The sequence below is a fragment of the Gadus macrocephalus genome, chromosome 12 (genome assembly GCF_031168955.1).
Source record: "Gadus macrocephalus chromosome 12, ASM3116895v1".
NCBI classification, from domain to species: domain Eukaryota; kingdom Metazoa; phylum Chordata; class Actinopteri; order Gadiformes; family Gadidae; genus Gadus; species Gadus macrocephalus.
In genome coordinates this window covers 21,232,160-21,302,164 of record NC_082393.1, presented here as the reverse complement: position 1 = coordinate 21,302,164, position 70,005 = coordinate 21,232,160, and the positions used below count along the sequence as shown (strand labels likewise).

Sequence of the window (70,005 nt, the reverse complement as noted above, 5' to 3'; positions counted from 1 at the left end):
TAACGAATTCATATTAGCCTACCATATGAAAAGTTCATTGTTCACATAAATTGAATTGTTTTAGCCCTTGGAACCGTTGGTAGACAAAAAAAAACATTACATGATTACAGAATAATATATATATGCTATCATGTTGTTCCAATTCAAGTAAAATGGGAAGAAATCAAAGTAAAACATTGTCCCAACTTGTACGGGGAAATCCATCAGCCGAAGTCTCTCCATACAACCTCTACATTATATATATTTAAAGCCATCTCTATGTTCTGATGGTGCTGCATTTGAACCATTATTCGTTTTACTCTGGTATCTTAAAGGAAACGATGAACATACAGATACGCAGAAACGTCCGGTGATAAAATAAGCATATCAAATAATAGTAAAACAGATTGCTTAATTACCCTCCAAAATCTCCTCCACAACGCATCCACCGTCCTCACGTGGGAACAAAGGGAAGTCCCGCCGCCCCGCGTGTTTCCAGCGACCACAAATTAAAAGCTCCCCATGTTGTACGAACAGTGGGAGATCCTCTGGCTGATGGGTGAATTCCTCTGTTCTCCTCGGACAGGCAGGTCTGACTCTGCACCCCGATACGTGTTACGGTCGCGGTCCGTGTCTTTTATTCAGCGTGCGTTTATGCTGCTCGCCCTCTTTTGGGGTTGTTGACTCTTTACTTTGCCGTTGCGCCTACGTCACTTTCGTCCGGTGCGCACTCAGTCGATATGCCTTTCAGTGCGTAATATGAAAAAAAACTTCAAAACGGTAGCGTGTGTAACCTAGTTTAAGCCGAGGCGAGAACCAGCCTACTCTGTTCAGATCCAGTGTATTTGAAGTCGGTGTCCCCCTCCTCCCTCCTCTCCTGTCAGCGCGTACGGACCAATAGGAAGCGGGGGAAGAGCGAGCGGCAGAATATCCTCGTCCGACGGTGAATATTTGATCTACATTCACGTCTGCTGAAGAGCTGTAGTAAAGCTATCGAAGGCATTTACACAGTTAAGGACAACCAAGTTTGGTCTTATACTCGTTTATTATTTTCAAATATTATTGTAGTGTCACTGTTTACATGATGTTTATCAATTATAATGTATTACGCATGTGTGTTTAATAATAATACCAATAATAATACTTTGCCCATTCAGACAAACAAGAACAAAATGTTCTTGCTCAACATGCTCCAACTACCAAAACAAATTATCTGACACACAAGATCATTTGTTTTTCGTACTTTCATACTTACATATATAAACACATAGGCCTACATGTACACATACACGGCCATTTATCCCAATCTGTGTGTGTGATTGCCAAATCCATGTGAGAGTGTATGTGATCACGGCCTGTGTGATTGGGAGTGTGGGGTGGGGTTTCGTAGGTAGTGGGATGATGTGTGAAGTCTTCCAGCCTGTTGGGACATTCACTAAACACACACACACACAAACTGTGTGTCTAGTGAATGTTGGATAATGGGCTGTCACACCATGGGCTTGCTCCTCACCATGTATCTCCAGGGCAGAGGCTGATGCCGTCAGATCTGGTGGACTTGAGGTGTCAAAAGATGCTGGCCGACTGAAATTCTGAAATTCCACTCGATCTTTAGCCAGGTACTGACTCCAGCACCTCAGATTCACCTCCTCTTTCAGAGCTCCTAGTGGTTCTGAACCATGGGGAATAAAGTTAATTTGAAGAGACCAACTCATATGGTCCCAAATGACTTGTGGTGCTTCCTTGGCATACATGTTTGCACATCCAAGTCTGTGACGACCGTGTGCGTGTGACTGTAGCACTAGGTCATCTTCTTGGGTGAATAATCTATTCCAGTTTAGCATCAGACCTTTTAGTCTATCACGGTGGACCCCGTTTTTGGCACCATGTTTAAATGTCAAAGAAGTGTGCAAATACAACTTCTTTTTTTTGTCACTAACTAACCTTTAGTTTTTTGAATGGTTGATGAATTTATTTATTTATTTTTTCTTGAGAGTTGGAAATTAATTTAGTGTATGCCGTCATGAAATCCATGAAATTGAAGCTGTGAAATTCATGAATTTTGTGTTATGTGTTTTTGTATCCAATGACCTAGTAACCCTGTAAGTACTGTCTGTGAAAATGTATTAAATATGTGAATTATATATAAAAAAAAAAAAGAAGTGTGCGAATACAAAAGTTGCTCTTAGCTAGAGCACGGCCGATATATATATTTATAAATATTAATATTTTACCAGCCGATATTATATTACAGATAGGGTTGGAAAACTTTAGAAATAGTTTGATGTATGAATATTATAACCCCTTTATAAATCCTCTACTGTGGTGGAACCTTTAAAGGGGAAATATTATACCACCAGGTGTGAGTATGATTAGCCTTACAAGCCGTTTGGAAGATCTGCCCCATATGACATCACTAGTGGGTGTGTCCACCTAGATCTGTGCTGGATAGATCAGTCTACCAGCCTACCCAGTGGACTGAAGTAATGGTGTGTTCCTGAATCCTCGACCGCCAGACTTCCGAGTCGAAAGTCGAAGATCTTCCAGCTTTATTGTGGCATTTCACGAAGGCACGCCCCCTTTTTGTCTTCATCTTTCGAAAATCTGAGAGTAGACCGAGAGCAGTGATGACTAATTTGACACGTAGGTCATTTTAATGTCGATTTTAAATGCTCTTACACACTTGATTAAATTGCTACTTTATTCCGGTCACCAATTTATACATTGCATGGTCTTGCTGTGAGTGCAATACAATGGAAAGTTGTGTTGTTTGTTTTCAGCCTGGTTTGCTAAAGAGGCTAATGTAGCTAACGATAAACAACGACTAGCCAATTTCATGACACAATCACAAAGACGAACAGGAACGCTTTGAATGCTCCTAGACCGGAAGTGACGTCAAACGTGCAACTCGGAAGGCTGGTGTCCGAGGATTCAGGAACACACCATAAACGTTGCTGATCTATCCAGCACAGATCTAGGTGGACACGCCCACTAGTGATGTCATATGGGGCAGATTTTCGAAATGTTAGTTCCTCCCCATACTATTCATTGGTTCCTTGAGCTCAGGATTTTAATGCGATGTTGTGGCCTGAAGCATTGCTGGAGGGTGAGCAGCAAATCCCAAGGAGCTGCTCCAACCCCAGGATACCACAGCATATTTTATATATATATATTGAATATTGGCCGATATATCGTCAGTATGTTTTCCTCTCTAAGATTGGTATTGGAATTGGCCCCTAAAATCCAGTATGGGTCTGGCTCTACTCTTAACACTGGTACGTATGGCAGTGAACATGTAGAGTATATCATCCAGTGACGTCACTAGGCTGTTTTATTCGGGGCTAAAGCCCCGGATATTATTTAATTAGCCCCAAATATATGTACCAAAAAATCAATATTTATATGTAGCCAAGTCCTTCTAGACAGCCCTTCTGGCAAGAGAATAAACAGTTTAAAAACATAACCAGACTGTTTACCACCTTCAGTGAATATAATATCAGTGTTTTATATTTATATACATTATATAAAGTCTGTCTCACTTGTATTCATTGTACTCTGAAATAACGTGAATGGAACTTTAGATGTTTGGGGATAAGCAGCACAGCAGTCAGGTAGCTATTTAAAGCTAAAATAAAAGCATTCTGAAAAAATTTCAATGCACAATAAAGCATATCAAATGTTGTCGTTTTCCCTCTGGGCCCTGGATGTTTATGAAACCTAGAAACGCCCATGATAACATCTTATAACCAGAACTCTGGCACGCTTGGAAGCAATTGACTCTGTGATGTTATGAGCTGTGTGGATCCTGTGGCATTCCAGGGGATAAGAACACCATTGAGTTGATGTATTCTGGGTATATCACCTCTCTTTGCACACAAACACACAGTTTGTTTGTTTCCCCTCATACTGTGAGTGTGCACCAAGTGAGGAAACTTAAAGGGATACATCGAGATATCTGTTCATTGGCAGTGGCCTGTCCTACCAAGATTCAGACGAGATGGCTTGTTGTACGTCCAAGAAGCGGGCATTAACTCTCTGTTTGCCGCTTCCATTGACTTTTAAAGCTATAGTAGCCTAGCTTAAATTCATGTGAGGGGAATGCACCTTCACTTACTTTACAACCATTTCCAGTGTGTTCTGAGTAGTGGCTAATTCAAAACAAGTGCCAGTAACAAAACCACAAGATCGTAGTTTTTCTACAAACTAACAGATCATTTGCCACTATTTATGACACTGTGATTACCCTCCGCATGGACCATCCAGCCAGAAGCAGCTGACAATAGAATTGCACAAGCAGCAAAGAACGGAACACATTGGAAAAAACTGTTTTATGGAATTGACATCTAGACCTACAGATTTAAAATGTGTTGAACAATTATCTGTTAATCCTCACAAAACACCAACAACAGAAGTGTAACCAAATGTAATGTACAATATTACCTACAGAATCATATTTTCATCTCAATTCATAATTGTAAAAGTGACCATCTAACTTTTTATTATTAAGTTAACAATAAAGAGGATTAATGGTTATTTCTACAATAATACATTTTCTCTTCTCTTCTCTTCATGAGGGGGAGGGGTTAGGGGAAAAGATTTTCTGCCCCTAACTGTATTTCCTCTAAATCCCCGATCTCTTATCAACCATGACCAGGTTGAATCCTGTAAACCCAGAAGCAGGTTCCAGATTAAATAAAAACAAAATGATATCTTCAGTGTCATCACTCACAACAATATGTATTTAATTCCATAGAAGCACTTCATCGACCCTATTGCTTTGACTCTTCAAGCCAAAAAAAAACATTTCAGTTCAAAGCAGGAAAGAGAAATACGACGGATGTGGTAATTCTTGCGGGTAGATGCAATATTAAACCATTTTATCAAAAGGTTTAGCACCGCCCTAAATAAAACTGCAAGAAGCCCATGGGGGATAGACCTTTTGGATGTAATCCTTTGGTCTGTTTGTTAAGCAGTTAGATGTCCATGGGGAGGGTGTGTGTGCGTGTGTGCGTGCGTGCATATGAGCATATGAGTCACCAACAGCCCATTCTTGCTGTGATTCATAGACATATGTGGTAAGGGAGGGGACATTGGCTCTTACTTTGTTTGTCCATGTCCTTGACACAGGGTTTGTTAGCAAAGGGCACTGGGCTGACTACCTTTCGATGACTTCTTGTTACGGGGAGGAATGAAAGTTTATGCTATGTTGTATAATGTTGTATACATCTTTATAGAAGGAAATGGATCCATTTGAATCCAAATAGATTAAGAGCAGATCTGATAGGCAGTGCACACACACACATCGTCCTTGAGTGTTAAGATAAGTGTTTTGACAAAACACTTTTTGGAAATAGCTTGTAGGTAAAGCATTTGATAACACTGTAGTATACGGTCAGTGAAGCAAAGCTTGATGCTTTTCTTAGCTTTTTTGAGGAACAGATGCTATTTTACCGTGTGCTGCTCCAAAGTTGTCAACATGTGCAGATTTGCAGAACTAAACACAGCAGCTGTGACCATGCTTCTTCATAGCTCACTAAAATCGACGAGACTCAAGGTTAACGTTGTCGAAGTTGTGTTGCAGAGGGTAGAGCTACCTCATACATAAACATGCTTATTGAACAGCAAATGCTGCCTTTTATGAGCACAGCATATCTAAACACCTTTATGTAGCACTCACTTCAAACGTCTCCCCTCACCAGAGTCACGCTTGAATCTAGAAACCCCATGGCTGTAAACAGATCAAAAAAACATTTGTTCCTCTCCCAGGACTTTAACATTAACCAGTTATATTCCATGCAATAAATTGGATATACAATGCAATAACACAAAACACACCTCACCCTTCACAAGTCCCTGGTGAAGACTGGGGTTGGGGGAACATGGGTCTAGTGGGGTAAGGGGTCATGTCTAGTCTACATGATCTCTGTAAAAGCCTGGGAGAATGAACCAACTGTTGGTTTATTTTCAAACGGTATAAAACGGTATATAAGAAGAGGAGAAGGGATCGAAGCACATTTCGTATCTTGTTATGAACCACATCTCCCCTGAATCAGAAGCCTTTTTCACAAAATCATTAATTCATTCATTGATCCATCCATCTAATCGTCCGTGCAGCCATCCAACCAATGATCCGTTGATTTGCTAATTTGACACAAGGAATTTGAAACAAGCTAATCTAATCAAGATCTTTGTAGGTTGGATGAGGAAACCCTGGATCACCAAGCTTTCTTTTTTTGTCAACACTAACATGTGGATGAAAATGTATTCATTCATATTGGGGTGAATGATCAATGATGTAAACCCAGGGTATTGCATGTCAACATCAAAGTGTTCAGTTGCACAGCTCAGAGAGGATTGGATCCCCTCAGCCTGGAAGCGTTTGAATCGTAGTAATAGTAGTAGTAATGGGAGGCTGTGTGAAGAACACCTTGATGTGTGGCTGGCCCTTCAAATCAGACCATGCCCTAATTCTTTGTTTTCATTTGGGTACCAGACTCCATTTATCCTTCTACAATGTTTGTGTTTGTGGGTGTGTGTGTGTGTGTGTGTGTGTGTGTGTGTGTGTGTGTGTGTGTGTGTGTGTGTGTGTGTGTGTGTGTGTGTGTGTGTGTGTGTGTGTGTGTGTGTGTGTGTGTGTGTATCTGCGTGTGTGTGTGTCTGTATTTGTGTTGGTTTTCCAACAGGGGATTTACTTCTTAAGTAACACAGGCATGATTAGGAAGCACTGCCATCTGGTAGTCAGTGTGAGGTGCTGAAACACACACACACACACACACACAGCACATGCATGCACACACACACACACACACACACACACACACACACACACACACACACACACAATCATGTGAAAATCCATACTGTCACATACTGTATGTGTCCAGACAGACACACATACACACCTCGTGATAAAAAAAAGCATGACAAAATGATGCAAAATTCTTTCTTCGTCTCTTCTACTTTCCTATTCTTTAGAGCGAGACACACACACACACACACACACACACACACACACACACACACACACACACAGTATGAACCTTGAGTGTTGCGTCGGAGGCTAATGGCTGGCTGACATCCAAGTGTCTAATTGTGCGATCCTGCGGGATTATAATAACAATGAGTGTCACTCAGCCTCTCCGGGGGCTGCGTTTTCTCAGCCACTTTAAGGTCAAGCGCCTTAACGGGGGACAACTGTTTGCAGGCAGGTGTCCCATCGTGATCGCTGATGCGGTAACACACATTATTATGAGGTGCCCCTTGATTGAATACTGTATAGCATGTATAACAGCAGAGTATTTTGCCAGGCAGAAAAGCTGCGCTAGAACCTTCCTACTACCCCTCATCTGGTCCATTTGGGGGCATTGAGGGTAGGGCTCAGGGCAGCAGGCCTGTCACAGAGACAGGAGCGAGGCAGTTTGGTTGTTATAGGTATAGGTACAGGTTTTACTGTGTTATACTTTTAGGATGTATATTTTTTAACATTTGTCAATTTGATAGATCATAGTAATGTTATATTTCTTGGGCACATTAATAATCATGTTTTTTTTCACGAATCACTGGTTTCAGCTGCAATTTGAGAAAGTGAACAGCAAAAAAAAGTTAGATTCCAAAGGCAGGACATCCATTTTTTTCTGCATAGAAATGTATATATAAAAGAACACATATACATGTATCACATTTATTTTATTTGTATAACTGTATCTATATATATGCTGAGAATCGCCAACACAACTGTATACATTAAAAGTATGGCCTACATAACCAAGTATGTAATGCCTTTCTACAACTGAATAAATCATACTACCTAATAATAAAGTATATTTGATAGTTACGTAATGACGTCAACATGCACGCTCTGCCTCACACGTGAGGCCGGTCCCTGTTCTGTCAACCCACACCTACGGTCTTTACTCATCTGGTAGGAGTGAGGCCTGGCATAGTGAGTACTCAGCAGGTTAAAGTGTGTGGCCCATGCCCACTTACATTACACACACGCTCACAAAATCTGTGTCTGAATACATGTAGTGAATATTCATCTTTGCTATGCAGTCATTTGCAAGTATATGCAAGTATATGTGCTGACATACACTATGTCAGCACATTATAGAGAATGGAAGTAAAATAACACATTATAACTGAGACTGGTTGTCCTAGTGGGCAATGGTGCGAACACACGCACACACACAGACACACACACACACACACACACACACACACACAAACACACACAAGGGCGGCACTGTCCCCTTGCCCTCATATTTATTGTTTTCGCTTTAACTGCTGCATATGCTTTTTATATAAATATCCTTCTAAATACATCAGAGCAAGTGGTCGTCATTATAACAGAGTTCTTACTCGGTGACTCGTATGGAAATCCCACTGGTGCGCGAGCAGGGGGGAGATGGTCCACTTAGTAAGCTTGAGCCACTGCCCCTCATAATAAAATGTAGCACAAACACACACACACACACACACACACACACACACACACACACACACACACACACACACAATGATTCAATAGTTAAAGCAGACTGTCTCTGTGTTTACCCTACAGGGCGTTCATTAGGTTCCAGAGAAGGGAGGGCAAATGTGTATTTCAGAACACTGACTGCGTAGTGCGACACAGACAAAGAGAACGTTGGTGGTGAACCTATTGGCCTTCTGGGGCTTCACACACACGGCTGGATTAACAGTGATGTTTTACTACTGTCATGAATATGATCATGTTTACTTTAATGGGAAGCAGAACATATTGAGATGTATTTAACGGATTTGGCCACGCATGGTTCTGGTTTAACGACTCTGACCTTTTGCGCATCTGTTACAATTATGGCGTGCAGATGTTTGAAGCGATTTGATGCCTGATGCTTCATGGAGCCGGGCTGGCAGGGCCGGCTTTTATATCCATCTCTCCATGAAGGCTGAATCGTGAAGGGCCTCCCGTGATCTGGAACCGAATAAAGATGATTCAATGCATGAGCCTTTAATCTGATAAACATCTCATGGATCTCCGTCTAAAGAACTATTTACATGCAATATTTTAGTGTATGATCGTTTGGCTTGATTCCTGGAAATGGGGGGAAAAACAGCTCTTGGTAAGCAGTGTAAACAGATAATGTGTACAAATAAACAACATATACAGACATGCACACTCATACACACACACACACACACACACACACACACACACACACACACACACACACACACACACATACTTGTATTTAAAGGGGTAGGTTTGGGCATCTCATTTGTATGAGATTAATGCAAAGTTTTTAGGGTCCAACAACACATCATCTTCATCTGAAGTTATATGAACGCCACATAACATGTTTATTATAAGGCAGGTCAACATATTGTCATATAAATAGTGTTAGGGACGTAAACTTGTTTAGTCTCATTATATGTATGTACAGAAACAAAGAAGCTAATTGCCGTCAATTTGACTTCACCGTCAGGACTTTGAGTTGCCAAAAGTTCATCGCTATAGCGATGACAAAGCTCAGTAGTGGCATCAGGGATGTGTTTGTGTGTGTGTTTGGAGGGGGGGGGGGGAGAGACCTCTATCAAAATAGGTCTCTTCCATTTCATAGACAAGCACTGGATCCAGTGTCAGTGCTAATTTCCAGATTGGGATTACCTCACGTGAGGACCAGCAGTCAGTCCAGACTGGCTTCGTCTCATCATTGTGTTTAAATCTTACCGAGGTCAACAATGTGTGTGGGCGACGATGTGTCGACTCGATGTGTGAGATGTTTTATAGTATGTCTTTATTTTATTTATTTCTTGATTGGAGAATCCGACATGAAGTCATCCAAACAGACAGTGGTAGAGACTCACCAAAACACTTCATGCGGACTGTTGCGGAAATTAACTGAAATGTCTGAGCATGGCTGGGGAAGAAGGGGGGGTCATTGGGGCATGAGCGCGGTTCCATAGCGCTGCCCAACAGCTGTAGACATGACATGTAAAGCTGTTCAGGGGTCGGGGGGGGGGGGGGCTGAACTCCATGTGAATGTCAATGATCTTAATCTTCTGCCAGATGGCAGGATCTGAAGTAGATAAATAGAGGATGCAAGGAGAGAGGTCGCTGTGCTTTCCCTATGCAGGGGTTTCAGTGCAGTCATCCTCACCGGCTTAGAGAGCTGAACAGGATTGTTAGGGCAGAGGGCCAGCATTGACTCATGGGAACAAGGGAGGCACGCGTGTACTGATTCCACATGGTTCATCAGGGTTTTTCCATTCTATATGTTGTATTGTATGACCTTTGAAACGAGTGAGGAGTGAACAGTGACTGCCCGTCGTTAAATTGTCATTTTTGCTTGAAATTTGAGTTCAGTGTCAGGCTTGGAACGGAAGGTGATCCTAATCAGAGGGAGAAAACAACATTTTCAAGGCAACACCAAATTGTACATTGGGTACATCAGTGCCGCGAGTGAGGCAAAAAAGGGAACTGCTGTAGGGAACTTAATTACATGAAAAACCGGTGAACCAAATGAGTCATCAACAGGTGACACTCATTTGCATATAACCAGCAGTGAATGTGGGTCGTTACAGCTGCAAGATTGGGCTGAGTTGATTATGTCAAGCCAACATCAGGCGAAACACGTGGCAGGCGTGACGAGACTGGTTGGAGAACGTTAATACAATAAAGGAGCTCTGGAGAAGCAGGTGGAGGCCAGCAGCTATGGCACATGGCGGGTATCAAACGGCTATGACAGCCGTTTGATACCCTCCACTCCACCTCCACACTGCATCTACGTTTGTTTTCGCATCCTTTGCCAATGTTTGTCCCCAACACTCGGTTAGTGTGCCATTCGTATGAATGGCACACTAACTGTCCCAGAAGTGGGAGTCACATTGGGAGACAGTGATCAATGTTTGTGAGTGAGTTAGCGAGTGAGTTTGTTAGGGAGGTCAGTCTCTCCAGACATTATAGAAAATACATAATTAAATAGATAACCTGTAAGCCATAATGGTAAATTAGGCAAAGCACTTTTTTTTACCAACACACACCCCAGTCAGTCGGTTGGATCACATTGTCAATTTCTGAAACAAACCATTTAGCTTTATTTTTTTCAACAAGTGATTAGTATAAGATAATTACAAAGCTGTGGTTCTTTTTTCCACCGGCAAACCGTAAAACAGCCATCAGAGATGCACACACTGGCCATCATGGTGGCCTGTTCTCGTCTCCATGGCGATATGCAGTAATCGCCCCACTGTGTCAAAGAGATGCTTTGTTCTTGTTTCTGAGGAGCACCCCCAAATTAGCAGGCCTTCATGGATTTATGGGCTGGTGATACGGTCGCTATGTTTCTATACTGAACACTATCGCATTCCTAGTGCCCAGGGTGGTCTTTTTTCCTCCACTTATTACCTCTGTCTCACCTCATGCTCCCTCTATCTCTTTCTTGATGCCTTCATGTTTCTGAAACCAAACCTACTAGCCGATTTTTTGTTTTTGGATCAAATGTATCTTTCTTCAGTTCTCGTTGTTTTTATTCCTTATTTCATCAGCCTAAGTTATTCATGTGTTCATCCGTCTCTTTGAACTGTCTGGTTCAGTGAACGATTCCGATGCCCCAAGGCAGCGTCGGACCTGGGCATCGGCCTAGTGGTGCATGCCAACGCTGTCTAGTACCATCGACTCAGTCCGCATCAGGTCTTCTGATGTGGTTGGCCATTGGGGGCACAATCCTGGCCCTGACCCAGTCCACAGCCTTCCCTATGAACTGCCCATGATCAAGCCGATTTACTAAGGCGCCATTTTTTTTAAATGTGTGTTTATTACTATTGTTATGATGGTGATGGTGATTATTGTCGTTGTTGTGATAACGACTGATGTCATAATGATTCAAATACATTTTGTTTTTCTATTGCATTGGTTGTTTTGAGGATATCTTTCATTTTTATTTATTTTCTTTCACTATAGAATTTCGTTCACTATAGGACACCTGACCGCCCTGCCGCACTAGGGATTCCTCAGAAAGTACCCCAGAGTCCAGGTGCCTGCGCCCTGCTGCCTCCTCCGACCCCCAGCAGAAGCACCAGCTCTGTGGCCCCCTGCTGGCTCAGCTGCTAGAGGGAGATGTCCAGGAAAACCTTTCTGCGTAGCGTCACCAGATGAATCAGTGAATCACAGTGGTGCTAGTGGTACAGCTATGGAGTCAAGTAGGAGTAAGGACAACCAGTACAACGAAATGCAGTTTAACATCTAACCAGTAGGGCAATCATTAATAAGGGCTTTTCCTTATAGCAGTGTTTGAAAAAAGTACATAACACACAGAATGCAGTTTATCATCAATAAGTCCATTATTGAACTGCATAGAGTTTTGAGGAATCAGACAGTCCATAGACCATAAATAGAATGCAGTATGATCATATAAAGTGCATTGTTGAAGTGCATTAATACATTTCTGTGTAAAACAGTGATGTGCGAAGGATCCATTGTTCTCCTTGTGTCTCAGGCCTCCCTCAAGATGGACCGCGCCAGCAGGGCTACCTGCTGTCCTTCATCTGGGAATCCTTCAACCAGAGGAGACTCTCCAGTCATACCATGAAGAGATAAACTAAAAGCGTTGGGGTCATGGGTTATAGGGCCAAACGTCTTATAGCGGTAATATTGGCGTGAAATCACCATTTCCATGTTGATAGCATTAAAAGGGAACTGGTCTGGCGTTCAAGGAAGTTAAGCTTGACATTTATAGTAGCCCTACATCTCTTCTGCTTGATTCTCAGAGCCCACCCAGCGCTTTATCCCCACTATAATCCTACCCCAACAAATGCTTGCATATCGTTTATGAAGCCTGTTTCCAAATCTGATTCCCACTCTCCCTACTTCTCGTGAATCAGCTCTCTTCCAAACCCACTTTCCTTAATCCCTATTTAATTGGTCTTTCTTAATCAATCCTGTATGTTAAATTTACACCAGTATTGGAGTTATCGCATGAACTTGTGAAGACTGTTGCTGATTTGCGATATTAGGATAACTGGAATGGCAATCTGGCCCTGCTTTAGTGCTCTTAAGCAAGGGCACTGCGTTCCTTAATGGTGACTGATAACAAATTGCCTAAAGTATTATTTGGTGAGAGGGGTGACCTAAAAATTGTAGTTGAAAAGCTTCAAAATAGCCTCTTGGTTTCTCCATCACGTATAGGTAGATGATGCATTTACATCTAGCGCCCTCTGCTGGCAGAAACTCGTTTGGCATTTATCATCGGTCATTGTTAGATCAATGTCAAAAACGGAATCTGGGTTGGCCACATTGAACTACAATAAACAAAAAAAAAAAGACTGCTGTGTACAGCCAAAGTGTGCCTGAAGCAGTCAGACAAAGAGGAAATACAAAGTGGATTCCAATATGAGTGAGCAAAACATCCGCTGGTCAGTGACTAGTAACTGGGACGAACGGACGGAGAACAGACACGGGTCCCTTAAAAAGCAGGCTGAACACGAGCCGCTAGTGTGTCGTTAAAACAGTCGTGTTGCATCCCAAGGTGGCAATCAGACTGGCCATCAGCAATCAAGTAAAGAAGGCGGTCAGTCTTTTAGGCGGTAATCACACAGATAGGGGGGTAAGGCATTTCTTCCTGATTGAAGTGCAGAGTCACCTTCAGGGATAGACACCGGCTGGCAGGAAAGACAGACACAGAGTTGTGATTCCAGGGGAAGATCTCATTGCCCCCTTGTTTGTATTTTCATAAGGGGACATCAATAATATCCCCAAGTAGAAAATAGGATCTGCAGTACCAATGGTTAAGTTTGTACAGTTTATGTGTGAATTATTTCGGCTTCTATAAAATGTATATTTTCAATCACACCTTTTTTTTGGGAAATAATTTATAGGCCTATTGGGTGGGGGGGACCACTTCATGTTTTTCAGAAGTTGGAAGAGACCCTTCGTCCCCCCCGGATCTGTGCCCATGAGAGCTGGTTGAATTCTCTAAATGCTATACATACCAATACTACCATACTTTACGCAAGGAATCTCACAATCTCACAATTCCTTGCATGAGCCACATTGAAAGCGACGCACCCTTTTGGCCATTCACGAAAACAAACTATCAACATGACATCTTCTGTCGCATAATTAAGTAGCCTAGTGGAAGTCCAGTCAGATTCTCTTAGCAATGCAGTTGTCTTTTCTTCTGCCCTTATGAATACCTCCACATTTTTGTTGACCCCATGAATTTACAGAGGTCAAGGAAAGAAATTGTACTCACTATTTGCCCGGAGCCTAGGATTTCTTATTTTTTTTATCAACACATTGGATTTATTCATTTCTGTCAGGATGTCGGGAAGAGAATTTCAATAAATATTACAAAGAATGATGCTTAAATAAGTGACCTACCCTAGCTTTAAGATCCTAAAATGCATTATATTCTCACTAATAGTTAGAGATTCTGGGTATGAGCATAAGGTTAATTAACTTCCAGCCATACATTGCGGACTATCTGTGAACCGGGGGCATTACTGGCCAGCTTTATTATTTCATCATGGCTTAATACACTTTGGATAAAGTGTTTGGAGTCTTTGAAATAGCAAATCCATTTGAAACCTTCGATACTTTTCATCTGATAGTATTTGTATGACCTATTGTTCACAGAGGATAGCCATGGAGTACATGGAACATAAAGTAATTCCCAACTCCTTAAGGAACCAGGCAAACAGTTACAAGACCTCCTCGTCAGGAATACTTGGTCCGTCCAACTGAGTATGTTCTGTAATATCAAGTAAAAGATGTTAAAGATGCTCACTGAACATAAAGCATGTTGTAATGGCAGCATGGGTCTGGTGAACTCCTCGTGGGAACACAGGGAGCTGGAAGATAAAGAACTAAAGGTGAACTTAGCATAAGCCATACAGATCTGTCAGGACGGGGCCAGTGATGAGGTTGGTGGACGGCAGACTTTCTGGTTTCTCCCTGTCATCAAGTTGTGATGAATAGCATTAACTACTGATTTACAGTCATAACAACACTATGGTTGCACGAACACAACCCTTTCCCAACCTTTTAACCCTTTTTTACCCTGTGACCCCTTTTTACCTGAGTCATTGAGGAGTAGTCAGCAACCTGTACTGTGGGCAGGATGAACTCTGTTCATAAACCTTCCATTTACGCACCTCCATATCTACAAATCTATCTTTGATATAACAATATCCAATGATTGGACTTATTAATAATGATGAACAGTCCATGACATCCTCCAAAAAGAATACGTCCAAAGTACCTTGACGTCTGGTCTTAACTGGCCTTACATTCACTTCTCAGTCACATGAACTCTTTATTCTTTTGAAAGCTGACATCTCGAAAGAAAGGCAACGTCACCACCCGGGTTCTTACAAGTCCTGTCAACGAATACTATTCAAACAAATCTGGGATTCCAGCTTGTGACAACGCACCCTACTTTTCAACACCATGTGTATGCAGTAAGTCACCGTCATGCCTGTGTGTGATTGTTTGTTTTTCTCCAACACAGATACATATACTTATACTTGTTCACTAACTGACATATATACGTGTATGGGGCAGATGTGTAGTCATCCACCACAGGCTGCTGGCTGCTCTGCTCTCTCTCACAGTCAAGATCCACCTCACCGGTGAAAAGGTAGGATGAACTGCCTTACATTTTCATTCTTTGCATTCAGAATTTGCTGAAAAGAAAAAGACGCTCTACTAGAGTATATAGTATGAGGGTACATTCATATTTTTTAATTGTAGTGTGGGTATGTTAAAACATGTTAAACCCTTAAATAACATCTGATACCTTAATTCCGAATTTAAAAGTATATTTGTGAGGATGCAGACGGCAGCATAGAACTCAAATGTAAATAATAATAATAATAATACATTTAATTTAGAGGCGCCTTTCAAGACACCCAAGGTCACCTTACAGAGCATATAGTCATCATTCAAAACTATGTAAAACAGACTAGGAATAAAAGGAAAACAGAGGTTAAACATGAAGAATAATAATAATTAATAACACTCAAAGAAATCAATGAGGGATGGCGAACAACACATACCAGTGGGCTGAACAAGAGATCTCAGATAGTATTACTGCTCGGAGACTAAAAGGACATGTTAAGTATGTAACAAATATTACTTTTTTATTTTGTTTGTAAGTAGGAGAGATACTATGAAGCAATATAAAGGCGTGATTTGAATGTACAATAATTACCAAAATCCTCTGTGTTGGTTGATCAGCTGTGCTGCTGTGTTCAACTCTGTGTGTGTTTAAGGTGTGACAGCCTTTTAGCCGACCATGGCCAACTCAGTGGTGGTCCACCATGTCCCGCCCTCCCCTCCGGAGCTGACCGGCTGGAGCACTGAACTGCTCGACTGCTGTGATGATATGAATTCCTGTACGTATATCAGTTCCATGACTCTATGTTATCTGCATGATCAAAATGTAACGCCTCATGGAACATCCACTGTTCAGTAGTCATATCATGAAGGGGCACATCAGGATGTGCCCCTGATGTAGCAGCTAGGCATATTCAGCTCACAGACAAAAGGTTCCGGGATCGATCCTCAATGACAGCAGCCTACAACTTGTGAGTGATACCTAATCCATATCTGCTCCTTGATGTTCCTTTATTCAATATGGGGGCACTTTGAGTGAAAGAATCGCATAAATCATGTCAAAGACAATTTCCATCCTTTTAAAAATACTTTTTGCAGGTTGCTATGCATTCTGGTGCTGGCCCTGCTTTGCCTGCACCACAACCAAGAAGTTTGGAGAGAGGAGATGCCTCCCGTTATTGGACATACTCACCCCGGCCGTGGCGGCGGCCGTTGGGATACCTCTGTGTGTACCCCCTGCAGGCCTGGCGCTCCGTGTCGCCATCCGCCACAGATATGGGATCAAGGTCCGTTGCTGCTATAGCGTCACATAGCGTCCTTCACATCCACCTCAGATTGGATACTTACTACGTTCATCTTGACGTTGAAGTGCCTCCAAAAGGGAAGTTTGATGACTAGACGAAGGTACCTCCCATCGAGAGGGTTATGCGACCGCCAACGTACGTGCGGATGTGTGGCTCAAGGAGCGGTTGATGTTTCTAGCTTAAAAAAAGGTTTCTCAAAGTTGGCATGGATCGTGATCTTGGGGATAACACGCCCCTTCTTCCTAGAACTCCCATCCCAAAACACATTTGATTCATTTTCCGGGTGTTCGAATTCAAGCGAAAACTGATGTGCTCACTTTAAAGGAAACATATTATACCACCAGGTGTGAGTGTGATTAGCCGTTTCAAGCCATTTTGTTACAGCTTGCAACGGCTAATCACACTCACACCTGGTGGTATAATCTGTCAACTTTAAAGCAGCATTTTGAAAAGAGAATACTCTTGAATAACACACAGAACATACAGGGCACAATCAAGATACACAGTAAGAATAGAAAGTGGATGTCGGCCATTTAGAAAAAAAACAAGCTGCGTGCCACAATTTATGATTACAACAGGAACACATTTTGCGCAATCACTAACCTTTACAACTATGTAAAAGTTTGTTGTAATGTGCCGCGCTTGGCCCGCGGACCGCCAACTGAGGGACCCTGGTTGTGTTTCACTCTGTAACAGGGCACACTGTGCAAGGACATCATGGCGTCCTGTTTCTGTGGCTGGTGCTCCTGGTGTCAGCTGGCTCGCGAGATGAAGCTACGCAACGGGGTTCCTGGGGTCTGTCATGGGCCGGCTCAAGCCGGTGTGGTCAACATGCAGCCGCCCCCCTCCACACTAACAAGCCCACAGGTTCAACTGGTTCATCAGCCAAGCTTCATCGCTCCCTCACATGGTTATGGGCCCGTAGTGCCGGCTCCTGGGCCAGTGGCGCCAGTTTACTTCACCACCTGGACGGCTGAAACATGCCCAACCTCCGCCCCTGCAGGCGGGGCCTACGCGCTTCCTGGTTATCCCTTTCAGAGCGATTTCCTCTAGTGTTCTCTTCTGATAAAATTGTACATTTCCCAATGCCTTTGTCAATGTTTAGTCAAGTCTAATTTATTAGCCCACTCTGGGAAACTTGCTTTCATTCCAAAAAATTCAATCCATCATGAATACAACATGAAAGGCAACATAGTAATCAGGACAGAACAATGCAATATTGTACAGTGCAAGATTACTTCATGTGAAGACAAATATGAGCAAATTGATGTGTGCAAAAAAGTGCTTAGTGCAATAGGCCTATTTCGTAGTAATTCACCAATAGCAGTGCAAAAAGATTCAGTTGTGATGGCCAGAAAAAGACAGGCTTGATAACTTGGCAAATTAAACAATAATAAATCAATTTTGACAGTGTTTGTGATTTAGTGAGGCTGTAAAAGAAAATGGTATCTTTGGTTTAAAGTTTGAAGGGGACAATGCGAGCGAGAGAAATGTGCCTGCCATTCATTTCTTGGAGGGATCAAATGTAAATTGTAATTTACACAAAGACAGATGAGGATTTATTACAAAAAGTACACTTCAGTCATTTACGAATTTAAAGATAGGCCTAAATGATTTATTCTGCTTTTACTCGAAACCGTAGGCTAGCAAACTCGATGCCATAGTGGCTTGACGTGCGGCAGCTGAGCTGCCGTAAATGTTTTTGATTTTATGCATGACAAGGTCCCGATAGGAAATGTTATAAAAAATAAGAAATAAGAAATAAATAATACAAATAGACCTCTTTACTTCCGGTTTACATATGCCTATCTAATTGGATAACTCAGGTGTTCAGGTTTGGAGTGGTTAATTTCAATAATAATATAATATATATAATAATAATATAATTATACATTTTTAAAAATATATACTTAGCCTAATTGTAAAAAAGTAAATACATGAATGGCGCACTTTAGGCCTACTGATAGCTATATTTATATGTAGGCCTACAATTCTTGGCAATTGGTATGGTTTTATACCAACAAAACTGTAGGGTAGATAATTACGTGCGTGTGTGTGTGCACGCGTGTGTTTAGCGTTGGGGAAGAGAATGGGACGCCCCGCACCAACAACACTGACATCTTTGTCTTTTTCTGGCCTGGAGGCTATGCATCTACTCGGAACGCAGTGAATTTGGGACACCGCTAATGACCAAAACAACATTTGTGTTTGATCAACAGTTTGCCGTGTAACCTCGAGTCGAGACATACAACTTCAAACATTAGAATGGTTTGACATCTTAATTTGTGTTATATTAAATGTAGGGCTATTTCGCGCCGTTTCTTTTAATAGGCCTACATCCTTAATAAGTAAGAAAACTGAAGGTAACTTGGGTTCGTTTCGTTAGTTCGTTATACTTTGAACATTCTGTCCGCCCCGAACAATCCGGCTGAGCGGGAGGAGGGTAACCGCGGGCGCAACCCCCGACCCCAATGAAAGTGGGAACCATAAACACGCGCGCACGCTTCCACTCGCATAAATCACGCACACGTCGCGAGCTGGGACAGCGCCGTGAGACATGAGCGAGTGCAGCAACGCGTTGGCGCGTCTGAGGTGAGTACGATGCAGTGTGCTGCTTGATAAAATACCGATTTTGCGCGCTGTCTTTCGTAGTATTTAATTGGTTATTGGACCAAACTGATCTGGTCGACTTTGGAGCCATCAATGCCTCCTTTTTTTATGTTCAGATGGTTCGGGTTTGTTGGAAACGTTCTTTCTGTTGCTTACACAATCATGGGCAAATTTGTTGTGGTGCAATTAATTAGTTTTTTTACGAATCGCAATTTGACCACCACTGTGTTGGCCATTAGTTATTGTAGGCCCTATTGGTATAAAATAATAATAGTAATACAACTCTCTATTATCGGCCTTTGTTATCCAAAGAGAAAGTTGCATAAAGCTATTGTATTCCACCGTGACCTAATTGGGCCTTCTACTAGGACAGGGATCTTGTTGAGATGTGCAAATGTATTTTCTAGTGGTTTATGGTCGATCCCTTAACACCACGAACATGTAGATGTTATTAACATGTCTGTACTTCTAAACATATATCCATGCATCATATGGATCCATTTTACTCAACAAATGGATTACAACGCAGACCTTTAACGAGTGATCTCCCTTCCCTGCAGGACGTGTTGGTCGAAGTGTATTTGCCACAGCCGCTCGAAACACTGTCGCTTAAGGTGTACGACCAGAATTATGACCGCTTTCAAAGGCGTGTGGACCCAGGAGTTCTGGCGCTGCGTGGCAGCCGAGTTCACCGCAACATTTATCTTCGTGCTGCTCAGCGTCGGCTCGTGCACCAACTGGTCGGCGGGGGACGCGCAGCACGCCTCAGCCCCGGACCTGGTCCTCATCTCGCTGTGCTTCGGCCTGAGCATCGCCACCATGGTGCAATGCTTCGGGCACGTTAGCGGAGCCCACCTGAATCCGGCCGTCACGGTGGCCATGGTGGTGACCAGGAACCTGAGCGTGGCCAAAGCCGTGTTCTACCTGCTGGCCCAGTGTCTGGGCTCTGTGGTTGGGGCCGCCGTCCTGTACGGTGTCACGCCCGAGTCCGTCAGGGGAGGCCTGGGGGTCACCATGGTGATAACAAAGATGACGTTGTAGTACTGTAGAGCGATACTAGAGGTTCTGAATACCTTTGCATTGAGTCAAACTGAAGTACTTACTTTTACCAAAACTGTGATGTGTGTTTACGTGACAGGTCCAAACCAGTATATCGGCGGGCCACGCCCTGGTAGTCGAACTCTTCATTACTTTCCAGCTGGTCTTCACTGTGTTTGCAAGTTGTGACCCTAAACGCAGTGACCTCAGTGGCTCCCCCTCTCTAGCCATTGGCCTTTCTGTGTGTATTGGACACCTGTTTGCTGTAAGTACAAACAACGTTATGAAGATACCATTGTGTTACAGGCCAGTAGGGCTTTTTATTTACTTGTTGTGGGCAAAGGCTTATACAGTGTAAATGAGAAGGCAAATCCTCCTCGGTGTCAAATCAATTATCGGACACAATAGAGATGACGAGAAAGAGAATATTTATAATTTCCATTATAAATATGGACTGTTGGTAACCAAGGGGTAACTTTTATGTATGAAACTTCAAATCTGTGTGAACGTTTTGAACGGACACACAGATTTCACCTTTAGCTACTTTTTGTAGCACTATTATATAGATAAGGATTTAAAAAACATTGCCCTGCATTTTGCTTTATACAGAGTATTGTACAATGTGACGATCATGTGCCAAATGATTTTCATTTCATGTGTGATGGTTACCCTAAGATCCCCTACACTGGAGCCAGCATGAACCCAGCACGGTCCTTCGGTCCTGCCCTGGTCACCTGGAACTGGGAAAACCACTGGGTGACAAAAAATAACTAACTGAAAACACAATCCATCTCACTCACTCCCCCCACTCAGTTATTACTCATTCAAAATAAATCACTTAGTTGCAAGTGCTGAACAATTGATAATAAGGTTCGTTCCAAATCATTTTTCTCAGCAGGGTTCAGCATATCCAGCATGTTCGGATATTACAAGTTTTGAAGTAAAAATGTTCAGGTCCCAATTTGATTTGTTCCTCTTTACGCAATATGCACACTCCAATATACTATACTTGATAGAAAAGCATACTGTCAGAGAAACGTCTGGTGGTGCATGCGTGGGTCTGAAAGAGAGACTGTGTGTTTTTAGGTGTACTGGGTCGCTCCAGTCCTGGGAGGAATCCTAGCGGCCTCTTTCTACACGTTCCTGTTCTGCCCCAACCCCGAGCGGAAGCAGTCCTACTCACAGCACGCCCGCTCCGCGGTTCCTTTCTCCTCCACCAAGTACCGGGAGGTCCAGAGGAGGTTGAGCGTGGACATGCTGGGCAAACAGCCTCTCTTCACCGTCATGGACATGGAGGCAGCCGAGAAGAAGCAGTGGGAGCCGAAGAAGGGGAAGGAGATTGAGGTTTCAGGGGAGGTCCTGTCTTCTGTATGACTAGTCAGGGGCCACCAAGACCCCCCTGCAGACAGCAGTCACCCGCCACTGAAAGAGACTGACCTTCTGTGAGCCCCCCCTTATGCAAACCTATGCAGTGCATAAATATGCAGACCTGATCGGTCACTAGTGGCACACGTATAGCAACGTGAAGATCAAGATCGGTGTTTGAGTTTGATCAGCTCACTGTTTGAAACTGGTTTGAGTTGTTGGGGCAAAGCTGGCCGTAGTTCTTAAAATATAATAACCATGGCCAATTATACATTAAAGAGACCAGGTTGTTATCAGGAATTATTTAAAATGCTAAATAATAAGCCTTGGATATAAATATAATATATGTGACATAATATATATAATGTATCACATGTTACTGTCTAAAGTTAGACAAAAGTTGCCATATTTGCAGTCCACCACTAAAATGTACTTTACCAGTAGTTTTGCTATGTACTTTAAGTTTGATGTTAGATTTTTTATTGATTCTTCTTTTACTTTAACTTGAACTAATTTAGGTGAAGGTTTTTGAAACCACTTCTGTTCACCAGCAGGAGGTGCTAAATACCTACATTCAAAACAGCCATCTGACTATCTGCAGAACTACAAGCTCTACCCTTCCCCTAGTCTGCGAATGATGTTCTCAAGAGCACCTTTTACAGATCCTACTATGCTGTTGTTGTTGTTGTTGCTGTTGTTGTTTTTTCAATAAAATCACTCAAAACACACACTTTTTCATTGTTATTGGTCGAACACTACACCATAGCAATATACAGAACAAAGTCAACACATTTGTTTTCAATGTGTGCAATTGCATTATGCTGACAATACAGTGCCTGTTGTGTTTGGCAGTTAATGGCTGTAATCACATATGGGGTATAGCAATGTTTCTAAGGGGTGGGGGGCAGCAAGGGCTGGGGGAGTGTCATAATTTTTTTATACATAAAAAACTAACAGCAATGACACTTCTTGGCCATGTGGGGTCTTTTATTGCCATGGTTCACATTTCAAATTAAGAAACTCCCACAAGGACTACTATTGAGTAAAAATATAATAAACAAGTCCAACTTTGTAACAGTCTTTAACAGCATAATGCCTCACGTTTTATGTTTTAAGCCCCCAAAACACGGGAGGGTGATGGTGACTGGGGAAAATGCAGCCCTCTGAGAAAAACAAAACAACAACAAAATCTAGACTAATGTATTATCTGAAAGGTGTGATATGCTAGTAATGGCAGCTAGCTACACGACTGAAATGCACCCATGGTTCATTCAAAGTGGTTCTATCACAGTGGTCCTCCTTCTCCATCCCTCCCTTTGTCCTCAGCCATGAACAAGTGACACGGGCGGCAGGAGGTGGTTGGTGGAATGGTAGCATGGGCGGGTATAGGAAGCGGCAGTACAAAAACCTTGATTTATGAAGAACCAGGAGCCCTCACTCGTCAAGCCAGGTGGGCTCTGTGTCATACATAACAATTCAATTCATCTTATTGTCCTGGTTCTGAGGATAGACGTTGTGTAACCAGTCGTGGGAAGGGCGGCCCTAATGCTGGCAAAGTACCCTGCGTTGCTTCCTCCCGAGTCCCACGGCACGGACCTCAAACTCTGGTCCTCCCTGTCCTTCCACCAGCATTCATGCAGTGCAGCCTACTGGACAATAAAACCTTGATAGTCAATCCGGCTTATTCATCTTGGAGGATGAATAACTTTTTCATTATTTTATAGAATATAGTCTTTTGTTTTGGTGATAAGTGAATATTGTTTGGTATCTATCCTTTTTATAACAACACACACACACACACACACACACACACACACACACACACACACACACACACACACACACACACACACACACACACACACACACACACACACACACACACACACACACAAATAGCAACACAACTCTATTGCATTATGGCCCCAGACTGGAAACAAGGCCTGCAATGTTAAACCTGCTTGTAAGAAGAAACACTGCCACACACAAAGTCATGTGCTTGCTCTTCGCCCCATCCACACATCGCTATAGCCTCTCATGTTATACGCAGTATGTGAGAGTCCCAGCTGGTAAAATTTGGCATTTCCATTCCTTTTACGAAAAGCCTCCAAACCAAAAGCTTTACTTTTTTTCAGAACTGCTCTCTATATTTGAAGATTAGTCAAGGAGCCAATTACCTGCACGACATGAAAGCCACCATCCTACACATTTTGCTTTGCTGGGCATACTGGGTTACCCTTTTGAAGAAGAAAGACTGCCTTTTCCCTCCTGAAGCAATCCTTGCATGGAAATCATTACAGACGTAATTCTAAAAGAACTCTACATTTAACCCAGGTTTCCTTATCAGCATGAAGCACGTAACAATCCAAGCCTTCGCCTCCATTCGAAAGATGGAGTGCTAATTGGCCAGAATGCAAAGAAGCTGGATCTGCTAATGCAAAATGTTACCTGTAACCCACAGAAAAGTGAGTGTTTATTTAATGCTTTAGTGAACATCTTGAAGAATTTCTTCACTTTGATCATTTGGTTGGGCAATCATAATACTCATTTTTGATAGCCCAATTCAAAGTGAATGTTTTTTCACTGTACACTTAAGATGTTTTGGGTTAAAGATTGTTTTAGATTAAAACAATGAATATATTCAGATCAAATTGCCCTTTACACTAACGAGCTCATGAAACGGACACATTTCTTCAATGGTAAATGCAGACTGTATACTGGACATGAAAGAAGTCCATGAACCGCAGACCTCCAGTTGCAAGAACCACAGAAGCATGGTTTCAACTGTCATACTGTCGCTCTCCGTAAACAGCAGCCGGCCTCGGGTGTAGGGCTCAACCATATAGGGTGATTTATCATCATTTGTTACCTCACCATGTTATAGGGCAGAGGTATTCAACAGGGAGTACGCAACCCCAGGGAGTCAGCGGAGTTACTGCAGGGGGGTTGCGAAAGTTTTGGTTGATTAGACATTTTTTTTATATTCCCCGTCATTAAATACAAATTAACATGAAACCAACACCTCTCCTGGAACCGTCACCTTATCGTGGTGGAGAGGTTTGCGTGTCCCTGTGAACCTGAGAGCTGTGTTGTCTGGAGCCTTGTGCTCCTGGTAGGGTCTCTCATGGCAGAGTGGTCTCAGGTGAGGGGCCAGACTAAGAATGGTTCATAAAACTCCAATGAATAACGAAAAAAGAGGAGATGTGACCCGGCCCGGAGGAAGCCCGGGGCCCCCGTCTGGAGCCAGGCCCAGACGGAGGGCTCGATGGCGAGCGCCTGGTGGCCGGGTTTGCCACGGAGCCCGGTCGGGCACAGCCCGAACAAACTACGTGGCACCCCCCCTCTCTTCATCCCATGGGCCCACCACCTGTGGGAAGACCCGTTGGGGTCGGGTGCGCAGCCACATGGGTGGCAGCGAAGGTCAGGGGTCTCGACGGACCAGACCCGGGCGGCAGAAGCTGGCTCTGGGGACGTGGAACGTCACCTCGCTGTGGGGAAAGGAACCGGAGCTTGTGAGGGAGGTGGAGCGCTATCAGTTAGATCTGGTGGGGCTTACCTCCACGCACAGTCTCAGCTCTGGTACCGTACTCCTGGATAAGGGTTGGACTCTATTCTTCTCCGGAGTTGCCAAGGGCGTGAGGCGCCGGGCGGGTGTGGGGATACTCATAAATCCCCGGCTGAGCGCCGCGGTGTTGGAGTTTACCCCGGTAGACGAGAGGGTCGCCTCCCTGCGCCTAAGGGTTGTAGGGGGGAAAACTCTGACTGTTGTTTGTGCGTATGCACCAAACAGCAGCTCAGAGTACTCGGCCTTCTTGGAGACCCTGAATGGAGTCCTGTATGGGGCTCCAGTAGGGGACTCCGTAGTTCTGCTGGGAGACTTCAACGCCCACGTGGGCAACGATGGAGACACCTGGAGAGGCGTGGTGGGGAGGAACGGCCTCCCTGATCTAAACCCGAGCGGTCGTTTGTTATTGGACTTCTGTGCTAGTCATGGATTATCCATAACAAACACCATGTTCGAACATAAGGGTGCTCATAAGTGTACCTGGTACCAGAGTACCCTAGGCCGAAGATTTCGTCGATTTCGTGACCGTGTCATCTGATCTGAGGCCGCATGTTTTGGACACTCGGATAAAGAGAGGGGCGGAACTGTCAACCGACCACCATCTGGTTGTGAGTTGGATCAGGGAATGGGGGAAATTTCCGGAGAGACCTGGTAAGCCCAAACGAGTAGTGCGGGTGAACTGGGAACGTCTGGAGGAGGCCCCCGTCCTAGGTATCTTCAACTCACACCTCCGGCGGAGCTTTTCTGGCATTCCTGTGGAGGTTGGGGGCATTGAGCCGGAGTGGGCGGTGTTCAAAGCCTCCATTGCTGAAGCTGCGGTGGCTAGCTGTGGCCTCAGGGTCTTAGGCTCCTCAAGGGGCGGTAACCCTCGGACACCGTGGTGGACTACGGTGGTCAGGGAAGCCGTCTGACTGAAGAAGGAGGCCTTCCGGGATATGATATCCTGGAGGACTCCTGACTCGGTTGCAGGGTACCGACAGGCTCGAAGGGCTGCAGCGGCTGCCGTGTCGGAGGCTAAGCAGCGGGTGTGGGAGAAGTTCGGAGAGGCCATGGAGAAGGACTTTCGGTCGGCACCAAAGTGTTTCTGGAAGACTATCCGGCACCTCAGGAGGGGGAAACGGGGAACCATCCAAGCTGTGTACAGTAAGGATGGGACTCTGTTGACCTCAACTGAGGAGGTCGTCGGACGTTGGAAGGAACACTTTGAGGAACTCCTGAATCCGAATAACACGCTCTCTATGTTGGAGGCAGAGCTCGAGGTTGATGGTGTTTCGTCGTCAATTTCCCTGGTGGAGGTCACTGAGGTAGTCAAACATCTCCGCAGTGGCAAAGCCCCAGGGATTGATGAGATCCAGCCAGAAATGCTAAAGGCTCTGGGTGTTGAGGGGCTGTCATGGTTGACACGCCTATTCAACATCGCGTGGGAGTCGGGTACAGTGCCAAAGGAGTGGCAAACCGGGGTGGTGGTTCCCCTGTTCAAAAAGGGGGACCAGAGAGTGTGTGCCAATTACCGGGGTATCACACTTCTCAGCCTCCCTGGTAAAGTCTACTCCAAGGTGCTGGAAAGGAGGGTTCGGCCGATCGTCGAACCTCAGATTGAAGAGGAACAATGCGGTTTTCGCCCCGGACGTGGAACTACGGACCAGCTCTTCACTCTCGCAAGGATCCTGGAGGGGGCCTGGGAGTATGCCCATCCGGTCTACATGTGTTTTGTGGATCTGGAGAAGGCGTATGACCGGGTCCCCCGGGAGAAACTGTGGGAGGTGCTGCGGGAGTATGGGGTAAGGAGGTCTATCCTCAGGGCCATCCAATCTTTGTACTCCCAAAGCGAGAGCTGTGTTCGTGTTCTCGGCAGCCAGTCAGTTTCGTTCTCGGTGGGTGCTGGTCTCCGCCCGGGCTGCGCCTTGTCACCAATCCTGTTTGTGATATACATGGACAGGATATCGAGGCGTAGTCGTGGTGGGGAGGGGTTGCAGTTCGGTGGTCTGAGGATCTCGTCACTGCTTTTTGCAGATGATGTGGTCCTCATTGGATCATCGGCCTGTGACCTTCAGCACTTACTGGATCGGCTGGCGGCCGAGTGTGAATCAGCTGGGATGAGGATCAGCACCGCTAAATCTGAGGCCATGACTCTTAGCAGGAAACCGGTGGATTGCTTACTCCGGGTAGGAAATGAGTCCTTAGCCCAAGTGAAGGAGTTCAAGTACCTCGGGGTCTTGTTCGCGAGTGAGGGTACTATGGAGCGTGAGATTGGCCGGAGAATCGGAGCAGCGGGGGCGGTATTGCGTTCGCTTTACCGCACCGTTGTAACGAAAAGAGAGCTGAGCCGCAAGGCAAAGCTCTCGATCTACCGGTCGATCTTCGTTCCTATCCTCACCTATGGTCATGAGGGCTGGGTGATGACCGAAAGGACGAGATCGCGGGTACAAGCGGCCGAGATGAGTTTTCTCAGAAGGGTGGCTGGCGTCTCCCTTAGGGATAGGGTGAGAAGCTCAGCCATCCGTGAGGAACTCGGATTAGAGCCACTGCTCCTTTACTTAGAAAGGAGTCAGCTGAGGTGGTTCGGGCATCTGGTAAGGATGCCCACTGGGCGCCTTCCTTGGGAGGTGTTTCAGGCACGTCCAGTGGGGAGGAGACCTCGGGGAAGACCCAGGACTAGGTGGAGAGATTATATCTCAACACTGGCCTGGGAACGCCTCGGGATCCCCCCGTCAGAGCTGGTCAATGTGGCCCGGGAAAGGGAAGTCTGGGGCCCCCTGCTTGAGCTGCTCCCCCCGCGACCCGACCCCGGATAAGCGGATGACGATGAGGATGAGGATGAGGATGAGGAACCAACACACTAGCCACGTTTACATGGACACTTCTGATCCGATTTCTAATCGGAATAATAATAATAATAATAATAGATTCAATTTATATAGCGCTTTTCTCACACTCAAAGCGCTTTACATAGGGACACAACAATAGATAAACAAGAAAAAAATTAGAGTTGATGGGGCTAGGGTTGGTGAGTGATCTAGGGGTAGGCAGAGGAGAAGAGATGAGTCTTGAGGCGGGACTGGAAGATGGTGAGGGACTCCGAGTCACAAATATGTTGGGGGAGGGAGTTCCAGAGCCTGGGAGCTGCCCTGGAGAAGGCTCTGTCACCAAGGCTGTGGAGTTTTGATGTGTTTGTTGGAGAGGAGACCGGCTGAGGAGGATCTGAGAGCCCGAGGGGGTTGGTAGAGGGAGAGAAGGTCAAAGAGATATGGGGGGGCCAAATGGTGGAGGGCTTTGTAGGTGAGGACCAGGAGTTTGTAGTGGGTCCGGTGTGAGATGGGGAGCCAGTGGAGATTCTTGAGGACTGGGGTGATGTGGTGCCACGCAGCTTTAGTGTGAGTGAGGAGACGGGCTGCTGCATTCTGGACCAGTTGGAGTCTGTTGATGGAAGTGGTGGAGATGCCGGCGAGGAGTGAAAAAATAAAAGTGAAAAAAGAGCACAGGAAAACTATTTTATCAGTCGTTATCAGAGAAGCGGCGAACCAACAACGCCAGCGTCCTCTCTGGTAGCCATAGATCTGTTCCTATCATGCGATCCGAATGTACTGTATATATGGCATTTACAAAAGCGGCAAGCGTACGTTCGTATGTCTCTCGCACACACCTGAAACATCTGGACCAGCGGCGACATTTTTATGTATTTGATTTTAATGAAAGCCCAGCAGGGGAGAGCTTTTCTCTGCCTGCTCCTTCAATCATGTAAGATGGACAGCACAGCAACGTCAGTTTCTCGTCCGGTCTCTATATATGCCCCCTCCTCCGCCGCAAACCAGACGTATTTGGATGAGAGTGCGCAGCCAAGACTGTTGGGAGAGAGAGACAGTGCTGTTTGCGATAATGTACAGAACGCCGGTCATTATCGGGAAAATAAGCGATCAGCAGAGAAATAGTCCCCCAAAGACGTTGACGTCGCTTAGCCACCGGACACGCTGAGGTTGATAAGTTACCGGACTACTTGCAGAGTGATAAGAAAGACGTGAATCAGGCAAAAAGATGACACTGCACGCATCACTCATTTTCGTTTCCCCATTTATGTTTTAAAAATTTCAATTTGAATAGCTGTAATGCATGATTACATGCAATTGACAGACATTGTTGATCTTGGCCGGTATCAGTTTATTATGTTACGTTATGTTTATGAATGGCAGTGGCATGGCCACCCTACTCACTGTACCTTGCACATGTTTAAAATAAAAACATGAATGCATGAACCTGTTTATTATTTGAATATCTTAGCATTGAATGCAAAGTAACAAGGTACATTTATACATGGCACTATAGGACCAGTTTAATATAAAACACAATTTTATACAATATATAAGTAGAGGGTCCCCGCTACATCAGTTCGGGGGTCCTTGGCCTGGAAAACGTTGAAGACCGCTCGGGAATTGAATACGAATGGAGGCTTTCAACATCTGACTCTATTGGGAATGTAAAATGAGATGATATTTGGATGCTATTAATTACTCTATCAGATAAGTATAATATATATCATCCTATGTCATATAAAATGTAAGCCATGATCGATGTGCATTCAGTGGCGTTGTCGTTTTAAATATATATTAAAGGCAGCTTATTATAAACACTTTCAATCTTTGGTTTTTGCAATTTGCAATCAGAATATATCAAATCAATGTGCTCAGCATCAATTGTGAATTGTCGTTATGATGACGTCTGGTCCAATATGCAGTCTGGTACTGCAGCTTTTCTTTAGAGGGAGGAGAATGAATCCCCTCTCTCTCTCTCTCTCTCTCTTCCCTGCACCTTAAAAAAAAGCGCTTGCTGAGCTGAAGGTCACTTAACACTAAAGCGTTCAGCTCTGCGGTCCAATACGGCGCATGCGCCGTTGCCCGAGGACCGCTTTGCAGACCAGACTGCAATATGGCGAGAATGCCTGGCAGGGCAGTCCACTCAGAGTACACGCAGTGGAAGTCAGAGCCAGAGAACATGAGCGTCCGGGAGAAAAGCGGCAGAGCAGGTGATGAGGTGGAGGAGGAGGAGGAGGAGGAGGAGGAGGAGGAGGAGGAGGAGGGGGAGGGAGAGGAGGACATCCGAGTGGTCCGGATCACCGGAGACGAGGAGGAGGAAGATGCCGAGCTAGAGTGGGAGTCTGAGTCGCTGGCGGACCCCAGGGGTTCATATGCTGCAGATCGGGAAGTGGTCGTTGTGCGGAGTATAGACCGGTGCCGTGGCGGGCTGGCGGGAGTCGAGGGGGCGGAACCGTGTAGCAGGACCCCTGAGCTCGAGTCTGAGACAGACAAGGAGTCCCCTCGTTCGGACCGGAACAGGCTGAGCGAGAACACGCGCTTGGCCACCCGGTACGCGGTCCGGATCTTCAGGGAGTATCTAAGCGACAAAGCGCAAAGTCCCGACTTCGAAACTCTGGGAAAGGAGGCACTGTGCGCTGTGCTGCGCTCCTTTTACGCAGAGGCGCGCTCCAAAAGCGGCCAGCTGTACAGCAAGTCCTCTCTCATCAGCATCCGCAGCTCGCTGAACCGCTACCTGAACGAGCCGCCGTACTGCCGCACTTTGGACCTCACCAAGGACCCCGAGTTGCGCGGTGCCAACTTGACCCTGGCGGCTGTCATACGCAAACTGGAGGAGCAGGGCGCCGGACCAGTGGTCCAGAAGCAGGCCATCACCCGCTGCGACCTCCGCACCCTGTACACCTGCAGCAACTTTGACGGCCAGACGCCCTTCGGACTGCTGAACAAAGTGTGGTTCGAGACCTGCATGTACTTCTGCACCAGGGGGAGAGAAAACCAGCGCGAGTTGGAGGAGGACTCGTTTGGCTTGGCTGTGGACGACGACGGTAGGAAGTTCGTCTACTTTAAAGCCTTCGGGCCTTACCACAAGTCCCGCTCCGCGTCCTGGGCTAAGAAGCGCCCCGAGTCGGACGAGGACACGCTGCCGCGGATGTACGAGACCGGAACCGAGTTCTGCCCCTACGCCAGCTTCGTGAGGTATGTCTCCAGACGGAATCCCCTCTGCCGTGCTTTTTTCCAGCGCCCCCGGGACCACTGCTGCCCCGGTGACGCGACGTGGTACGAGAACAAAGCCATCGGTAAGAACCTGCTGGGGACGAGGATGCAGATGCTGTCGCGCGCCGCGAAGCTTTCAAAGACCTACACCAATCACTGCATCGGCGCCGTCTCCATAGCGACGCTCAACAGCATCGTGGGCGTCGGGTCCGAGGTTGCCGCGTTCTTCGTCTCCACCGAGGCGATCCGCGGCGTCGGGCAGTCCCAGATCCAGCTGGTCATCCCGTACCTCCGGCAGGTGGCCGACTCTGTGGATCTCCGGTCGATAAGGGCCCTGAAGAGGGTCCTGACGCGGCGTCCCGCTGAGGATATCGAAGCCCCCCTCTCCAAGAAACTCTGCGACGGCTTGGAAGAGTCCCGCGGGAACTTGAATGAGGAGACCACCGGTGTGTCAGAGAGACTTTTAAACGTTTCCGTTGGTGACGAACAGACGACCACCCTGACCACGGTCCCGTCACAGGTAACTTATGCCTGCTGAAGCTGGCCGATACAATGTAGAGCCAAGGCAATTTATATACATTGCTTAACAATAGTTGTACATAACTTTCAAGGTTCATCCTAAATGTAGGTAAAGTAACATTTGAATCGGCTAATCCGCACGCCAAACACACAGACGTATCACATCAACAGCAATATATCAAACATGGAAGTTCACAATGAGCAGCTCAGGAGCGGTTGGTGTTTGGTGCCCCATGCTCAAGGACACGCGGACAGTTGCCAGACAATATTCTCCGACCCCTTTTTTACAAAGATATGTAAATGGGTGCTGTATTTCACACGACTTTTTGTGGAATTCCTAATTGTGTGTGTTATGAACACACACACACACACACACACACACACACACACACACACACACACACACACACACACACACACACACACACACACACAGACACACACACACACACACACACACACACACACACACACACACACACACACACACACACACACACAAAGACTTTATCAGCACGATGCACGTCAGTCTTAAGTATTTATTGAGGTTGGGAGGCTTGGGAGGGTAAGGCCACAGGCAGTTTGCAACATTGAAAATCACTGACGAGGAGGCAATGAAGTATTCTAACCTTAACGAATGACTTTAGAATGAGCCAGCCATGGTTGTGTTACTTTGTCTGTCCCAGGACAGGCGGGGCACGAGCACCATCAGCAGTATGAGCTCCGCCTCCCCTGCACCTCCACCCCCCTCGGCTGGCATCCCCACCGTGGCCCGGCTCACCAAATCAAACGCACCCGTCCATATTGATGTTGGGGGCCACATGTACACCAGCAGCTTGGCAACGCTCACTAAGTTCCCAAACTCACGGTGAGTGAGGTTCAAGTCTGAAAACTGCTATGGCCCTTCACTGCTATGACGAGACAAGACAAGATAAATGAACGACACAAGTAATCTGGTAGTCTCTCTCTCTCTCTCTCTCTCTCTCTCTCTCTCTCTCTCTCTCTCTCTCTCTCTCTCTCTCTCTCTCTCTCTCTCTCTCTCTCTCTCTCTCTCTCTCTCTCTCTCTCTCTCTCTCTCTCTCTCTCTCTCTCTCTCTCTCTCTCTCTCTCTCTCTCTCTCTCTCTCTCAGTATCGGTCGTCTGTTCGACGGGACAGAGCCCATCGTGCTGGATAGCCTGAAGCAGCACTACTTCATTGATCGTGATGGTCTCATGTTCCGCTACGTACTCAACTTCTTGCGGACCTCAAAGCTCCTCATACCAGATAACTTCAGTGTGAGTGTCTCTTTTCATTGTGTGGGTAGTAGTAGAGTCTGTGTATACGCTGGAGTCTCCTGCTGGGACCTGGTGCTAGCTATGCGTTTCACAGAAAGATTGAGGTAACAAATACACTATTTCAAATTTTGTCAACCCACATAAGACAGCTACAGATTTACGTGTATTTATAGACATTTAAAGACACCCACAGAACTTCAAAACAGTATATATTGTGACCGCACAGAATGTAACAGTAAAGAGTTTTAGGTCAATGATTCCTGTTTCATTGCTCGGATTTGAAAAAGCTGACTGTTCTAAATTCTGACGAGGGACATATAGTTAAGAAGTGTGTGTGTGTGTGTGTGTGTGTGTGTGTGTGTGTGTGTGTGTGTGTGTGTGTGTGTGTGTGTGTGCGTGTGCGTGTGTGTGTGCAGGAGTACTGCGCGCTGTACGAGGAGGCCCAGTTCTTCCAGCTGGAGCCCCTGCAGGCGGAGCTGCGGCGCTGGAGGAGCGAGCGGCGGTCCGAGGCCCTCGATGGACACGCGTGCAGCCGGTGCGTCGTGGTCCACGTGGCCCCTGAGGCGGGGGACCGGGTCTCCCTGAGCGCCGACCGCAGCGTCGTCCGCGAGGTGTTCCCTGAGCTGCAGGACGCTGTGCGGGTCTCCGGCTCTGGGGAGCAACCTACCACGCACGCCGTCCGCTTCCCGCTGCCCGCGCACTGCCGCCTCCACTCTGTACAGGTAAGCTACGCTAACATGCTATATCGGCGCTACTGTGCTGTACTTGGTATATAGCTGCAAATAAAACACCATTCGATTGTTTGTTCTGTCTTGTTTTGTTCATGGATGTTGACAAAACCTATGCATCAAAATATATAATAATTTATTAATACATGAATGTGATTGCCAAACTAATTTAAAAGGTGACACATTATAGCACCAGGTGTGAGTGTGATGAGCCGTTACAAGCCGTTTTGAAAATCTGCCTCTTCAGACATCACAAGTGGGCGTGTCCACCTACCGTAGATTGGACACGCCCACTTGTAATGTCAGAAGAGGCAGATTTTCAAAGCGGCTTGTAACGGCTCATCACACTCACACCTGGTGGTATGTCAGGTAGCCTCAATAATGAAATCGGTGCATGAGGAACTTTTTTCCCAAAGACAACGCTTGTCTTTGATAACACACCCACAACCTCCGTCATCGCATCAATTACTATTCATAACGCATAACATATAAAGATTGCCCTCTATTATATGCGTAAGAAATTAGGCTGCCCGTTCCCTTCAAGTTCCACCCATCCCGCCTGTGGCTCTTTGGCTACCTCTCTGACCTACTTCTCGCTGCCTTCTTCCTGTCTCGTTTACCGACAGTCCCCGCGGCTTCCTGGTTCTTTGTCTCTGGATAATTATGCGTCTCAGAAAGGGACTGCGAGACGAGAGAGAGGACGAATGGGAAGGAGAAGAGAACACATTCTTAGGATGCTGCAGAGAGGGGACTTGGAGAGTTGAACTGAATGGTTAACATTTTAACCTTTATTCAACTAGGACAATGTAATAAAAAAAAATGACGTGACATAACAATCCAAAATATCGTTCTTAATTAGCGATAAAGCTGAGTGGGGGGAAATAACAAATACCCTAATTGAACCATGTTACTACCAAGTTATAGAGTGAGATATAATAATAATATCAAAACAGTTATTTTGGCACACGTTTTGACGTTTCCGGCGTGATCCCCAGGTGCTGGAGCGGTTGCAGCAGAAGGGCTTCCAGATAGCGGCGGCGTGCGGCGGGGGGGCTGACGCGTCGCAGTTCAGAGAGTATGTTCTGCTCAGAGGCAAAGGAAGAGGCGACCCACAGCCCGTCAAACAGGAGCCACTGGAATGAGTGGTTGTTTAACCACGGAGACCAGAGAACTCTATGGCTTCCGATCAGAAATCCTCTCTTCCTAATTATTTCCAACCCTGTAAAAATCAAGCAATGGACATTGGCCGACCCAATTATAATATTAATGTTTTGTCCCGACTCTTTGAGTTCACGATCTGTCAAATTACAGAAGCAATGTTTCATATAAGGGCACATTTAATTTTCTTACATAAAACATTTCAACAAATTGGGGGGGAGGTGGCGTGGATTTTGCTCCAAAAATTATTGTTATTCCTAAATTAAGTTCAAACAAGAGGGCCTTGCCATGGTTTTATATAGGACACATTTGTCACCAGGGATTTAAAGTAAGGACGGGTTGTTATGAAACCACTCTCATTATAATAGCAGCTGATGTAGAAGAGACTTAACTGCTAGCTTCTGGTTCTGCTGCAACTAAGCCATAATGATGACATCCACTTCACTTGGCAAATAGTATTTTTATACCGCAAACAAAAATGCATAGTTGGATTGTATTTGGGATTGGTGTTACAAAGGTATTTCATAGGGGTTGGTTACTCTCAAAGCACATCCTTAGAATTGTTATTATTCTATTTTCCCCAAATGTGGATGAATTAATATTTAATTGACGTTTCAGGGAGTAGATTATTCACAATTAAATAGGACTGCAAAGCTAAAAGAGCAAATCAATAAATACTTTGAGTAAGCTCCCCTCTATGTTGCACCAGGTAAAAAATGAATTGCTGCTTTTGTTTAATGGTCTATTCATAGTGGTTTCATTTCCTTTATATAAGTTATGTATTTTACGATAATGCAAAGTAATGGTGCATGTTGTGAGACCAACACAGAATCACAAATGATTGTAGCATATCATTATTGAATAATGCTTAACCTCATATATTTTGTTGATGAGGATGGAAACAGATTTTTGCTAGGTCATGATTATTTTAGCATTTTGAAAAATAGACATGTTCCAAGAGATGGTGCCCAGGTTTTTTTTACCCTGGGTTAATATGCATCATTCCAGTTCATCAATGGAAGAAGCCCCAATGAGTTTATGAAATACACATAAGGAGCCAAGCTCATTAGCTAGTAGGCAGCTTCCATAGCAAAAATGGACAACACCTTGATTGAAGCATTTGCAATTAATTAACAAAGATACTCTCAACAAGTCACATTTTAAGAATATTGTCAATAATTGTGCTTTCCGTTTTTTTTTGTATAAAAGTGAAACTGCACCGTTTTTTTTGTATAAAAGTGAAACTGCACACACGGCCTGATTTTCAGGTTTCGCCAGGTGGTATATTTTTTCTCTTCAAACTTCAGCACCTCAGCTGCTGTTCTGAACCCATAAGTCATGCATGCTTTAAATTAGGATTCAAACTGAATATTGTCACTCAAGCTCTTAAAACCTCTAGAAATAATACTGTTAAATAAGTGGAGGAAACTGGATATTCATGTGGACCACAAGCCAATCAGTTGACTGAAATCCCACCAACCCCACAGTTGGTTTTTCTCCCAGATTAAAACTGCAGGATTACTCTCAATGAGAATGAATGAGGCATGACTGGTTAAGAAAGTTTTCATTATTCAACGACTGTAATGTTTTTCAATATTCAACCGACTGTATTTTTTGCCACGGAAATTTGTAAGACTACTATTATAATACAAACCATTTTTACATTTAGTGCATTTTTAGTGCACATCATAAAGAATGATGTGCATCCACCCTGCTTTATTGAATCAAAGTGAATGTCGAACCCTATTAGGCAAATAACTTCAGATCTGGCCTGAATTTGTAAAAAATACATTGAACAAATGTGTTTTGACCATCTTTCAGTTTTTAGAAATACGTTTCAGCAAAATAAGCTTGCGTCTGTCTGCCAAGACATAAACCTTATTGCTTTTCCCATGCCCTCAGTTCATCAGAGCAAATGGGAACATAAACATATGTAGAAGTCATTCATATAAATAAAGCTAAAGTGCTATTGTACTTTAGCCGTATCCAAGCATTTGCTAGAAACAGGGTATTTTGGTCATCGAACGAACCCAGCGAAGTATTCTCAATTCAAATTGACTCCAGCATTTAGCCCCATAAGCCATTTTGAAGACACAAATGATCCGATTTTTTATCCCATAGTGATGCCTATGCTTAAGAGTAGTTTGTGAGATCAGTTACGTTTGTACATGTTTAGTTCCTGTTAAAGGCCTCAGGCCTTCCCCCCACACCAGACACACAGTTCCTCTTTTCTTTTCTTTTTTTAATGGAGGTGCAGGTTAATATCTCCTCTAACTCAATAATAACTACCACATGTCAATCAACAGACAAGGCCATCATCCAAACATAAATCAACGCCTTCTTTTGGCACAATAAATACAGTTAAACACAAAGGGTATTTTTTTGTCATAGAACAAAATTTGAAATAAATAAATAGTTAATATATAAATAAATATTGCAGTGCACACTGCAAAGAACAGATACATGAAAGTAAAAAAAGTGGACAACCAAACTTCTGAAAAAGTAACTAAAGTTACAGAAGGGATTATCTCATAAGAGCCTTGTACAGGGTCAGGGAGTGTCGCATTCGGCGATCTTCCTCCATGACCAACAGCAAGTCCCTCATGGTCACCCTCGTCACCACACTCTTGGCCAATACTGACACCTGAGAGAGAGACAGGACCAGTGTGTGGAAAGGAGAGCAAGAGGAGCCAGCATTGAAATGCCCCAATGAATGCACATGTAACTAAAGTAAGTGACTAAGGCCGTTGTGAAAGTTGTGAAAACCTACTCAGGAGCATTGCCTGGTACTTTACTATTGTATAGTTTATTGCAGATTATTCAATTTAGGCATTATTTCATGATAGATAGATAGATAACAAGTTCCTTTGTTACAACGGAATTTCCCCTCGGGGTGATTAATAAGGTTGTTATCTGGTACAGAAAGACACTATTTTTTTTACAAATATTCTAAATATATATAATGTATAATTATGTACCACACTTCCTGTAGAGTCCAGGGGCCTCCTCTTGCGGGGCCCGATGGCAGCCAGGGCTGTGAGGTTAGCCTCTCTGTGCTGCAGCAGAGCCTGCTCGGCCTGCTGCATCTGTTGAGGGAGGCAGACACAAGTCAACCATGACAAAACACGCGGAAGCTGAGTGCTTAAAGGGTGCTAAACCTGGAGATTGGTTCAGTGTATCGGGGCTTAGAGGCGCTGTCCCAACCCCAAGAAACCATTTCTTGCCATAGAGCGCAACAGTGTGGTTCCGGAAATAAAACTCCCATTCATTTTCTCCATAGGAGGTTTTGATTATTAGCCATAATGTTGTAACCGTCCAGGGTATACTTACATCGAGCTGTTTGTTGTAATGTGAAACGATGATCCCTAATGAATGGGGGTACATCGATATTAAAACAAATGGCTTTTGGTAGCAGATGTTTAACGAAAGAAAAAGCTTTGGGTACCATGTTCTACCAAGGAAGAGTAGAGAGATTAACGGTGGATCACTTCGATAATGCTGATCTACGGGTAATCTATGTTTACTATGAGCAAAAAATTTACCATTCAGGCTAGACAAAATCACAAATACGTTAACCATACCTTGTAACAGTGTTACAAAATGTGGAGTGGGTTCAGAATAGTTCATGCAGCCCTGAAGTATGCCGTGGAGGCTACATATTCAATGCTTATCTGGTAACAGTCCGGGAGTGTGTGAAACGCCCTTTCTCATAGAGCGGTATCGTGAGAGAATGAGTCTATTTCTTAGCCCTTATCGTAAATCGTTGTTACAAGCGGAGGCTTGGGAGCAGACCGGCTCGTCCTGGGTAGTCACAGGGGTTGTTGTCATAAAATAAACACATATTGAAGCCCATGAGAATAGCGTGGGGAGAATGACATCTCATTTTCGTGAACGCTCTTTTTCTCCCGTTCTAAAGAATAAACCGTGCCATACTGAAAGAATACAACTCAGCGTTGTTTTTATCTGATTGGTCGAGTTAATCTCACTAATTGGCGTGTAGGGGACACTCTATACCCCATTGGCCACTGGACTCGTCATAGCGTGTCCCAGAATGACGGTTCTTAAGCGTCTTCAGGACCCAAAACAAACCTCTTTGGCCCTCTGCCGCAGTTGCTGCTGCTCTGGATCCTCACAGTTGGAGCGCCGCTGAAAGACCAAAAGGAACAGGAGCCCGTGAACATCAGACAGGTCGGATCGAACGAGGCGTCAGTCGTAGAGTGAGGGAGTGGGCCCTCACTGAACCAGGGCCTTGAGGCCACCAGATGAACAGCTCCAGAGGACATCCGAATGCCGTGACTACCTTGTCATTGGTTTGTGTGCACGTTAGGAGGAGCAATGACCAAATCATTTCAATTCAATTCAAAGTGTTTATTGTCATATGCATAAATGAGACGTTCTCAGTTGTGCAATGAAATTCTTCCTTTGTTTCCACAGACTGAATGCCAAGATTTTTTTTACAAGATAGATAGAAATAATACATTTTTTGTATTTGGGTCACCATACGCATTTTATTTTATTTTGTCTTGTTTTTTAAACGACTTATGATGACTATATGCTCTGTAAGGTGACCTTGGGTGTCTTGAAAGGCGCCTCTAAATTAAATGTATTATTATATTATACTTAAAATGAATGGCATCAAATAAAAGGCACTATTTTCAGTGTGTTAAAGTGAAAAAAAAGAAAAGAAAAAAGTTAATCCAGGTAATCATGTTTGTGAAGAGTATCCTATTAATGAAAATTAGCAAAGGCCAAAAAGAGATGAAGTCGGGCGGCCAGTTTTGATGAAATCTGTGAACTGACCCGAGCCAGACGCAGCAGAGTCTCCCTCAGCTCCTCTTCCTGTCGTCGCCTCTTTAAAACCTCCACTTGTTCCAGGAAGTGGAGCTGAGCACGGACGTCCGTCACCTGTGTATGGCGTTGATCCTCCTGCACACACACACACACACACACACACACACACACACACACACACACACACACACACACACACACACACACACACACACACACACACACACACACACACACACACACACACACACACACACACACACACACGTGTGTGTGTAACGTGATTGGTCCCTGGGCGGCTGTGTGTGTCTAGTCAAAGCACCGCACCTTAACTGAATTCTTGCGGTGCTCTGCCACCAAGGAGAGCTTCTCAAGCAGGTCCCGCAGGAACTCCTGAGTGGCGTTGGACACCAGAGTGACCGCCTCCGGCCTGGCCTCGCTCACCCCCAGGGATTCTCCTGGACAGGACAACGTAGCACCTAATCCATTTAGACTGGAGCGAGCTTGAAATGGATGCTCCTGCATACTGAAACTTTAGATACAGATAGTAACTAGAGGCAGGAGGCACTACACTGTGTATTTAGAAACTATGTTCAAATTGACCAAACTCACACATCGTACGGAAAGATTGTTGAATGAAATATTGCTGCCTATTAGAATTGCTACCCCCATTGCAACAAGTGTGAACAGGGAACCAGAACATTCAAGTAATGAACCCTTACACCAATAAGAATGAACCGTTGACAGCAGGCTGGGATTCCTGCCGACGATAGAGGACCATGCTGTCCACAGCCAACGGGTTTGGGAGAGGTGTACCTGTGCGGAGGATGCGGGCGTGCAGTGCCCCGGTGTACAGGAAGGGCGTGTCCTGGCAGGAGCGCACCACGGAGCCAATCACGATGCCGCCTCCGGCAAGGATCCTCACGCTCTCCTCCTTCAGGTTGACCCCGGCCATGGAGGCCACGTCATTGATGTCGTCGTCTTCCCTGGAGGAGCAGAGAGAGCTTCTGTACGTTGGCTTACATTGTGTAGGTTTGGACGGTTAGTGAACGACTGAGATTCTGTATCAAGATTAGGGATGCACCGATACCAGTACTCGATGCTGTGCTCATATACTCGTAAAACCTCTTAGACACAACCACCCGACACAACTTTACGCAATGTAATGCTGAAGACCCAAATGTTTCTATTATTTTATCTTTTTACATGGTAATTGCTCCTACACGAACATCAACATAGCAATCGAAGGGGTTTATCACCGTTAGTGAAATGAGTCCCCAAATGAGAGAAAAACAAGGGGCACACACGGTCTGTGTGGACCTGTGGAGCTCTGGTTGACTGCGGCGGCTCAGACAAAGTTTAGCTTTTCGGAAAATACTTGTTCACCGATACGATGTGGGTAGATGGTGAAGTTCTGTCTGAGCAGCTATTTATTTTAACCCTTTTATACGGTGGAATCGGTGCATCCCAAATCAAAACATTGTAAAAAACCCAGGATTGATGATTTCATGCATTACTTGTAAGAAGTTTCCTTGAAAGCATATTTAGAGGTGGGTTGTTGTTGTGGAACTGAAGGCCTTTTAAAAGAAAAAGCGCCTGGGAAGACAAACAAGAAGACAGCAGAAAATAGTAAACCAGGTTTATTATTACTATAACATTTTCTGGCTGATATCGGTTTTTTTATGAGAGCTTTGAATTGGCATGAAAATGAAATCCCCCCTAAAATAGTGAATGAATTAATATATCTACATCTATTTATTTGTATTAAAATTATGAAAGAGAAAGAGGGTGTGTGAACGTTCAAAACAAATAATAGTACAAACAGTTTCTGTCCAGCTACCTTGATGTTGTCCTGACAGAACAACCACGCCTCTTTGTGTGGTCCTACTGCCCTCAGATGAACCCGTTCTCAGCAAGGTGCTGGGGCCGGTGGCTGTAGGTCCAGCTGGAACTCCTCCGGTGGGATATTTGTTCTGAATCAATACAATTAAAACGCTGCATCACGTTCTGGTGATGTGCTCGTCCATGGCACCAAACATTATCTATTGCCACGGATCTGAAATATTCGAGATTGTACTTTGTCAGTTCGTTCCATATGCATGTATGCAAGTCATTATGTCCAATGGGGTAGGCAGTTATTGAGATTATAACAGCTTTTAAACTCAAAGAGACACAATTCCAGCCAGCAAAAGAGAAAGCTCATAAAAAACTTGAACACTTTAAAAAACACTCCATTGATGCATGCATCTATATTGTGGAACAAATAAAATGCACTATTGTTATATTGTGGTGGATCATTACATTACGGTCAGCTAAAAAAAGAAAATGGTGTAAAGTTTACCAGGACGACATGTTTCAGGGTGGGCCTGATTCCTGTGAGGGTACCAGATGGCTTTGGAGCGGCTGAGGGAGGAGCCAGAGGGGGCTTGGAGGGGGTGGCTAGCTGTGGCTTGGGCTGGCCCGCCTGCTGGATGAAGTGCTGGGGGTCTGCGGTCAGGTGACGGACTGCCGGGAGACTTTTCTGGGGAACCCTTTATAAATTTAGTATCGAACACCACATCAAACAAATACAGGCCTGCATTCCGCAAGTTGACTTTGTGGAAAAAATAAGAAAAAAATAGCAGTTGGCTTGACATGGACCCACGGATTGTTTTCGAACATGGATGAGTGATGCAACTTGTGAGGGTACTTTGTTTAACCAGAGAGGTCCATGATTACAATGGAAAACTTTCTGTATTTTTTTTTGTTCCTGCTTTGGTGAGGCATGAGGCCTCCGCCCAGCTGCTTTGTTTTCTTGTTCTGGGTATGCCCTTCCTTAAGGTGACATTCAAGTTATTGTTCCAATAGAATGATCACTTCATGAGATACGGAGAACTACATGCACCAGTCAAACCGTTTCACTCCAACGATGTCTAACGATCCAACGATGAATTCAATCATTGCCTATAATCGTTGTCACTTCAGACCACGGTTCTCTCTATATATTCTAAACAGGCCCATTTGTATGAGAGTACATCCAGAGGCGGTCCAGCAACACAAGTTAGTAGCTAGGGGAAAGCATGGGAGATAACCTTGAGGAAAGGCACCAGGTATGGCTGGGGAGTAGACTTCAGCTGCACATACAGCTTATTTGTGAACTCCTCGGGTTCAAGGCTTCCATCCTGTTTGGAGACAAGTTGCACAAAATGTTCAAACCAGCTGCATTTGGGAACAATTAAATCCAATGCATTCAGTCGATATCTACTCTTTATCAAATGCTGCAATATCAAAAAATACGATTTTGTACCAAACAAACACTTAACTTCAGTCACCTTTTCTTGAACGAATAGTTATTTTCTAAGAGGTTTGAGAGTTTATGCTCACAATAGCTTGAATAGCGCTTTTATTTTATTAACAAAAAGACTAAACAAACATTCCGCAGATCGTGTTTGATAGTCGTGTGCAGCGAACTCGCGAACAACGCAATAATATTTGCTTCAGATACGTGCATCATGTTTGGTTTATCTTCAACATATATCCATAGATATAAAACCAAGACAGAAGAGAACCACTCACGAGCAGGGAGCGCACAAGGGCCTTGACGTTGGTGGCCATGTCAGGGGACTGGCTGCCGCTGGACGCAAGCTTAATCAGAGTCACCAGGAAGTTCTTGCACTTTTTCACATTCTCCAGAGTCTCCTGTAATGGAGGAGAGGAAAATTCAATGAGTATTCGGGTAAATGAATAACATTTCTAATGTTGAGACAATTCTCATCTTGAGACGAAGTGTGGTGCTACTTCCACACAGTCGTGTATTTAAAATAAAATAATACACAAAATACATACATTTTATACTAAACATCTGACAGTGCAGCATCCATGCCCAAACTAGGCCATGGTTGGTGTCTGCACCCAGACTCCAGTGGCCGCTGATTACAGCAGGAGAGCGGTTTCCCACCTGTGTAATGGTGAACATTGGCTGGTTGCTGCTGGGGGCTTGTTTGATCCCTGCCTGGCTGCGAGGCTGAGCACCCTGACCGATCACAGTGTTGAGTGTCTGGACTACCACCGGTTTGGGAGCTTCCCTGTTCAGCTAGAAATAAAGAAATCCAAATACAATACATTACTTTAATATTAATGTATTGATCCCAACTAATGATCACAACATCTGTTGTAGAAAACAAATAGCTTCAATCTCTAATAATTCATTGAATTTATATAGCGCTTTTATTTTTTTCTGGAAACTCAAAGCGCTTACAGTGAAGGGGGGGACCTCACAAACCACCACCAGTGTGTAGCATCCACTTGGGTGATGCACGGCAGACAATCAGCGCCAGAACGCCCACCACACACCAGCTCGAGGTGGAGAGTGAGGGAATTAATGAATAAGCCAATTATACAGGGGGATGATTAGGGGGGCAGATTGAATGAGCCTGGTTGGGCAGTTTTAGCCAGGATCTCTTTGTGAATTAAGTGCAATTGTGCTACAAACACTGACTGTATGACATAGGATACAAATTAAGCACTTCACATTATTTTTTACAATATTAAACAGTGACAGTAAGACTAATGCTTGTTTATATTTTATATTTATGTCGATTGCAAATAATAATAATAAAAAAAAATATTTAACACTCCAATGTAGTGCGTGGACCGTTTGACTTGTTTATTACACTTTTTTTATTGAACCATAACAGTGACACAATAATCATTGTGTCACTGTACTGGACAGCTCACTTTGATAAAAATCAAACCACATGGACAGGGGCCACAACACAAATTTGACTGACAGTAAAGTGCACATTAACTTCATTCGTAAGCGTGAATTATTTTACCACAGTTGTCTTCATCATGCCTGCTACGGCTGCTGATGTTGAGGTTCCGGCGGTCGGCGGTGCTGAAACTCTGATCACCATAAGCTTATCAGGCTTTTTAGCTTGTGCTGTCGTGACCTGGTTGGACATCAACATAGGCTCCAGAATGTTTATGAAAATATAAATGCAGTCGTAACACCAATGTTATGTTGGTGTAATGTATACATTCTTTGCATCTTGCTGCCTGTTGCATTAAGTTTTTATACAATTCCTCTTCCATGTTTTGGATCAACAAATGTGGTTCAGTGTCCAAAAGTGAAAGAAAGAGAAAGAGAAATACCATTGGTGATGGTAATCTGGAGGCTGGTAATCTTGGTGCTGGGACACTGATGGCCTTCTGCGCCTGCTGGCCCTGAGCCTGGGCCAGTGTCTGCCGTGATACCAACATGAGCTGACCGCTGTCGCTACGGATCAGCACCATGCCTGGTCCCAAGCCAAAGTCATGAGCAAACATAGAACTCACATTTCCTTCATAGATTAGAACCTACATTCACCTCTGTCAAAAAGTTGTAGTGTTAAAACATTAAAGTCAACAAAAACAGACAGAAGCGTGAATGTGGCATGAATACAAGTGTGACACAGAATCATCACCATATACCGTTTGAATAGGTGCAGACTATTATTCCTCACCTGGTGGGATCTGAAAATTGGCTGGAAGCTGCGTGGAGGATGTCTGTGGTGGACGGGGAGCTAGAGGTTGGGGAACTGTTGCCTTTGGAACAGCCATCACCACTATCCTTCCAGGGGCAGGAGTCTTAATACTTACAGCAGTTGCAGAGGATGGTCTGGTCAAATGCAAAGGCTGCCCAGTTGCACATAACCCTGGGGTTGGCACTTTAGCTACCACCAGTACTGACGAGGAGGATGCCTGTGGGACAACACTAACCAACCTTTGACCTGTGCTGCCGACAATGCTGTGGCGAACAGGTGTGGGTCGTGCAGTCGTAAATACGGCAGGTTGGTGGACGCTCGTTTGTCCGGTGGTGCAGATCTGGATACGGACGGCGTCACTTGCTGCTGCCGCCGCCGATGCAGCCACAACTCTTTGGGTTTGGTCATCCTGAACTTTAGCTTCCTCTGAAGTCTCGGTCGACATTGTTGTTGTTAATCTATATGGTAGACCTAGATAACAGAGAGATCGATATAAGTATGGTAAAAGCCACTAAGGCGGACCAAACCTGACTCACCTGAAGTAAAACAAAATGCTAACTAATGTACTATGGTACATTTAACCTGTAAAACATGGATAGCATTCTACTCCTGACGTGTGCTACTGACAATCTTCGCTATGTTCACTTTAGGATGTATCATCAGCTATAGGCGTACTTAATCAGTTGACGTGAATAAGATAATTGGTTGGTCCCCTACATTGCCTGAGTGAATTAAATTAGTTATCAGCTACCTAAATTAATCTGGAGTGAATTTATGGTGATGTTTGCTATTTACGTTCAACTTGAATCGGGCCGTTGGCAGTCTTTGGGGACTGGGGAGCCCAGCCATCAATGCGCCACCAGGTGTGGTTAATTAAGCCGGCAGACTGAACGCTGTGGCTACCACTGGTATTACAGCAGTGTTTAAAAAAAAACAGTTTAATATAGCATGCGTGTCTGTCTACCACTGGTGTAACAACATTCTTCCCCCTGCTAAATTAGTTAACCTTTGCCTACTGTAATTACTATTTTGTAATTCATTATCAAGACATTTTAAGACATTATGATTTAATTCAAGAAGTAAATGGACCCTCTGGAGGCTATTGGTCATAAACATCTAGAAGGTTGTCCTTGTATTTAAAGTAAAAGAACGATTTTGTCTTCACACTAGAGACATCATTAGCATTGTAAAATGGGAAGATTGGTGTAGCGATCAAATGTACATCCGGCCTGAATCTGTTTGTGTGTATGTGTGACAGCAGAGGTTGAGTGGATGAGAAGGAAAGGAAAGAGGTTATGTTGTCAACAGAGCCACCAAAAGGGTGCAGAGTCAGCATCAGCAAAATTCTGAGAACCTGAGATCTCTACGCTAACACATTGTAGTTTATGTAAACAGTTGGTTGGCTGACAGCTGATCTCTGGAACCAGCTGGGCTGTACTGTCAGGAGGGGTATCTCTAGTAGTGCTGAAGGATCCGGGAAGACAAAAAAATTCACTCTCTGCTTGCCTTTTGGTTCTCCTGTGTCCCCTGGACCCAAGGAAAGAAGCAGTTGAGCCTTGGGCGTCCAGAATGAGATCAGGGGCCCTCAGGAAAAGCAAGGCTTCCGCTTCAAATGTGAAGAACATGTTTATACTTCTTCTATAACTTGATTTTAATGGTCTAGTTATCTTATTCCAAATGTGTACAATTACCCTAGAATAGTTTGGGTTGTTTTGGGTGGGCAACTGGGAGAGAAGTGATCAAAATAATTATTTGGAGATCCCCAAAAGCCAGATAGCAATTCGAAATGGGTTGTGTTATTAAAAGGTAAGCGTAAGTGAGGTTGAATGGCCACGAGAGGGAGCCGTTTATTCACCTGGAGAAGCAGCTGAGAAAAGATGCGCTTCAGTGAGAAATTAACAACGATCACGATCAAAGACAGGGTGCTGGTCTAGGATTTGGTCATAGCCAATCTGGGCCCTTAATGGGGTTGGAGGCCCCGGTCTAGGTAGAATAAACTTTTCCTCCTATAAAAGCATGCCGCTATCACATTATCCATTAGATGATAAAGCAACACAATACATATCTAACAATTGAAATCTAGGAGCCTGTACTTATAGAAACATTTGACAATTAATTAATGAATTGAGCTAGATTTAAATCTGGATTTTGTTTTTTTGTTTAAATCTTTGTTTTTCTAATTTATGTAATAGCACTTAATGTGCTAAAATATTGAATCATGTGGTGAAGTAATTTCAAGAAATGTTTTGTTGATATGGAAGGCCTTGCCCCTCGTCATAAAGATATACATTTGTAGTCTTTTTGTAGTCACAGTGTTTAAATGTGGTCGATAGTGTGTAGGTGTGGGCGAGAGTGTTTAAATGTGGTCGATGGTGTTTGGATGTGGTCGATAGTGTTTAAATGTGGTCGATAGGGTTTACATGTTTAAATGTGGTCGATAGTGTTTATATATGGTCGATAGGGTTTACATGTGGTCGATAGGGTTTACATGTGGTCCATAGTGTTTAAATGTGGTCCATAGTGTTTAAATGTGGGCGATAGTGTTTAAATGTGGGCGATAGTGTTTAAATGTGGTCGATAGGGTTTACGTGTGGTCCATAGTGTTTAAATCTGGGTGATAGTGTTTAAATGTGGGCGATAGTGTTTACATGTGGTCGATAGGGTTTACATGTGGTCCATAGTGTTTAAATATGGTCGATAGTGTTTAAATGTGGTCGATAGTGTTTACATGTGGTCGATATTGTTTAAATGTGATCGACAGTGTTTAAATATGGTCGATAGTGTTTAAATATGTTATTTTCCCTCACTCTCCACCTCATCCCTAACTCTCCACCTCAAGCTGGTGTGTAGTGAGCGTTCTGGCACCGATTGGCTGCCGTGCATCACCCAAGTGGGTGCTACATATTGGTGGTGGTTAGTGAGGTCCCCCCTTCACTTTAGGCGTCTTTGAGTGTTATTAATTATTATTATTCTTCATGTTTAACCTGTTTTCCTTTTATTCCTAGTCTGTTTTATAGTTTTGAATGATGACTATATGCTCTGTAAGGTGACCTTGGGTGTCTTGAAAGGCGCCTCTAAATTAAATGTATTATTATTATTATTATTATATGATGGTCCTTTAGAAACCCCATTTAATAGGCGTGCATTTTGCATTAAAGTGTGCTTAGCTAAAACATGTGCCACTGTGCCTGTTGGGACAAGGGTCTTTACTTTTGCTTTTGTTTTCAATTAACTGCAGCGATTCTTGCAACCTACAACCAAACCCCGTTTATTTTACACTCCCAAAAAAAGGGGTTGCCTTGGTGACGAATTCGATGGACGGGGTCAACACCCACCGGAAACCGTTTCAGCACCAGTAGAAACGGAAAAGGGGAGAACAACCAGCATATATGATTTTCTTTTCGTTCTCCGCCGTGCACAAATGTCTATTTTCGGCCACCGTTCCCTAAAACGAGTTTGGAGGCAACCGGTTGCCAGAAGTAGGTGTGTTGAAGCCGCTCCGGCCGAGAGGAGACTTGTGTGGGAGGAGGCACACAGTCTCTCCCCATGATAAACCGTCATTACCGGCGATTGAACCAGCCATGGACTGCTGCCATGAGTATTCTTGAACAGTATTAGCAAGCTGTTTGTCCGTCTTGCTACGGGTGCAATATGCCCAATCGACGATGGTATTTGAGGTTTGTCAGCACCTGATGATACGGGCCTGCTTTTCTCCATCGGGACATTTTCTGGCAGGAGGAAACCCGCTAGGTGATAACCTGACGAGCTAACACCGCAAGCTTTAGGCTTCCCTCCACTGCACCTCTGGGCTATGACGACGGATTAAACCTGCCCATGAGCGCAGCAGGCACCGTACAACATCAGAACATTTGAACCCGAAGGTGTTGTATGGGATTCCTCTCGGCGGCGGAGAAGCGGGCCTGAGCCAACATGGTGACCTGGAGGCGGCTGCTGCGAGTGTCCAACCGCTCGTTTTTGGCCTTCATTTTCTTCTTCTCAATGTTCACTACCTGCCTGTACTTCATCTATGCGGCACCGGGCATAGGTGAGTTCATCTGAGTCTTAAGTGAGCAATTAGCTTAAGCGGGTTAAACGTATCTCTGACCGCGATTACGTGTGGATTATCTCCTAGCGGCATGCCGTTAAAGATGCTCCAGCCGGTGTCAGATCTAATGCTAACACCGGCGGCTAATGTAGCTAGGTGCAAGCTAACCTGAAGCTGGTCTACCTCTGGTGTTTAGGTCTCTTCCTGTTCAGCATTTGTATTGGGAGGGGAATAAGGTACTGTATGTATCATTTAGGTGGTCTATAAATAGGACACTCAGGTTTACAACACACAACATGCCCCATGGTGTAAACTACCATTCCAATCCAAATGCATGGGCATGTACCATAAGCCATCATTAGGTTAACGTTACTCCTACTAACCGTATTATTGATCATGCATAATCGTTTTGAAAGCACATTTTGAATGATGACACGTTATTCCAATGACACATTGAAACACGCAAATAACACATTCATATACAAGTGTTTATCTGCAGCGGATGTGCTGACAAGAGGCAATTTTGGACAATAGTTTGACGACATTGACAGGTAGTGGTGTAACGTTTGGTCTACCCTTCGTTGAAATAACGTTTGACTTTGAACAGTTTAATATGGTTTAATATATAAGCTGCTAGTGCAATTTGATTAGTTGTACCCTTACTCTTTGACCAACATGGATTTCCTGGTTTTTTTTAAAACTTTTTTTTAATATGCAAAGTTGCCAAAGACAACAGAAATGTGACGTACATTCTCTGCCCAAGTAAGGAATTGCGAGGAAAAGTCCCATTCCCTCCCTGAGTAATTGGAAAATACTTGGATAAAAGTAATGGTTGAACTCTTTCAGTTTTGTATCAAGTCATTGGATTTAAAACTGCAGATGTGACTGGCTTTAATGCAGAATTCACGTGGAGTCATTTTATTGGAAAAAAGGCCACAATTCTGTTGTTGTCTTATAGAAGCCTGACGTCATCTCTGCCTGCATCACATGTTCTGGTCACTCATACGCACCACTGTACAGCATGGGTATTCAAGATAAAAAAAAACGACATTCTCCAACCAAAAATGAACTTCCAATGAATCCTTTTCAGATTAGTCTATTTCTTTTCCCAATGAAATGCCCCAAGAAATTCTGAAACATTTTGAGATGACAGAGAACCTGTACAGATGCCAGATACAACTATGGTGACCCTGCTAGGATACCTTTTTGAAATTAGTTAAGCAGTTTGCCTTGCTGGTAGCTTGCTGATGAGTGATTTGTAATTTGATTCTACAACCAGCACAAACATTTCTCAAAAACATTACGGCTGTATTAAATTTGATATTTTGAATAATAGTGTATGGAAAATGATTCAGCTGTAATGGCAGCATGAGAAGTACAAATGTGCTTCATGTCCACTATTGTAATTATGAACCTTACACTCTACTTGCTGATCTAGGCTCCTTCTGACTGCAGAAAGTCTGAAGGTGCATGAGAATATTCCGTCTTAACTGGGCTACTCATTAAACCACGTTTGTGTTTTGCCAGAGGCTGTGTCTGGCAGTGACCCCACACCAACTGTCTAGTACAACTTTTCTGACCCTTGATCATGACTAGTCGGTGTAGTCCTTTGCTATACCAAACCTAAACCTGACTGTTTCTTTCATTGTACTTCACTACAATACACTGCTTCTGTTACGTAGTTGTATGCTATTCTTTACCTATTTTATTCAATGTCGTTTTTGCTTTCTCCCGCAGCCAACACATACTTCTTCATGGTGCAGGCCCAGGGCATCATGTTGAGAGACAATGTGAGGACCATTGGACACATGATCCGATTGTACACCAATAAGAACAGCACACTTAACGGCACAGGTATGAGACACCTGATCATGACTTACATGAGTTTGTATTACTTACCGCATGGAAATTAGCTGAAATGAAATTGTCCATAGAAACCTTTGCTGCTTTTAGGATGTGTGTTTTCTCCCCTGTAAAATAAGGGTAACCCTCTACAAAATAGTCAAAGTCTTAAATTAGAGATTGTCAATAAAAGGCATTAAAGAGTCTTGAATGTTTTTACGGACTCAGGAAGCTGTCTGGACCACTGCACTGGCACGATAACTTCATACTCATGCAGGATACTTTTGTTATCAGACAAGCAGCACTGCTGAAAAAATTGATAGCCTGCATGCATACATGAATACATAGTTAGCCTAGTAGCTTTGAACAAGAAAGCGACTGTACCCGTAAATGACCACCGACCACTCTTTACCCTCAAAGGAGCTTATCTATTTAGAAAATTGGAAATCCGATATATCCGCACCTTTTAAGAACGCTATAAAACACTGGCTCTTTGTGGAGCGGTTTGATAGGTTCATTGTTCTTGTTTGGAACACAGCCTTTTTCTTTGAACTGATTTTGCTTTTAATGTTGCTTAGGGAACGTATTAAAAAGGGTCAACGGCTCAGAGCTATGGCTAGTGATGAGGCCCCTTTGTGAGGTGAAATTGTGAACTGCCCCTTTACAAATTGAACGACCCTAAACAAAGTTTATAAAAGGGGGAGGGGGAGGGGGGGAGGGTCTGCTGCTCACTGTACTTAAAGGGGAAGCGCCCCGCATTTTACTTGATATATATTTCCAAGCTATGAGTCAGAATCAGAATGCATCATGTTTTATTTTTGTTTGCGATACTACAGTTTTCTAACTCAGAATTGCTTGTCCGACTTTATGTCGGTAACAACAACATCCTAAAATTGAATGATAAAATGTAGTTGTTGACGTTTGAATACATAATTCATGTGCAATTATGCATTATGTGTTTTGGATTGTTTATATTTCACTTTTATTTATCAACATGTGGATTTAAGCAGCTATTTTAGCAAGTGTTTGTTTCTCCACATCTTGTGGGAATAACACTGTCACTTTCAAACATAACAATTTCTACCCGTTCTACCCTTTTTAAGATGAATTACTCATGCTAACATCATAACTATCATTCCAGTGCTCCTATTTTCCAAAAATGGTAGCAGTCATTGGGATTTGATGGCGCAATGTATAAGCACTATATTTATGTGTTCATTAAAAAATCGCTGTCTTCAGCTTTGTATTACAGGAAAGACAACAACATGTAATAGCATAACAGGTTGAGGAATGTTATTCACCCTACTTTTTTGATGTCATTGGTATTTAAAAGGTATTAAAGTCTTAAATTTAACTTGTGGAAACCTGCAGCTACCCTGAAAATATGCTCGATACATAGCTCTGTATAAATAGTATTCCTGATAACTAGCCAGTGTTTGGCCTACTGGTTTTATATCCACCCTTCCCTGAACTACATTGTGTGTTACAGACTACCCAGACGGCAGCAATTCCAGTGAACTCCTGATCCAGCCCACCACCTTTCTCCCAGAAAACTTCACCTACGCCCAGAACCTCCCCTGCCCCGAGCGATTACCTTCTATGAGTGAGTAGAGTTGATGAAACACTTTTAATCTTATGGTCAAATAATCGTTAAGTGTGTGTCTAAAGCGTGTCTATTTTGTCATTTATGAAGTATACTATTTGATAGATGCTTGGAAAATGTAATTGTAAAATAAGTGAGAAAAGTAGCATGACTGTGTGGTCCAGCTGTGATTTTGAAACACTGTAGCTGATGAGCAATGCTGCTTTTTTTTTTTTGTGTGTCTGCAGAGGGCCCAATAGAAGTCAACATGACTGAGATCCCTATTGAAGAGATGGAGCTCAAGTTCTCAACGTTTTTTGACATTAAATTTGGGGGCCATTGGAAACCAAAAGACTGCAAACCACGCTGGAAGGTGTGTGTGTGCGTGTTTGTTTGTGTGTGTGTGCGTGTTTGTTTGTGTGTGTGTGCGTGTTTGTGTGTGTGTTGAGTAATAATGACATTATTATGACATTATTGTAATAATGACAATAACGAAAATGGCGGGAATTAACCGTTTGTGTTTTTTAGTACTGTCTGCTTAGTCAGTGACTACATGAATACATGCCAGAGAATATTAATTCCCTTATAATAATCACCTTATTTGATTAATATGTTCCATCAAAAATCCCTTTTTGTGTTATATTTTACATTTTAATTTGCAGTTATTTAATATATTCTTGAGCTGAATCAAAAGAGAACGGCGAATATATCAGGGATCAAATATAGTTACAAGGCTATTTTTTTTTCTTTTTGTTTCCCTTGAGCCACATATTTGTAAGAGCTTGTCGTAACCACACACACGCACGCACGCACGCATGCACGCACACGCGCACACAGAGCACTGCTGCTTTAGGGAGAGCATAACGCCATTGTTCCCTCCACGCTGTAGGTGGCCGTCCTGATCCCGTTCCGGAACCGTCATGAGCACCTGCCCATCCTCTTCCAGCACCTCACCCCCATGCTACAGAGGCAGCGCCTGCAGTTCTCCTACTACGTCATCGAGCAGGTAGTGTGTGTGTGTGTGTGTGACACTTGAAGGAGAAAACCCCAATTTCCACTTTATAAATTGGTAAATGTATGTGTTTTTCCTGTTGCCTTTAAAATATCTAAACGCTGATCATATTGGACTAAGAAGAATAATGAACAATGAGCAGAAAGCGGTGCGCTTGGGGGGGGGGGGCGGTCCATGAACCCACCATCCTGTGTGTGTCCAGACGGGGAGCCATCCCTTCAACCGGGCCATGCTGTTCAACGTGGGCTTCCTGGAGGCCATGAAGGACCTGGCCTGGGACTGCCTGGTGTTCCACGACGTGGACCACATCCCCGAGAACGACCGCAACTACTACGGCTGTGGGCAGATGCCGCGCCACTTTGCCGCCAAGCTCGACAAATACATGTACATGTGAGTCCCCAGCCGGCGAGACATGGAGACACAGCAGGGCAATGTCTTCAGACGCATCGTGTGGAATGTACCTTTCTTGACATTCCGATTTTACGGCAAACATATTTCTGGTCCTCTGCATAATTGCATTACCGGTACTTGTTTTTTTTTGAGGGGGGGGGGGGGGCGGGGTAGCAGCCCCTTGACTGCAACCGCACTGCGAATGAAAGGAGGCTTGGGTAAAAGTGTTCTAAGGCCAGTAATGTTTGTTGTCTATTTTGTCTGCTCTTCAGTCGGCACAGTCCGGCTTTGTGCCCGGCACTTCCCATTAACAATGAACAAGCTTTTCTCTTCAGTCTCTTGACTCTCTTCCAAACGTCTCAATCCATCAAGTTGGTTATGCAGAGAGAATGAAGTAGCTGATGACGCTTCCTAGCTTCTCTCACCGCAATGTTTTCCGATACAAATTTGCATCCGGTCGATTTAATTAAAACTGAACCGATCTAGCTTGGTAGACATTGGGTCCATTTCTGTATGCTATTTCTTTATGTGTTTCACTGCTTCTGTAAAGGAGGAACCGGAAAAGGCATAATTAAAACAGTCAGGTTAAATTTGGTAGCTCCACGGCAGAGGCGGCTGCTTGTCTTTCGAAGAGCTCATTTTCGGCCTACATCGTATTAATTGTCAATTTATTTATGTCAATTCTGCTCTCCGTTCAAGGAAATGCTCTGTGACCCTGTCATACCAACCAGCTGTCTTTTCCAGTGACTTGACCAGTGTCCTCTCAATGGCCAGTAGAGCTAGGCTGCTTAAACGGCCTTGGCCCATTGTGTGTCGGTTGTAGGACTTGAGCCGCTTTAAACAGGAGAAGCTCCTTTCTACACCTGCAGATGTAGCGCCAATTGTTGCCACCAATGAGAACAGTTTGTAAAGCTGTCCATCTCCATGTCTATAAGCTAAACCAAGAAATCACACAGCTTTCCACTGTCACTCTGCAAGTCCTGGTCTGAATACAGGACTTGAACTTCAGAAACTAAGTACCTGAATTTAAGTGATGGCCAACTACCATTACGATATTAAACTTGAACAAGGAAATGCGGGAATTCTGTTAAACTGAAACAAGCAAACTGTATAAGTGAATGAAATGTGCGATGAATATTGTCTAGCAATTTCGCCAAGCAAATATCAAGAAATAGGTTTTGGTTCGTCTTACAACTCGCTTGCAAAATCCGCGATGGGACTGAGGACGAAAGGGAGCTCCGGCAAAGTTTTAAGGTTCAAAATCGCCAATCGCCAATCTAACGGCAAGCCAGTCTTTCGCAGACCCTCCAATCATCTGGCGTATGTAGCCCCATTGAAGTCAATGGACGCTGAGCTTCAACAGGCAAATGCACTGTGAAGCTACGGGAATGTTTGAGAAGGAAATCGAGTCGATCTGCGATAAGCAGCTGATTCTGAACGAACTAGTCTTCGAGATGGACCTGTTCTATTCGAACGCATTTTTTGTCAATGATATGACTATTTGAACATTTAATTTTTTTAATTTTAGGGGAAGCCGAGCTTCCCCTGCAGTCTTAAAACTATCGCCATTGCTCCATGTGAAAAAAGTTCTCAAGTATTTTCTGACTTTTCTGTTTATAGATTTATTTATTTTTGTGTGTCCTTTGTTTCACAGACTCCCTTATAGCGAGTTCTTCGGTGGCGTAAGTGGACTCACGGTGGAGCAGTTTCGCAAGATCAACGGCTTCCCCAATGCATTCTGGGGCTGGGGAGGAGAGGACGATGACCTGTGGAACAGGTAGGTCGGAACGCCGTTCGTTTCATTCCCTTGTTAAACCTCAGTGAGGCCAACTCTGTCGTATTACGACCCCGCACTGTACTGTATAGGGCTGGGCGATTTCGCCTAAAAATCTAAATTCTCTAAAAAGCTGACTATAAATAACAAATATAAATTGTCATTTTTAGGCTGCGTGTCTCAGTTTAAGATGTTGCCATAAATTTGTTTTGCTTCTGCTTTTGGTTGCCACAGACTTTAGGCAATCTCTAAACCGTGCAAACAAACCGTTTCCTCGAAGTCAGATGACTTCGAGGAACCCAAACCATTTCCACACGATTTTTTTTCATTTTGATATTAACTTTTTTCTTACTATGAACTACGGAACCTCAGAGAAGGCGAAGTGGTGGCGCTGCCGTAAATACACGATTAAAAGCCATACATTTGAATTGCGCTAAAAAAAAATCGATTTATCGGCCAGCTCTAAGTGTTTCGTGCGTGTGTAACTCCAACAGGGTGCACTACGCCGGTCTCAACGTCACGCGGCCAGAGGGCGAGATGGGCAAGTACAAGTCCATACCACACCACCACCGAGGAGAAGTGCAGTTTCTTGGGAGGTGAGTCGCAGACGCCACGAGTGACGCATGAGGTCGTGAACAGTTTGGGAAAAGGGTCTCCATTGCACATCAAAGTCAAAGGTCAACATTCTTGGTGTCATCTGTGCGGAGACTTTATATTTGAACTTCTGTGTAGCCTCACCCCTGTTCCGTCCTCCCTTGTGCTATTGGATCTCGGCTAATGTCAACAATGCATTGCAATGGGGGTAGTTCAACTCAGGTCACCGGTGTGGAATGAGGGAGAAGCAATAATACACATTTCCCATTTTTCATTATCTTTTTATGTGGCTTTCGAATTTGATGAGCAAGATCATGGATCACCATCATTATTTTATGATCCCCGATTGTCAGAAGGGGGCGTGTCTCCATGGGTGTTGGACGTTGAGAGCTGTCAATCAGCTGGGTTGAGCCATGGGAAGCACTGTTCTTGGTCATCCAAGGGAGGCCTAAAGCCAGCATACCAAAACCTCATAGGCTTTACAAAACATTAATGTTAACATTCTCCAGCATGTCGATGTGCTCCTCGGCATCAAAATGCAAATAACCAATTGGACAAGATAATAGATGTTGCTGGTAATTGAAGACGCGAAAGCAAGTGCAGATGAAAAGACCAGAACATACTGCTCTGTGCTTTGCATGGATAGGATTATGATGGTCTCGACGACAAGGATGGAACTATGGTTGTCGGTCTGTCTGGCAGTTTTATTTTCATGTTATGGACCAAGTAGACTGTCGTGTAGACTGGCCGTGCTACTCTTGTTGTGAACCAAACTGTGTTAATGTACACAATATAAACAAGATATCTATCTTTTTTTTTTTACACCATTCACCTACATTGAGATCACTCGGATCCTCTCGATTTAGATTTTGAGCAGCTCTCTGTTGAGGGGTGGCCCTCTGTACTCCCAACGAGTCCGAGCCGTAGGGCAGATGAAAGCGGCTCTATGGACGCTGCCCACCCCGCTTCCCGCTTTCCTCCTTCCATCACCCGCCATCACATCGGCCCTCCCTCCACCCCGACCCCCTCCTTACCCCTACCTCTCCCCCCCCCCCCCCCCTCCCTACCTCACAGGTACAAGCTGCTGAGGTACTCCAAGGAGCGGCAGCACCTGGATGGGCTGAACAACCTGCGTTACGTGGCCCGCGTCTCGCTGCACGGCCTCTACAAGAACATCACGGTGGACCTGCAGCCGGAGCTGGCGCCCATCGCCGACTATTGACACCCCCCTCCCCCCCCCCCGCCACACACACGCACTCACACACACTCACGCACAGCTTCTCCCGTTTCACCCATCCCCCCCATCGTTATACCCCCCCCCTCCCCCTGTACTGCCCCCCCCCCCCCCCTCTCTTCTCCCCCAGGGACAGACCTGCTGTTAAGCAGGAGCAGGGTAAGAGAGTGGGGGCCGGGTTGGGTGGGGGGGGGGGGGTTTACAGGGTTAGGCATTAACACGCCAGGTGTTAACATTGTAACGACTTTGTTCTGAAGAGGAATCCAAATGGAGGAAGATGAAGAAAAAAAAGAACATGGAGGAAGTGTGTGTGTGTGTGTGTGTGTGTGTGGCGCCGTGAAGTGCAACGGAGAGACGTGTGAAGGAATGAATCGCATGTCGAAGCGTGTTCTGGGACCACTGGAGCTTCTACCCCCCCCCCCCCCCCCCCCCCCCCTCCCCCCGGGCGCAGTCAGGGGGGGGGGTGCTAATGTTGTGCTGTGGCGCCTTAAATGTGGGTTGGCTCGGTAGCGTCCTGGCCTGACCCCGGCTCAGCGCTTCACACGTCTTCACCCTCCAACGCCAACCGGTCTGTATCGCTTTGTGTACGGTCACTTTCGTTTTGTTTTTATCAATTTATTTTTCTGCCAAAGCATATCTTCTCGTTCTTCTGAGAGATGAAAATATTCCTTAAAAACAGGTGCAGGAAACGAGAAGAGTCGACATACATGTCTGTGACAAAATTGTGTATTTTTTTAGCTTTTTCTTATGTATTTATTTGTCCTCTTGCAGAAGCACTCCTTGTCTGCGCCGCGAACGTTTTGTGTGTTTTTGTTTCGTTTTTCGCTGCACTATCGCTGAGATCTGCATGCACAGAACATGTATTGTGAATATCGGCTCAAGTGTGCGAACACTAGTATGTATATATCGGCATTTTTAACGCACAAGCGTTATTCCAGTGGGTTTTAGATTTTTTTTTTTTGGCAGCTACTTTTCTCTCTTAGGAACTGAACATATGAGTGAGTGGCTTGTTCCAGATCTAGGAGGAAACCCCTACAGGAAAAAAATATGTATAGGATGTTTGGCATAGAAAAAAAAAAAGATAAAACAAAATCCCTAGATTTCAATTTATCGTTTGCATGCCTTAATTTTTCTTTTCAACAGATGTTTATTTTCCTCCTCCTCCCCCCAAACATAATTTATGATATCATTTTCTAGATGTGTATATTTCTATTGAGTTTCTTTTTGTTGAGGTACTTTTCTTTTTATTTCTTTTGAGGTGCACTGTGTGGAAACCTAAAGAGCAAGTCGTTTCACAGTAGTAGCAGACGTGTGACTACACCATGCCTTTTCCCTTCACACGTATGGCGAGGTCGGGAACTGGGCATGGGATGTGTCACAATTGGTGGACAAAGGTGTGCGTTTGTGTGTGTGAGAGAGAGAGAATCTGTCTTTGTGTGAGAGGGAGAATGTGTTTTTGTGTGAGAGAATGTGTGTGCATGAGTGTCAGTATCTGTGGCTACCAGAACCATGAGACAGAAGTCAACCCCTTGCCATGCTGTACTTTAAGCCCTGGTGCACAGCAATCCCTAACTGAAGTGTCAAAAGTAGGATCGTCATGGCTTTGTCTAGACAGTGTTGTTTCTATTGGTTGGTAATCTTTGTTGTGGTCCTTATTTTCCGAGGCTGACAAGGCTATAAGATGGGCCAGAATGAGAGAACCCTAGCTTCAATGTGTGGTGTTTCTTGAATGGCATTGTGTGAGTCTTTGGCCATGAAAACTTTAATTTGTTAAAGCTTTGAGTGCTATAAAAGAAACTTGTTGGCAATGGTGAACCCCTTTTCACACGTTATCCCCTTATGTTTACCCTTGCATTCATGCTATGACCTTACCAATGTGTTTTTTGATATAGTAACCGTGTTTGTTTTATATTTTGTTTTATGTGGACGTCTGCATCTCAAACGCGACACGGCGGCCATTGCCTTTTTGTGCTGGTGACGCAGAGTCGCTTAGCCAAGTGGGTTGAACCTCCATCCGCCTCATTATCATTTGGAATGTGTTCGCAATGCTGAGTTTAGGAGCAGCCCGCAGATGTTTACACACGTGTTCCCTTAGAAGAAGTAGCGACTGCTGAACCAAATAAATCTGGGTTCAGGAACACGACAACAAACAGAGCAGTTTTATTGTTTGCAGCCCATCTGGTTGGTAGGCAACTGTGGTTCTTAATTGACCGACATTCGTTTTAGAAGTGAGCGGTGCCAAAGTATTTTTGTGTGTTGTATTTTTTGCCTCATTGATACAAAAACTCTCTATTTCCCCCCCCCCCCCCCCCCCTCCCTCCTGTTTCTGACCTCTCATGGTAAATGTGTCCATTGGGGTCAGAACTCTGTTGGTGTTCTTCATGCCGGTGCTTATGGGTTACTATGCTTTAGTTATGGGACATCCACTGCAGTTGGCATAACCAGGGATCGACACCTAGAAAGCTAGCACTACTGGATGGAAACGGGATGATTTAGAATAAACCAAATGGTCGTGGCACCCATTCAAAGTTGAGAAAGTTATGGGTGATTTCTCGCCCACTTATTCTGTTATGATCACCCCTCTCAAAAGCAGTAAAAATTTAAATAAAGATAACTTGTAAGAAAATATTTTGGGAGACCTAATGTCAAAAATAGGATTTTTCCAGTTAGCGCTACAGTGTAGCGCTTTTCTACTCCAAGGATTTGTGCTATGTTCAGGGTAACGACCACGACTCAAAATCAATAAGAAAAAAACAAACATAAAAAGATGTGGCTCATCACTTTTGAATGTGCACAGGCACATTCAAAGGTTAAGGCCAAATGCGTCCCTTGTGGTTAAGATCCATCTTCAGAAGTAGTGGTGGTAATGTCGTGGGGTGCCGGCCGTCCTTGGTAGAGAGGTGTTGGTGGGATCTCTGTTTTTAGATCCCACATGATCCTGTTCAGCTTGTCCGGTCTTTTTATTTATTTTTATTTGATACAAAGTTCGAAACATTTCAGAATTCCACCGTCACCAGTGCGCAACGTCAATGTTAAATTTTGCAGTATTCATATTTGTGCCTTGATTTTTTTTCCAGGCCTTTTTTTCAATTTGTATTCTTAAATTATATATCAAAAGTGATTTGGTTTGTTTTGAAACTGAATTAAGTGCACATGCTCTGGTTAAAATATTTGTTCTGATTAAGTTTTACAGTGTTAAGTCTTACTGTGTTAAATATTCTTGCGAACTGGATGAGTATGTTCAACAGAGAAAAAATAATTTCAAATGTTTTGTTTGTCTTGTTTTTATTCAACAAGTGGCATTACAAAAAACAACTATTTATCATGGCCCTTTTTCTTTTGCTTCTGTGAAACCAAATGCGACCACAAGGTGCAAGTTGATAATTGGCTTGTGGCTAACAATATTCTTAACTGGCCCTTACATGTCTTAAAGTATGTAGGAAATTAAAAATACAGCAGTATCCATCCACGTTCTACCAATCAGTACCGACACTGCATGTGTCTCCTGGTCCTCGGCACCATCACCGCAGAGGAGACATGCCCTGCAGGTAGTGCTCTTTGGCCGCACTAGACTCTGCAAGACCCTAGTTCTCATGACCAATGGGAGCTGGGCAAAATATAAACTGGTAAGAGCACATCAACCTTAGCTGACAGGTTTTTTTTCCTTTAGATCACGTTTTTCGATTAGAAAATAAGATCATCTACTAAAGATAGAATGACTATTCTGCACATGCTCATGAAATGCGGCTGTAGTTGTAGCACTCTTTTTTTTGGCCAGAAGAATGTTCCATAATTCTTCCGACACGGTACATTTTACTTTTTACGTGCCAAGGTTGAACCATTGGTGATGACGTCAAGCTCTTAGTCTTGGGGAATCATCCAGGAAGAAGTTAAGTCTGCTGTTAACTGTCAGTTTTTGTACCTTTTTTTTTTTTGGTTAACTGAAAATAAACTCTCCATTGCCATGTTCTTGAAAACCACCTCGTGTCTGTCCTTCATGTCAGGTTGAATGTTATTACATGTCCACATCACATCACTTGGTTGCTACATACTCAAAATGTAAGAGGAAAACAAAACTTGTTTGGTTCATGTAAATTACCTAAATATAATCTCGAATAAACAGATTATACATGTGACATGCCAATATAATTTTTCCCTTAATTACCATGGATAATATAACGCATAAAATACAAATATGATCAAGCATGAGAATGCAATTTCCATGGTATGAATAATTCCTTTCTAAAATGAATTCCTTTTATTTACTTTTTACATTTTAACATGTTTTTCAGACGTGTTCAGTTTAGGTTTCTGTCAGGGATCAAATGTCGAAGGAAAATAGATGTTATTCAAATATTATTTTGCAGTGGATATGAATCATAAAATAAATCAATACACAATAGAAATATTATAAACCCAAATATATTCAAAGTTATATTAGGATTATGGAGACTAACGAGACCTTTTTTAGTGGCAAAGCACTGCATCATCAAACATCTCACTTCATGGGTTCACACTGAATGCCGAGAGCATGAATCAACTCCACTCTCGGACCATGGATCTATGCAGCTTTATCTGAAGAATCTTTTTGGACAGTACACCCTTTAGAATGTAGGCCTACACCAGTAAAGCTGTATTCACATTGAAAGGTTTAGTTCGGAGTTAGGAAATAAGGTAAGAGAAATGTTCAGAGCACTGGTAAGCCTTAAAGGTGCCATGACATGCTATTTTATGGATGCTTTAATATAGGTATCAGTGGACCACTAACAGTATTCAAAGACGTTCCCGAAATTCAGCCGTGGTGCAGAGTTACAGCCACTCCGAGCCAGTCGCACACTAGTTGTCTTAATTCGACAATGAGTAACTCGATTCGATTCGAATATAGTTTGACTAAGGTGTTTACATGCATCTTAATAATCCAATCATAGTTGGACTAACCCAATAATTTGATTTTCTTGAGGGTCACGTTAACGCACTGAGTGTGTGTATTCACACACACACACACACACACACACACACACACACATGGCGCTTGCACGGTCGTGTCTCATTGGCGGCCCAAGTCTCTGGGCGGGCCAGACAGAGTAAGGGGAGGAGCTTACTGCAGTGTGACGACATAAGAAACTCACATTCCAAATCAGCGCGCCTTGTGCTCGTTTTACACCGAACGCAAGTTTTAGCCACTGGGGGACCATAGGCAGGCTAGGGGAACTCATATTTATGTTAGAAAACCTCAAACTGAGATTTTCATGCCATGGCACCCTAAAGAAAAATTATACCTTTTGTTAGGTGCAGGCCAATTCAAGGAAATTAAACCTCTTCTAAAAAGGAAATTGGTTGTATAAATACCATAACCTCTTAATGTGCATCACGTCACACTAAATACACACAAACAAAACCTATAAAAGATAACACACTAAAATGAACATAATACAGTATATATTACCCATGTTTGCTTATGGCAAAAACCAGCCATCTCATCAATGTTGAACAAATAAGATTGGCTAGAGCACCACAAAGTAGTATGCATTATATAGTTATTGTGAGGTTAATTCGTTGACAGGGATTTAAGTGTGTGTTGGCTTTACAAGCTCACTGAGCTACTGCTGGTTCAACCTTAACTGTTGTTGCTGTTGCACGTGTTTGGTTTGTCCCTGAGTTGCGTGTTCCCAAGATGTCGGTGTTAATGGAGCAAAAGGACTGCAGGTTGCAGATACAAGGTTGTTTTTTTCACAGCTGAGGTAACTTGTGATCTCGATGGATTAGCTCAATGTTTTCAAATTGTCCTGAATGAAGAGCCATATTGTTCATCCTCCCCTAGACACCCAGTGGACAGCCCTCAGCTCTCGGGCTGTCGTCCAGTTTGCATCTGGTATTTTGGTCTCAATCTGCTGCTTCCATTGATCATGTCGAAAGAAGTACCGGGTTCTTCACTGGATCTGAAACTGAACTAGCCTGGCTCCGCCCGCCTAAGTACTTCCGCTCAATTCTAATTTCCCTTCAGTACAAAACATGCTCCCACAATGCAACAGTGGAAGGGATTTATTCAATCCCAACAGCAGAACAGTGTAGCAGGCAAAGCCTTTTTTAAACGATATCATAAAAAAAGATAGAAAACAATAGACATTAGCAATATGCTTTGCTCACAATCAGGTTTCTTAAACTGTTGTTTTTAAACCATAATCTACCAGGCAGTATCCTCTCCCTTTATGTGTGACTCTCGAGGGTCTTGACCTATTTGGAAACAGTTTCCAGGGGGAGCTCACTCTCCTGTTGAATGTTCTTCTGATCGCAGAACGTCACTCCTACTCTCTTCCTATTGGTCGAGAAGCCGGCCTGAACAGGAGCCAGGCCGGCTCCAGGCACCCACCCCCCACCCGGTACGGGTTGCGAGGCCTTGACATTGCCGTGACAGCAGCGAGGATAGTGTTTGAAACACTCAAAGGTGTCCGCGCACTGCCCGCAGTCACAGTGGGAGGGGCCCAGTGTGGCCTGGGCTTGGGGGACGGAGTCAGAACACGGGGGGGCAGAGTCAGAGAAGGAGCCCAGGAAGGAGCAGAGGGGGAGGCGGGGCGGACAGAGCAGACGCGGGCATTTCTTGCGCTGCGCCAGGAGGTGTTGGCTCAGGAGGTGGCGGTAGTTGGGTTTGAGGAGGAGGTAGATCAGAGGGTTGTAGAGTGTGGAGGACTTCGCGAAGACCGCGGGCACGGCGAACGCCATGGGGGGCAGGGACTCGACGTGTCCGTAGGTAGCCAGCATGGACACCAGGGCATAGGGACTCCAGGCCAAGAGGAAGCCGATACAGACGGCCACACTGAGCTGGTGGTGCCGAAGGGGAGAGGGGAGACACAGGAGGGGAGATGTAAGAGGTGAGGGAGAGAGAAAGAGATCCAGAAAACAAGGTTGGCATGAAGAAAGCCCTCATCAGTCCCCCCCTCATGGGAGAAATTAATCGAATGCACGAGGATCTTTTAATTTGCATGATTTTTGGACGCTACATTGGCTTGTGATGTTTTTTATGTCCATGCCAGTTTAAGCTACAAGCTAGTTGAATTATTACATATCGCGGCTTTAAAGGATCAGTTATGGTTCCGCGTCGACACAACGCAATGACCACCACGCAGACGCTTCGACGCAGTCGTGAACATGTTTTGGTTCTGCGTCGGGTTTTAGTGAGCGGACCAATCACAGCCCTGCCTGCTGCGTCGCCTCGCCGCAAGGTTAACATTTTTAATGGGTCCGTAAACCCCCTCGCGTTGGATCGACGTCGAACCATAACCAAGCCATTCGTCAAGATCGTTCAGAGTCGTCTTTCGAACTCGTGGCACGCCTTATCAGCCTTGGATCCAACAGCGGCTAACGGATAGCGTGGTTAAGGGCCGGGCCAGTGTGTGTGTGTGTGTGTGCGGTGTGTATCGACCCCACCTTAAGGATGGCGGCCTGCAGGCTCCCGGTGCGGCGCGTGGCGGCCGAGACGGCGTGCTGCTCCACGGCGCGGCGCGACTCCCGCACCGTCAGCAGGATGTGGCCGTAGGAGAGCAGCATGACGCAGCAGGGCGCGGCGTAGCACAGCAGCAACAGCGCCAGCGTGTAGGAGCGCGCCCCGGCCTCGCGCCGCGACCGCCGCCAGTCGATGCAGCACGCCGTGCCGTAGGGCTCGGGCCCGTACGCCCCCCAGTGGAGGAGCGGGGAGCAGGCGAAGAGCAGCGCGTACGCCCAGCAGCAGCCAATCAGGAGGCGGCTGTGGGCGGGGCTCAGGCGCTTGCCTGTGACGGTTTATTTGGTGGTTAGAGGGGGAGTCGTCATGCTCTACTGTTTTCAAGTATAAGGGGGTACTGATTCATATGTGTGTGTGGAGAGTTGCCAGTAGAGTTGGAACGTTTATGTGCTTTTTCCAAAACGCTCCAACGGGGAAAATCTCGGTACCAATGATATAAAACGTTCGACTCAATGCTGAAGATCTCAAGTGTTTCACCACACGTATGAGGCAGTACTCCCTTAAAGATGAAAATAGCCAGCGTGATGAGTTCCCTTTAAGGTTTTTAAAACTATGTTTAATATCTTACATTCAAAACACATTTTTCAACGAGTTGAGCAGTCATTACCAATTTAATATGGTCAATAATATATTATTATTAGATGAGTCTACACCGCCCTAATAGTATCCCATAAATAGTAGTACAAGGACTATCTTTGCCATACCTAACATGCCAGTTTGTTCCCATGTGTGGTCTATTGTGTAGTTACTCTCATAACATGAATCCTTCTCACCATGATAGGCACTGTGCTTAAGGGTGCCATATTATAACTATAATAATTATATTATAGTTTTGAAAATCTCCCTCTTCTGACATCACAATTAGGCATGTCCACCTAGATATGTGACAGAAAGATGAGCACGGTTAGATACAGTGCACTGGGTAGGCTGTCAGACTGATCTATCCAGCACACATCTAGGTGGACACGCCCACTTGTGATGTCAGAAGAGGCCGATTTTCAAAACGGCTTGTAACGGCTCCTCACACCTGGTGGTATAACACGTCCCCTTTAAGCCCGCACCACAGCCACAGGGGCCCTCTTGTGGTCCCCGCGCGGTGCTGGGGTGTGTGTGAGCCTCACCGTAGAGCGGGTAGCAGACCTTCAGACAGCACACGGTGCTGAGCACCGTCAGGGTGCTCAGACTGCAGATGCCAAACAGCACACCGCAGAACGCATACAGGAGACACACGGCCTCACCGTACAGCCACCTGGAAGGAAACGCACGTGCACACACACACACACACACATGCACAAGCACATACACACAGGGGAAAAGGAGAGCAAGATGACGGTTATTTTACATTTCTGTAAAATATTGTTATAATGTCCATATTGCATAGATAGTTTATATTTTTCAACCATTCCCAAGTTAGTGCCCTTGTTGCTTTATAACCACGTCTGTGGTAGCTGGTTGAAGATGTCTGACCGAGCCTGAATATGGAGTGACATAGGAGGAAAGTGACTCAATGGTAATTTTAAGTGTGTGTGTGCGTGCGTGCGTGTGTGTGTGTGCATTTACCTGTGGTAGATACTGGAGGTGACGGCCAGAGGGTACAGACTCAGGGTCATGCCCAGGTCGCTGACCGCCAGGTTGATGATGAAGAACTCGGCCGGCTTCAGCCCCGGCCTCTTCTCATAGGACACGTACAGAAGCATGCCGTTGCCTAGTAAAGAACAAACACCTGACAGAGACAAGCACGCATTCACACACACACACACACACACACACACACACACACACACACACACACACACACACACACACACACACACACACACACACACACACACACACACACACACACACTTTGAACAGGCATTGTTGAAACTGTTTCTATCCTTGATTGAATTGAATCATTGCTTATTGATTGAATTTAAGCATTATTAAGGGTTACTTAATATTTGTATTTGCTTTCTACTATTTCACTTTAAATAGAAGGGCTATATAATATAAAAGAGATATCTACTTTAAAACACAATAAAGTAAATGAATAGCTGGCCCTCTGGGTGTATGTATGTGTAAAAAGTGAATAACTTTATGTTTTTCATTTTTTCTATTTACTATACGCAGTGGCAGGTTTGAGTGGACAAAAGCTTCAATCAATAAGAATACACATGTAGTCAGTGGAAATTCCTTTGATTTTATTCTTCATACATTTTCCTTATACTATACACTGCTGAGTTTCCTGCCTTCACTTGTGTAGGACACTGGTATGTTCCCTCTATTTGTGTATTTGTGTAACTGTATTACTGTTCAATGTTTTCAGACTTTCAGCCATATGTACTGGACCTACAATATTGGGCCACCAAAATTGCATAAACACATTATTGGGGCTGATAAATCCTTTGATCCGTTTGTTTGTTGCAGTAATTACAAACCCTAGCCTGCCATAACCCCACAATAACATATATCAATATGTAAGAAATTGCTTTACTTTACTGTAAATATAAGTGCGCTTCGAGACACAAAACATCTCACCAAAGAGGGTGTAGATGCTGGCCACCACCAGGTCTGCTGCCTCTGGGATGGTGGAGTGGAAGGTGCTGTTGTCTTCAACCCACTGAATCCACATTATGACTGATACACTCACGTGCACGCGGCGACACACATACTAACACACACACACACACACACACACACACACATGCACGCTCACACACACACAAACACATGCACGCTTGCACACACACATACACACATGCACACACACGCACGTGCACACATGCACACGCCCACACACATGCACGCTCACAAACGCATGCACACACACACACACACACACACACACACACACACACACACACACACAGTTTGATCAAAGTAACATGTATTTTTGTCATGTAGACTATGGCCAACTCATGGCATTATTGGTGTGGACAGCCTAGGTGACCTCCTAATTGGGTTGCTCTAAAATTGCTGGTTCCTAAGCAACTAGACTTGGTTGTAGTCACGTGATCCTCATTAGCCCTCAGCAAACTCTTCAGCTTTTTTGGTTTTCATTTTAGTAGTAATAAGAATACTACTGTTGGCCTACTGATTGGTTATGGGATCCGCATTCATCAAAATAGGCATATCACAATGGCTATTTTATATATAAATATATCTTGAATATTTTAAACATTAACAGTTAGAAAATAGGGCATGAATATTGCTTAATTATTTATGGAAAAAGATTTTTATCACAGATTTTAAGGGCTATAGACAATAGCACGATAATATTTGCATATGCTTATGGGGAAAAAATAGGCTGCAAGTTTGAATGAGTCACATCTCAGATGATCAACGATCCTAGAAAGAGTCAGGTCAAAATGAGCGATGGAAGAAGAACCACCACTCATACAACCTTAGTTTAAATCCTATGATTCTAACCCCCTAATGAATACTTCGCATTATTAAAATGTTCCAAGCAAGCTTCATAAGAAACACTTAACAACTACTCACACATTGGTGACACTAATAGGCAGCTATTTCCACCAAAGCAGTCTTCACTTTGCGTGTGGCCTCACCGTGTGAACGCTTCTTCAGACACCGCCCGTCCAGCGACTCCCGCGCGCTACCACCTCACGTGCCGGCAGTGAAGACGAGGTCCACTGCCACGCCGGAGCGCATGTTGCCCAAAGTTCACGTTGTAGGCCATCCGTCGCTTTGGAAAACACGAAATCGTCATTATTTAAAAGAAAATGGACAAAAATGATTTAGGACACACGATAGAGAAACAGACAGCAATACGTATACAAAATATGAAATATGGTTTGCGCGTCTTTTGTGCTCACAGCAAACACAAATGTACCCCATCTCGACACCTGGAAAAGCGATAGGAACACGGCAACAAAAAAGGTAGCAGAGCTCTTCGAAGTCGTCTCGCTCGAGCGTCTGTGACGCGCACAGCTGGTTCTTCCTGCGGTCTGGCCGCTGCGGAGACCAGACGCTCACGCGCGACGTAACGCTCGAGGCAATAAGAGGTTCGTAGTAATGGCAAATTAACAACCGTTACACTGGATCCTTTGATCTGATGTTTTGAAATGTTTAACATACAGGCTACTTTCTACCTACATACAAACCTGCGTCTGCTACCTCTCATCCTATGAGAGACTATATATGAGGCATGACCATGTGAGGTAGACCTATTTTGTTTTAGATTAATGCATCAATATTTTTTTTATTAATTTAGTTAATTACAGAAGTGTTAAATAACGTAGTTTGAAACCTTGTTTATGCTTAGATGATGACGTAGCACATTACAAAATCAATAATGTAAACTTCTGGGTGATTCAATTCTAATTACATGGCTTTAAGTTGAATTATTAAAGCTTTCGAATATCAGAGACCTTTATATTCCAATTCTGAAATTCATTCATGTATTTTTTGACAACAGCAGATTTCAGATTTGGGTTGTGGCACCTGTCCGCTGCAGCCCTGCCCGAGTGGATGCTGTCCCCCCACCCACACCCATCCTTTCATTTAATTAAAATAATCGGCGGTCTCCAAGTGAATACATTTGTGTCATCCATAGATGTCCACATTAATTAAGCACCTCTTAA

General features: G+C 44.3%; 7 protein-coding genes across 16 annotated transcripts in view; 4 read left to right on the top strand and 3 right to left on the bottom strand.

Annotated features, from left to right (window-relative positions):
- Positions 1-811, bottom strand: part of pde4ba (phosphodiesterase 4B, cAMP-specific a) — a 98,600-nt gene extending 97,789 nt beyond the window's left edge. The window contains exon 1 of the mRNA XM_060066284.1: positions 399-811. Coding sequence (XP_059922267.1) covers positions 399-424 — 26 coding nt within the window. The 5' untranslated portion in view covers positions 425-811. The remainder of the gene's footprint in view (positions 1-398) is intronic.
- A 14,671-nt stretch (positions 812-15,482) lies between these two features.
- Positions 15,483-17,964, top strand: LOC132469808 (uncharacterized). Its single transcript, XM_060067874.1, has 4 exons — positions 15,483-15,596; positions 16,231-16,353; positions 16,673-16,860; positions 17,575-17,964. Exons 2-4 carry the CDS (start codon positions 16,254-16,256, stop codon positions 17,929-17,931), a joined length of 645 nt encoding a protein of 214 aa, XP_059923857.1. The 5' UTR covers positions 15,483-15,596; positions 16,231-16,253; the 3' UTR covers positions 17,932-17,964.
- Positions 17,965-19,091: 1,127 nt separating this feature from the next.
- Positions 19,092-22,619, top strand: LOC132469369 (aquaporin-4-like). The gene is made up of 5 exons (XM_060067328.1): positions 19,092-19,470; positions 20,049-20,505; positions 20,627-20,791; positions 21,202-21,282; positions 21,613-22,619. Exons 1-5 carry the CDS (start codon positions 19,436-19,438, stop codon positions 21,898-21,900), a joined length of 1,026 nt encoding a protein of 341 aa, XP_059923311.1. The 5' UTR covers positions 19,092-19,435; the 3' UTR covers positions 21,901-22,619.
- A 7,633-nt stretch (positions 22,620-30,252) lies between these two features.
- LOC132468800 (BTB/POZ domain-containing protein KCTD1-like) lies at positions 30,253-36,843 on the top strand. 3 transcript variants are annotated; one of them, XM_060066602.1, is made up of 6 exons: positions 30,253-31,996; positions 32,682-32,863; positions 33,126-33,270; positions 33,687-33,992; positions 34,625-34,770; positions 34,994-35,080. In XM_060066602.1, exons 1-5 carry the CDS (start codon positions 30,377-30,379, stop codon positions 34,760-34,762), a joined length of 2,391 nt encoding a protein of 796 aa, XP_059922585.1. In that variant the 5' UTR covers positions 30,253-30,376; the 3' UTR covers positions 34,763-34,770; positions 34,994-35,080. The 3 variants fall into 3 exon arrangements, with proteins under 3 accessions (XP_059922585.1, XP_059922584.1, XP_059922586.1); XM_060066601.1 differs by lacking the exon at positions 34,625-34,770 and having other exon boundaries at positions 34,994-36,843; XM_060066603.1 differs by lacking the exon at positions 34,625-34,770 and having other exon boundaries at positions 31,859-31,996; positions 32,687-32,863; positions 34,994-36,843.
- A 184-nt stretch (positions 36,844-37,027) lies between these two features.
- Positions 37,028-52,003, bottom strand: LOC132468802 (transcription initiation factor TFIID subunit 4B-like). Of its 8 annotated transcripts, none has more exons than XM_060066605.1 (18): positions 51,396-52,003; positions 46,247-46,356; positions 45,691-45,922; positions 45,431-45,561; positions 45,081-45,223; positions 44,762-44,878; positions 43,885-44,019; positions 43,503-43,625; positions 43,019-43,108; positions 42,289-42,468; positions 41,788-41,920; positions 41,465-41,543; positions 40,764-40,933; positions 40,275-40,405; positions 39,957-40,082; positions 39,246-39,302; positions 38,135-38,242; positions 37,028-37,800 (listed from the first exon to the last, which is right to left on the bottom strand). In XM_060066605.1, exons 1-18 carry the CDS (start codon positions 51,398-51,400, stop codon positions 37,681-37,683), a joined length of 2,190 nt encoding a protein of 729 aa, XP_059922588.1. In that variant the 5' UTR covers positions 51,401-52,003; the 3' UTR covers positions 37,028-37,680. The 8 variants fall into 8 exon arrangements, with proteins under 8 accessions (XP_059922588.1, XP_059922587.1, XP_059922593.1 ...); XM_060066604.1 differs by having other exon boundaries at positions 45,431-45,922; positions 51,396-51,466; positions 51,563-52,003; XM_060066610.1 differs by lacking the exon at positions 46,247-46,356 and having other exon boundaries at positions 45,431-45,922; positions 51,396-51,466; positions 51,563-52,003.
- b4galt6 (UDP-Gal:betaGlcNAc beta 1,4- galactosyltransferase, polypeptide 6) lies at positions 48,767-61,904 on the top strand. The gene is made up of 9 exons (XM_060066617.1): positions 48,767-49,496; positions 51,234-51,350; positions 52,828-52,941; positions 53,169-53,293; positions 53,810-53,926; positions 54,135-54,322; positions 55,977-56,099; positions 56,591-56,692; positions 57,765-61,904. The coding sequence occupies exons 1-9, from the start codon at positions 49,382-49,384 to the stop codon at positions 57,910-57,912; spliced, it is 1,149 nt and encodes a 382-aa protein (XP_059922600.1). The 5' UTR covers positions 48,767-49,381; the 3' UTR covers positions 57,913-61,904.
- Positions 61,601-69,358, bottom strand: opn7a (opsin 7, group member a). Its single transcript, XM_060066616.1, has 7 exons — positions 69,238-69,358; positions 68,971-69,107; positions 67,943-68,075; positions 66,983-67,145; positions 66,544-66,671; positions 65,350-65,690; positions 61,601-64,743 (listed from the first exon to the last, which is right to left on the bottom strand). The coding sequence occupies exons 3-7, from the start codon at positions 68,034-68,036 to the stop codon at positions 64,159-64,161; spliced, it is 1,311 nt and encodes a 436-aa protein (XP_059922599.1). The 5' UTR covers positions 68,037-68,075; positions 68,971-69,107; positions 69,238-69,358; the 3' UTR covers positions 61,601-64,158.
- Positions 69,359-70,005: the final 647 nt, after the last annotated feature.

Coding starts and splice junctions, on each gene's coding strand:
- LOC132469808 (XM_060067874.1), top strand. CDS start 16,254: ATGGCCAACTCAGTGGTGGTCCACCATGTCCCGCCCTCCCCTCCGGAG. Junction 16,354..16,672: donor CTGTGATGATATGAATTCCT/GTACGTATATCA, acceptor TACTTTTTGCAG/GTTGCTATGCATTCTGGTGC. Junction 16,861..17,574: donor GCCACAGATATGGGATCAAG/GTCCGTTGCTGC, acceptor ACTCTGTAACAG/GGCACACTGTGCAAGGACAT.
- LOC132469369 (XM_060067328.1), top strand. CDS start 19,436: ATGAGCGAGTGCAGCAACGCGTTGGCGCGTCTGAG. Junction 19,471..20,048: donor AACGCGTTGGCGCGTCTGAG/GTGAGTACGATG, acceptor CCTTCCCTGCAG/GACGTGTTGGTCGAAGTGTA. Junction 21,283..21,612: donor GGAACTGGGAAAACCACTGG/GTGACAAAAAAT, acceptor GTGTGTTTTTAG/GTGTACTGGGTCGCTCCAGT.
- LOC132468800 (XM_060066601.1), top strand. CDS start 30,377: ATGGCGAGAATGCCTGGCAGGGCAGTCCACTCAGAGTACACGCAGTGG. Junction 31,997..32,681: donor TGACCACGGTCCCGTCACAG/GTAACTTATGCC, acceptor TGTCTGTCCCAG/GACAGGCGGGGCACGAGCAC. Junction 33,993..34,993: donor GCCGCCTCCACTCTGTACAG/GTAAGCTACGCT, acceptor CGTGATCCCCAG/GTGCTGGAGCGGTTGCAGCA.
- b4galt6 (XM_060066617.1), top strand. CDS start 49,382: ATGGTGACCTGGAGGCGGCTGCTGCGAGTGTCCAACCGCTCGTTTTTG. Junction 51,351..52,827: donor CAGCACACTTAACGGCACAG/GTATGAGACACC, acceptor TGTGTGTTACAG/ACTACCCAGACGGCAGCAAT. Junction 54,323..55,976: donor CTCGACAAATACATGTACAT/GTGAGTCCCCAG, acceptor TTTGTTTCACAG/ACTCCCTTATAGCGAGTTCT.
- LOC132468802 (XM_060066604.1), bottom strand. Junction 42,469..43,018: donor ACCTGGTGCCTTTCCTCAAG/GTTATCTCCCAT, acceptor AGGGTTCCCCAG/AAAAGTCTCCCGGCAGTCCG. Junction 38,243..39,245: donor TGCGGCAGAGGGCCAAAGAG/GTTTGTTTTGGG, acceptor CTCCCTCAACAG/ATGCAGCAGGCCGAGCAGGC.
- opn7a (XM_060066616.1), bottom strand. CDS start 68,036: ATGTGGATTCAGTGGGTTGAAGACAACAGCACCTTCCACTCCACCATC. Junction 66,672..66,982: donor ACCTCCAGTATCTACCACAG/GTAAATGCACAC, acceptor GTTTCCTTCCAG/GTGGCTGTACGGTGAGGCCG. Junction 65,691..66,543: donor GGTCTGCTACCCGCTCTACG/GTGAGGCTCACA, acceptor AAACCGTCACAG/GCAAGCGCCTGAGCCCCGCC.